The sequence below is a fragment of the Rhipicephalus sanguineus genome, chromosome 10, assembly GCF_013339695.2.
Source record: "Rhipicephalus sanguineus isolate Rsan-2018 chromosome 10, BIME_Rsan_1.4, whole genome shotgun sequence".
Classification (NCBI taxonomy): Eukaryota; Metazoa; Arthropoda; class Arachnida; order Ixodida; family Ixodidae; genus Rhipicephalus; species Rhipicephalus sanguineus.
The window spans coordinates 146,824,812-146,896,900 of NC_051185.1; the positions used below are offsets into that span (position 1 = coordinate 146,824,812).

General features: G+C 44.9%; 1 protein-coding gene across 1 annotated transcript; it reads right to left on the bottom strand.

Annotated features, from left to right (window-relative positions):
- Positions 1–15,929: 15,929 nt before the first annotated feature.
- LOC119406806 (uncharacterized) lies at positions 15,930–49,925 on the bottom strand. The gene is made up of 7 exons (XM_049420217.1): positions 49,889–49,925; positions 39,089–39,215; positions 35,216–35,358; positions 29,184–29,304; positions 26,980–27,149; positions 24,551–24,719; positions 15,930–18,692 (listed from the first exon to the last, which is right to left on the bottom strand). Exons 1-7 carry the CDS (start codon positions 49,923–49,925, stop codon positions 18,458–18,460), a joined length of 1,002 nt encoding a protein of 333 aa, XP_049276174.1. The 3' UTR covers positions 15,930–18,457.
- Between the last annotated feature and the right edge of the window lie 22,164 nt (positions 49,926–72,089).

A 72,089-nucleotide genomic window follows, 5' to 3' on the forward strand; every position in this document is an offset into this window, starting at 1 on the left:
AATAAAAAATTATGTGCATCTTCTGCACACTCATCCGGGACACACGTAATGCTTGCAACATGTAAAGCACTTTGGCGACAAGGAACCCCCTACACACAGTATCTTTCGCAAATATTGAGAGGCTCCTGCCTTCCCACGTGGTTGTTTGTGCTTCTGAATCCGGTCAGCTTGTTCTGTCCACTGCGTCTTCGTGTCTTCGTACTGCTGTAAAGGCACGCCAGGATAACTGGTTGGGGTGTCGGTAAACACTGTACTTTCGAAACCTGATCGCCGAGTACTCCTGCGGCAGTGCCAGAAGCCTAAGCTTTTTTGCCAGTTTATGGCCACGACCAGTGCTACTACCGAATTCTCTAGCATCTTTAAGTGCCTCCCGAATGCCCTCACGATCTGTACAGACTAAGACAATGTCGTCTGCGTAAGCTAGTATTTTCACCTCTTAAGTTAATAGACTATAGCCATGGGCATTTTGGTTTTCACGTATGTTCAAACAGAAATGCTCAAGAAAAATGGCAAAGAGCAACGGCGACAGGCGCACCCTTGTCGCACTCCTGATAGCACCGGTATTGTATCACTCAGTCTTTTATTTATAATTAGTTTAGCGGGACATTTTTCATTAGCCATGGCGGACACCATTATGAATTATTCCACCTGCATTGATGTATTCTAACGTGGCCCCACGAATGCTGTGAGCAACCCTGTCGCAAGCTTTTTCCAAATCAAGCTGGACCATTGCTACGCACCCGAGGCTCGCGTCGCAACACTCCAGTATACTTCTAGCGACGTGAATATTAGTGAATATTGTTGTCTTCTTTATTCCGGAAGTTTGATGACGACCAACTATCGTCTTAATAACAGACTGTGGTCTTTTCCTTAGTACCTTCATGTATATTTTATAATCCACATTCACGAGACTCATAGGCATATATTCCTTTATTGAATGTAGCTTAATTGGGTCATTTGTTTTAGGGATTAGCACAACGTGGCTTCTTCTAAATGAGGTTGATAGCTGTTTAAGTTCGTATGCCTCTGCTATAACACTGTGAAGCATTTCTGCAATTTCCGTCTGAAACGTTTTGCAGAAGAGCCCATCAGGTCCCGGCGACTTTCCGCTACCAAGTTTTTCTATTGCGTCTAAAATTTCAGAAACTGAGATGGGCCTTTTAAGTCCCTCTATCACTTCGTCATCTACTTTTGGTAGAAGCGCCAGAAAGGTATCTACGAACTGTTCGGATACCTTGACCTGTCTGCCTAACAATATCTCGTAATGCTCAACAAAAGCTGTCTCGATTGCACTTTGGTCTTCCGACAAAGTGTCATTGAACTAAATTTCTTTATTATGGTTACTTAATGCATAACCTTTCTCTTCACTGACCGCGTGTTTTGTTGGCGCTTCCTCAGGGCGTATTCGCTCCATTCGCGCCCGTGTCACTGTGCCTTGACAAAGCTCCGCGTCCATCGCTTCAAGTTCGCTTTTGATCGTTTTTATTTCTTTACTAAACAATGCCTGTAAAGTGCGCTCGGCGTTATCAAAGTAATCGAGCACGTTTTGCCATTCCTTTTCCTTTTATTTTGCTTTGCGACGTATCACCGTCGTCCTCTCGATCGCAAGCATCTTAACTTCGTTTTTAAAATTCTCCCATACCTCCGCTATTCTTGATACAACATCTCTTTTGCTGTTTGAATTTTTTTACATTGTGGCTTTCACGAAGCATTCGTCTTTTAAGATTGTCATTCATTTTCTACAGTTCCCAGTCAAGCTTCGACCCACTGTACGTTTTCCCGACCGTACACATCACTATGATGTGGTCGCTAAAGCTCACATGTTTCACTGCGTAGCTCGTGACTATTGGCAGAAGACCTGCTGACATATATACTCGGTCTAACCGAGCATGGCTCTCCCCTTGGAAGTCAGTGTAAAAAACTTCATTTCCACTTAAGATCTTTCCGACGTCGGCTAATTCAAAATTCTACGGGATTTCCTGAAACCTCATTGCACTAATATCCCTCCCTCTCGTAATCTGCACTTGGTCTTCCGGCATTCAAACACAATTAAAATATCCTAGAAGATCCACATTTCTCTCATGTGTCAAAAGGTTGGCCACATTGAAAAATGCATTTCTTTCCTGTACGACGTTCGGAGCATACACAGATATTATTTTCCTGTACGATGTTCGGAGCATACACAGATATTATTCGCCAACATGCATCGTATAAAGCGAAATCGCACAGTACAACTCGCCCATCCTGGGTTGTTAACACGCTTTGTTCAACACTACAGGCAGAATTACGCAGCATTAATAAGCGACCCCCTTACCTGCCCAGCGCATGACTTACTCAAACCTTATGCCATGATTTAAACATATAAACCATTTTCGCTGTTTGCTCTTCACTTTCAATCTTTGTTTCTTGGACATCAAGAACGTCTATGTCGTTTTCCAACAACAGGCGAGTGAGGCGACTTAATTGCACTTGCCGCCGGGCCGTTAACCCATGAACATTAGGTGGGGCAATGCGAAGTGCTACATGTTGAGTATTAGTCATGACAAGAGAAGAGCAAGCTCAAAGCACACTCGCATAACGAATATTACTGCAAACTTACGTAATTCTGCTCTCCCTTCATGCTTGACGCATAGTTTGTAGGCCCAACGGTTCCGTTGCAAACTAGCACTGGGGTCAGGAAGTTCCGCATGAAGGTTGCCCACAACTACAGCGCACTCCCGGTCAGCGACCCCACTAACGCGGGGCAGCCATAGGCGTAGTCCGCTTATCTGGCAGAATGTTCGGTTTTGGCTTCAGGGCTGCGCGTCTGTGAAAGGTATCTTCCGAAGAAGAACCCTCGCAGCTGCCGTCGTCACCTTCACGTCCATCTTCTCCCCCCGACGTGCCCCTGGGCCTCTTTGAGCTCGCAGCGGTTAAGTCCATGTCCTCCACAGGCTCTTCGGTGGCGTCTACTCCAGAGGTGCTACGAGGTGCCATCTCCTCAGTAGCCACCACCTTTGGACGTACCGTGGACGCCTCCGCTCCCGGTCCGGCTTGACCTTTGTTGTCTTGACTCAAAGTGCACCCGGCGTGCACCCGGCGCTGTCGTGCACCCGGCGTGCACGACGGCGCCGGTCCATCGTGCACCCGGCGCCGGTCCCCTACTCGCCCGACTTCGTGCTGTCGAAAACATGCAAGTTGGTCGAGTCATTTACATATACGACAGTCTTGTTGTTGACGAACCTACCCCGTGTGCGCGCTGGCCGCCTCCACACCGGCGAGCTCCCCTATGTCTTTACTTTGATCTGCGGGGGATACGTTCGAAGCGCTACACACCGCAAAGTGCCATCGATTTAGGAGGCTGCGGCGAGGATGCATGAGGACCTATCCGGCAGAACACAAGCCTACTCCGAAGGTTCTGTACTACGAGATCGTTCAGCTGCGGCCGCCTGCACGGCCCTTGAGCTCGGCAAAGCCCTGTAGTGTCGCCTCAGCTACTGTGCTTCCTCGACCACCGCGGAACTCGTCGGATTGCGGCTGGCTGCCGACTTCCTTAGTAAGTCAGCTTCCATCAAGCACGCTGCGATTTACCGTGACTCTAGATCCGCTCTGCGCCAGCTCATGAATGAGGAACGCGGCCCGCCACTTTCACAGCGTATTGCGCACAGCCTGCGGTTGGTTGAGGATCACGGCTGCGATATCATACTCCAGTGGCTTCCCCTCCATGCTGGCATCGCGGGAAATGAGGCCGCCGACGACCTGGCTAAGCGGGCGCATTCTTTCGCGACCCCATTGACAACATACGCCAACTCCTCCAAGGAGCGCTGTTTCTTGGGCGAGTCGGAAATTCATACTTGGAAGGAAAGCGCTAGTGGACACGGACACACAGACGGAAGCGCTCTAGCAACCGATTTTTTATTGAAAATCTGTCCTACATACATACATCGATTTTATGGCCACGTGACAATTTCAGCGCACTGACGAATTCAAGAACATAATTTCTTTTTCTAACAACACTATCGACGGTGTGCTGACACATTTCGCCCCTTCTATGATTATCCTCTTTGCTTCGATGATTTCTCGAGTGCACTTACCTTTGTGGCGGCTGATTATGATGCATTTTGAATAAATAGGTGAACAACCACAGTCATTGCAATGTGTGGACAGGTGCCCATCTCTGTATCGAACAATGTTTTGTTTGTGCCCCCGTAGCCGATCATTGATACATCGGCCCGTTTGACCGAAGTATCAATTATTTTAACGCGATAGCGTTAAAGAGCTCGTATCGCAGAAATTCCGCCGTCGGCGTCGGTGCCGGCACCGTTGGTTGTGAGCGAAAAATCATCATCTTGTCCGTGACCGAAAAATCGAAAATGCTGCAAATAAAATAAACAATAAAAATGTTGGGTCCGAGTGAGAATCGAACCCAGGCCGTCCGCGTGGCAAGCAGGTGTTCTACCACACAGCCACGCCTCTGCTTGGAGCTGCACTGAAAGTAACTTTCATGCTTCCCAAAAATACGCGTCCTGTATGAAGGTGTCACAGTACAAGATGTAATATTTCAGTAATATTGTGTGTTACAAGCGTACATTGCCATCGGGCGTCACACCATGTCAATATCATAACGACTTAGTGGTTTAAAGAGAGCCACCCATTACAAAAGGAACAGACATTACTGCGCGTACTCCCTTAAAGGGGCCCTCCAACACTTTTTGTTTTGGTTTTTTAAAATTATTTCCTAGTTGCTCCATTGTAATCCATTATTCCTTGATATTTTCTTTACTTGAAATTTTTTCAGTTTAGCTCTCTTGCTTTCCTTGGTGCATGCTTCGTCAAAAATAGACATTGGACGTCACACATCAAACCACATTACAGATTATGGGTGACAGCGGCTAGCAAACACGTTGTCTTGAAAAGGATCGCTGAAGATGTGATGTTAATATACCGAGTTGAGTATGAGCAAGAACAACAGGAACACTTAGGTGAAAATATTCAATTGGTTTTGAGCTGGTCTCAACTGGAACCAGCTTGGTCCAGCTGAAGCCGACGGGTTATCAACTGGTTCCAGTGGGTCACTAGCAGGAACCACTCCAGTATGGAAATGCAACCAGCTGGAACCAGTTGGTATGGAAATGGAACCAACCGGAACCAGTTTGTCTGGAAATAAAACAACCTGGAACAAGTTGGTCCGAAAACCAGTTAGAGAGAGTGGGACTGAAAATGATTTAAACCAAATGGCCTGGAGCAGGAAAGTACGTACAAGCTGATCTAGTGGAATATTTTTGTTTGTGATATAAAGCCAGCTGCATCCCAGGCTAACGGAATCCAGAATTAAATGTGAACCATTCAGTTTAGCTGCAAGGAATTAGCTGTTGCAGGTGGTCTCCGACTGCGCAAGTCAGTCAGGTATTGTAACACGAGCTATTATGCCGTATTTGGGAACCCATTAGCGAGGGCCTTAACAGAAAAATTAAATCTGAGGCTCACAGTCAGTTCATATTTCTTTCACCAAAGGTTCTTTGCCCTATCGTTAAAAATTGAAACACTGTCATAAAAAATACTTGCTCAATCCACGAGGGTTGGATGAAGTGCAAATTGGCAGTTCTGCTGATGTCATATGCAGACCGAACTGTATGCATCCCCAACTGCATTGTGTGTGCCGTCAAAGTGACACATTCATATGCTTGTGAAAATATCTCGCTCATTGTATGTAATGTGTACCCTATACCTTTGGTACTTGTGTCATTCGTATTTCTTAGCAATGGTCCGAGTTGAAACCAGAAGCCAGCTTGGACGAGCTGGCAACTGGTGTTCAGCTGAGACCAGGTGGTGAATGGTTCCAGCTGGGACCAGCTTGCATCTGGAACTAACGAGAAGAGAGAAGCAGTAAGACCTTTTTTCATCTGGCAAGATAAGTGGCATGCTAGTATCATTAGAAGTTATCTTTAGATGAGCTACTTTTATGTCTCAATATCCGGGTTGTAACCAGCATTTTTTTAGAGGGGCTTTGAATGAAGCCTCCATTGCCTTGCCTGTGCCACTATTGAAGTTGTACACGCAAATCAACATGTGTGCTTATTAACTATACATCCAAGATGTGCGCGTCCCTTTTGGATACAACAAAGCCAGATCTTAAACGTTGAAACAAGTATCGCGAGCTCTGAGACCAGAAACTGCACATAATACATGTCTAAAAATCTCAAAACCTTTATTTCAACTGCAACAGTGTATGTACTTACAGAGTTTCAACGCGGTTAAACTCAATCTACAATTACACTGGTAACCGCGCATGAGGAATGTGTTCAAGTCTTTTACAACCTAAAATGGGGCACAAAGAAATAAAGAGGACAAAAAAAGTCTACATCTTTCCCTAGGTCACTCGTCACTCACACAGACAACAGGGTATGCACATCATCGAGTGCACACATACACTGGGCCGACCCTGGCCATCCGAGGGCTGCGCATGCGCAAAGAGCACAGCAGCGAGTCCTTCGTCAACACGCAGAGCCGACAGAGACACATCGCGGTTATACAAAAATAGAAAAATACTCCGTCTCCCGCACCTTCTAAGGCACCTGCGTTGTCTTTTGCATATTCAGTAATTGAGACACATGCGATCGCATATACACGGCAGGCATAGCGCAGTTGGCTGCTAGTGGCTGAAGCTGTCTCTCAGCCTATTGTTTATTGTTTGCTGTACTAGCAACACAGAACTGGATAATCAACTCCAACCCTGCCTTGGAACCATTCCTAGCTTTACATTATCTTGCCACATGACGATGAAAGAGCCCAATAATGATTATTAAAGTCTGAACTACCCCTTCTTAAGGAGTAGGCAGCATTTAACATGGTATACCAATTCAGCATACTGGATAACTGAAATTTATATCAGCTGCTCGAATTGTAAAGACTTGGCCTCATTTGGCTTTTAGATGTTATACCCATGAGATGTCAAATGTAACTGTAGAAACGTATGTACAAACCAACGGAAAAACTAATGCTGCAGGACTTCAGAATGAAGCATGACATTTCTTTGCAGTGATTAGCTTCCTCCATACAGCAGAAGTGTTTGTCACAACTGCGGCACTATGTTGTACAGAGGGGGCTTATGCCATCAAAATGGTGACGTATGCGCCTCTGTAGTTCCGCGACAAAAAATGTGATGCCCAAACGCATTAATAATGCAGTCACAAAGCCTAATTATTTGTACATAGCAATTCCTACGAATACAGGTAGGGTACGTACAACCAATTTTACGTAAGCAGAAACTGTCGTGTCTATACAAGCTCTTTCGCAGTCTGAATGCCACTCCCACAATGACCCATGTGCGATTATTGAGCCACATAGCTTGCCCCGAGACATGGGCACATTATTCGAAATGTGCGTATTCACGAAGAGCTAGCTCTCAAACGCAGCAAGTGCAGTAATCAGCCATTTGCAGCAACTGCGCCACGCCAAGTATTGTAATAGAACGTAACAAAGTACACCATAGCAGCCTTGTACAATAGACACCACATATACGAGACCCGCACCTCTTCTGTACAGATGCACCAGCATTAGGTGGCAATTTGCAAGTAAGCATTGATAGTTCAAACTCTCATAAAATTGGGACACAGCTACCAGTGTTTACTATTCCCCTTGATTTATGAGGACTAAGAAGCACACACTTTATCACCAGAGCCGGCGCTGTTTCAAAACATAAACGCATTCTGCATGATGATATTCATTTTACTCATTTGCGACCAATGAACAGGTAATGTCAGCCATGTTTGCAATGAGAGAACTTAAATTTTTGCAATTCATTGTGAAAGAGCTATGGGAACTTATCGAGCTCTCTTCACATAATAATTTTGTGTATTAGTGTTGCTATAATGAAATAATTGGCCACTCCTTTATCGCATGAACATCTGCTCTTATATGGTCTTCCTTGTAGCAAGTCGAACACTGATTCTCTGCTTCTTGCTTCCCTAGAAAGTGACCACCAGTTGAAAATTAACGTTTCTGGTCCCATGAAGTTTAACAAAAGTTCTCTGCACAATCACGGCATGTAGGGTGAACACCATGATGCTGCTATAATGCTGCACAGTGTCAAAAACAAGGTGCGGCAGTGTACCACTCTGCATTACAGGTAGGCCACCACATGGGCTTGCCTGTAGGGTGAATATTACATATGCTGTTGATAAAACTTGAAAGCTAAGCAGAATTAGAATCAAACACATATGCCTAGGCGAATATGGTCACTAAAACAAAGCAAATTTTTTTTAAATCATCAGCTGATTATAACAGGTGGGCCTGGTTGCTCAGTTGTAGCCCTCAAAAATGTTTGATATGCCCCACAGCTAGATTAGACGATGCTGCAAAGAGCAGTTGCGTTAATCATATAATGGATATTTCCATGAGATCTGATAGCACAGCTCTACAGTAACGCGTCATCCAAGCATTGTAGAACAACACAACTTCACGACCATAACAGATGCTCAAATCAGGGCAACGCAAGAAGACCACACCCTTCTCGAACACAAATGCAGGTTTGATGCGTATACCTAGAGCATGTCATGCAGCAACAAATAAAAATATTGAGAAAAAATTACCAATGGTGTTGTTTTTTTTTGTCATAGATCTGTAAAACTAGTCACTGTGTGTTCACTGATAGCAGCCACATGAACATGCTAGTAACCAAGAGTAACATCACTCCGGACACAGGAACACCTTCCTAGGAAAAGCGCGAACATTCTTAGCTTAAAACACTTTAAAGAAGTAGCATTTTTACTAATCATTGCGACTTCAACAAAAATGTAAGTGTCCATGTTGCAAGAACCAATGCCAATGCATGAACACCGTAAGCTTGAGGTGCGATTCCGCCAAGATCTTGCAGCATTCCGCTGCGTTACATCTGCGAGTTCACGGGCCTGCTTCGCGATATGATATTATGCGCTATGTACAAACAGCCATGAGTAGCGGACAGATAACGCCACACACTCGCAATCTATCACCACAGAGAACAGTTTTGTGTGAAGTACTCCTGGACACCCACTAGACAGCGGCGGGCTAATTGAGAAGACAATAAAGAAACAAGAAAACACGGAGTAACCACTAAATGGTGGTGAAGGAGCATCATTCCTTCCCACATCTCCCATCGCCAGAACCCTGAAGCAATGTCACCACTCTTCTTGGGCTAATGCAGCGCTACACCCGCGAAGGAAGTGCGGGATTATGGTAGATCGCGTAGTAGCTGTGCACCCTTACCCACGATATTTACAAGCAAGCACCGAGAACAACCATATCACAAACGCACAGCTATTGAAGAAAGTAATTGAAGTGTTCAAAGGGCTGCCACGTGAATTAAGTCATAACGCACCGCATATTAAAAAAATCGAGGAGAACATTAGTAATATAACCTTGGGAAACAGTGCCTGGTGCAAAACCAACATGAACACAATCCCAAGGTGCTAACATAGATGAGTGAACTAAATGATGTGCTAAACCTTCAAAAGAAATTGAGTTTCACAAGCGATACTTATTGTCATGTCATGAGCTTGAGAAATCCTGAAGCAGAAACGAGAAAAAAAACACTATTCTGCAGACATTTATCAATGTAACCCCGTATTATAATATTCCACCCTGAAGAAACATAACCAATAGGCAATACATGCTTAAAATACTCTCTGACATCTCTTCATGTTTCTAAAATGTACTTTCAAAAGCAGCATATGTACAGGTGCAGAGAAAACGTGACAACGTCTCTGCGTGTATTACTGCTGCTGCAGAACAGACAGCGTGTTTGAGCATTTGGAACAGTCTACGTTGGACAATGCTAGCCAGATTAAGTCCAGCTACGAGTAGCTGCAGTGCAAAGTTTGAAAGTATCTTCACATTTTCACAACAACAAAATGTTCATCCTCCACTCTCAGCAGGGTGTCGTTCAGTGCCATGTAAAAGCCTCTACATTGTGCAATGTTACTGACGTTAAGCCTGTAGTACTCGGCAATAAAAGTCTCGATAATGCTTCGATTGAGTCATTGTAATCAGCACAAAATGAGTACCTTGCTAACCAGGCGTACAAGTCCATTTCATTGACAGAGGTACACTGTGGTACTAATCGCAGAATGCATTAGCGGGTATCATTAAAAATATTTATAGATTTCAAAGCGTTTTAAAAGCTGGAGCGCTAAAGTAAAAAAATTAACAAGTACAAATGAAAAGAAAGAAAGAAAGTTTTATAACACAATTTTTTCCATTTGAGCGTATATTTTTAACCCAGTTTTTGTATTGACGTCCCACAAGTCAAGTGCTTTGCACATTGTTCCATCACAAGAAATATTTGCTTATTGCTGTAGGCATGAACTGTTCTTGCATTAAGCCTATTTGTTTCTTGCAAAAGGATCCGATCCCCTGTACTGATCTTGTTACACTCCATTAATGAAAATAAAGCTCATTCTGCACTATCTCAGTGGCAAAAGAATGCATCTCTAGTTACCACTAAGCATGCCCACTGAGAATGATGCTGCACCCATTTTATATGCGTTATGAATCACCAATAGTGACTAAATAGGAAAAGTGCATTGAATTACAAAAGTTATAAGATAATTCAGTAATGTCGAGCACATAGTTACGGACAGTGGTACTTTCCTACATGACGTCCAGTAGAACGCCTGTTGATTTCGTTTCCTTTATGCAGTAAACACTATGTCTACTCTATGCTTGCGATGTTTCATGTCACAAACTTATGACATCGCTGCATAAAGAAGAATCATCCTTAATCTTAATTTCTAGGATGCACACGAAATGGCATTTGTAAAGGAAATCGGCTGCAATGTACAGGAATGCAGCAGTCATTTGTGATGATACACAGGTAGCGAAATTCCGACGATAGGAAATACGTCTGTGATCAATCGGTGCAACAGCGAGACAAAGACATGAAAAAGAAATCAGTACAAGCGCAATTTAAAAACAACTGTAACCTTCTGCACTAATAATCGAAGCTCACTTGTAGCAGTTTAGATGTTTGCGATCTTACAGCAATTGCATAGCGTTACATACAATTTCTACAGTTCACCAAATGTAATGAGCATACGCGAACAGCTCGTATAGGTTTTTCGTTTAAACTCCGTGAAAGTCTTTGTGTGAATGTGCTTGTATTCCTGGCAAACAGCGATGCATAATCCTATTGCATATTGGAAACCAGTCGCTGTTAAATTTAGTTATTGCTATTCAGATTTGTAGTGGTAATCTTACTTTGCATATCAGCCTGCCAGAAAGTATGTGAGCAATGTTCTTTAAAAACAGATTGGCATTAGAAAATTTTCCGTGACCAGTTTTCACACTGGAGTATGGCCACATGTGAGCATTTAGTTGCACGCTGCCATGGGTAAACCAAACAGCAGCAAACTGCAGCAGGGGCCAGATTACCGTGGGATTCATTTAATACAATTCTATTTATTCCCGATTGCTCCCGTTAAATAGCCGATCTCTGGGTAGCAGGGTTGAAGAATAGGGTCACGACTCAATGCATTAGTAGGGTGCCTAAGTTCTGACTGTGATGAGGAGATGGTTGGTGTCTAAAAAATTGTGATGTTATCCTCTCTAGAACTAAAATATTAGGAAAGCTTCAGTGCGCATTCAAAACTCAAGATGCTTTGTGATCAGTTCAACAGCATAGTTCTGATTTAGGGTGTGAATTACATTTCAAGTGACAGCATTACATTGTATTACACTGAATTCGAGTAGAGATATTGAAAAGCTGGGCTTTTTATCATTGGCAGAGAAAATGTTTGAGTTTCTTCCTGCATTAAATTACTCCAGGTCAACAGCTGAAAAGTAACGGCCTCAGCTGAAGATCAAATGCAGAGAACTAGAACCAGCCAACACTACACCACTAATCCAGCGTGCGTCTTCAGTCATATTTTATGTTAGCTCAATGTGACAATTACGATGCTTATTCAGGCTAAACTTCCCAGTACTGAGCCTTACCACGCCGCCGCGAATTTTAATACCAGCTGAACATGGTAGTTAAATGGTTATTCACACTAACGCGATCGGTTTTGTACAAATGTACAGGAATGACATGCTGAAACTACCATGTCGGTCACGTTTTATCGTCCTCTGCCGAGCTTTGGGATCTGGTATGGCAAGAAAGGCAGTGCCTGTTGATGTTATGTACAAAGTTAAGGTTACTAGAAAAGCCGCATGTGGCATTGAATTACAGTCTCTCTTGCAGCAGCGCCTGTTCTTTCTTAAACTGTGAGCAATGCGTCGAAACTTGTTTGAGTCGTGGGCAGGCAGCCCATCATGAACGTACCGAGGACGGAACACACCGAGGGGTTGAGAAAGAGAGAAAGAACTGCTAGATAAGGAATGTTCACCCAATAAACAGGAAGCCTCAAACGTAGACCTCAAGAAATGTTGTCAAGTAGGAGCACAGATGTCGTGTGACATCATGCGATGAAGAAAGCGTCACTCAAAGTGAGAAATGGTAAATGCTGCCGAGACAAAGTGTGCACACCTTGTTGCGAGGTGTTACAAAGTGGTCAAAGGCAAGTGAGCTCATGCGAAGATAGAGATCTCGTTACTGCCAGAGCTAAATGTTAGTTCATTTTAATCGGAAGCATTTACACCAATTACGCATCCAAGGATAAAGTAATAAGAAATCATAACTGACTAAGGCTACTTTGCAAAGCTAACACATATAGATGCCGTAGCAAGTAAGTCATGGCCATACAGCAAAACAAGCCGCAGATTTTAAAGAGGGTAGTTGGTCTGAGTAGACCTATATTCTCTGTGATAAAAAACAGTGCGCAAAGTCCGAAACATGAGTATTTGCAAAACAGTGCGCTTGAAAGTCATATGAAGTTTCGAAATTTGCATGAGTAGTTGGATATGCGAGGTCAACTTATTGCTGCAGTCAATGTAGAAACCAGAAACAATGCAGTTGATGCAGAAACAGTGACAATATTTCTTTAAATTCTCCACCGTGTAGTAACAAAACTAAAGGAAAGCACAAAGACCGAAAAGGCAATTATTTCAGGATCTATAAAATCACTGCATTCTTACTTGAGAGCCACATCGGAGAGCTCCAATTTGGTGGATTAAAGAATAGTGCTTTTACAAAACTATGCAAATTAAGCAGCAGCCATTCATTGCCCCTCATGTGCACTTTCAAATTTCATTGTTTTCTGTGTCCTGTTGCTTTGTATTTTTCTGTCTTCCTCCGTTTATGCTGAGTGCTGGAATAAACGTATATATAATGCTGCAATGGTGAGTCAACTCAATATTGCAGCTGCATATGAATTAGACAGAAGGAAAAAACGTCTCTGATCGAATAACTGAAAGTACAACATTTATATTTAGCAAGGCCATAGGTCGGCGAACACACTCATGAGTCGACTCACTGAGACTCAGATTGGACCGTGAGTCTGAGTGAGTTCGGGTGAGTAATATTTGGGTGAGATTGAATCCGAGTGAGTCGGCCTGAGGAAAGTTTTAGTGAGTCTGAGTCAGAATGAGTCCGGTTGAGGAAAATATTCGTGAGTCTGAGTCCGAGTGAGCCCTAAGCACAAAATATATTTCTTGGGTGAGTCTGAGTGAGCTCCACCTTCTATTGCCGACCTATTTTCCTACCTACTCATCTTCAGCATTTCTATCGGTCATATATCGGCTTACGTTTATGCTCAAGTCTATTCATACATGTCAACGCACGGGCGTTCATGCGCCACCTCAATATTTATTGATCAGAGGCGTGAATTGGGAAGGGGGGGGGGCATGACCTTACCCCGCAAACTCTTTCGCGGGAAGTTCTTGACAAAATATTTTATGTGAGTCGTGTATTTCATAAAAAATGTCCTTACTGGATTGAAACTACTGACAACTCATATTTTAAGGTGAAAAATCAAAAGGCGTATCGGAGATCACCGATTATGTGACAGATTGGCGTTAAACAGCATTGGCACCATGTTAGAAAAGGCTAATTTTACGCTAACGGACTCATGAGTCGACTCACTCAGACTCAGGTCAAGTTGTGAATCTGAGTCTGAGTGAGTCCAGCTGAGTAATATGTTTGTGAGTCTGAGTGAGTCTGGCTGCGAAAAAGTTTAGTGAGTCTGAGTCCGAGTTAGTCAGGTTGAGGAAAATTTTGGTGAGTCTGAGTCCGAGTGAACCCTCAGAGCAAAATATATTTCTTGAGTGAGTCTGAGTGAGCTCCAATTTTTGCCCACCTATGGGCATGGCACAGTGCTGTGTAGAATAAAGAACCAGGGAACATAACATGCAATTTTTGAAAAATTCATGTTTCTGTAGCAAGATCAACCAATTCTGCTTGCACTGTCAAAACACTACGTGTGCATGCTCTGATGTGCAAAGTATAATGAAGTGCATTGCTTCATCTGAAAATGCATCTTTGATGTCACTTTTGTGAGTATGAGTTTAATTTCCAAAGTCTTGCTGAGGATTTAAAATTATGTTCTGTAGTATTATTTCGAACAAACGGTTCTCATAAGAGGTGTGACGTGGCATTAAATTCCAATGGCTATCTATGCAGGATCGAGGATTTGAATATCTTTCTAGACAATTTAATGTCACTGCAATAAACTCTAATAGCGACAAAATGGATACAGTGAATTAAATGTAAAGTTTATAAGTAGAAAAAATCCATCCGCCGGTTTGTATTATCAATTAAGTTCTGAATTTACTTGTAGCTTCATCATGGAAACGGGGTAGACAGTCTATTTTACTTTATGACCCTTTCATGACTTCGTGGGCTTTCGTGACACTGAATAACCATGGCATATGGTTTTGTTTGTCATGTAAACTTCTCCGTGTTTTATCGCTCAAGCAAAAGTGTACTCGATAAAATGCGCGCATATTGAAGGAATTATAATGGTTAGTAATCACAGCTAAACAATCTGTTTTTTTCGCTGTTCTGATAAGTTTTGACCATTACAATCTGCAAACCTTGCAGCATCAGTTGAACTATGAAAACAGCATTAATTTTTCAATTATTGATCTGTGAGGCTACATTAGTGGTGTGCAATCGACTGCCAGTAGCATTGCCCTGCAAACTTTTTTTCTGCAGCATCAGCAGTGTGCCAGAATTCAATGCACAAGAAATTGTAATGAGACAAAGTTAAAACTTGCGCAGAGCTATACAGTGAAGTTCTAAGTGGATTGATTCATGACGATCCCTATATAAGCGCCTGAAGAAGCAATAAAATTTTATTATTGCATTTCGTTTTGGATAAAAATTCATTATAATGATGTTCAACCTAGCCAAGCTACTTTTTTCTCACTGAAGTGCACTTTTACAATACAACATAAAATTACTTCAGAAAAAAAAACCGCATTTCTCCGAAGGGGAGTATGAGGAAGTGCGAAGCACGGGGTGATGCTATGAGGGGGCGCGCGCGACTAAACTGCAGAGCCGAGCGAAGGAGACGGCAGCGAGAGAGCACGCGCCAGCCGACCCACGGAGGTCTGGCCGTTTTTAAGTGCAAAGCACTTTTACTGATGATGATGATCTGTCTTCCGAACTCGTTCCAAAGAACCCGCAACGCGTTCAACTTGTTGGCGGCGTTGCGCACGCCCGAGATGGGGCTCAGGTTGTTGTCGAACCACAGTCGATCGCACACCGCGCAGCTATATCCGAAGCTGCGGTCCAGGAAGTCTCGCTTGAAGCGCGCGTCCGGCCGATCGAATTCGAGGGCCCGCGCTCGCTCACGCATCGCGCGTCCCCGCGCCAGATCGGCTTCGGGGTGCTCGGCTCGCTTCGCACGCTTTCGTTCGGCGTCTCGCCGCCGGCCTTCATCACCACAGGCAATGCGCGGGGCGCGCGCAGCCACGGAGCGGAGGGCGGAGCGCGCGCAGTCACGTGGGGCGTGACGTTGCTGCGCCGTTGCTACAGACGCTCCTCTCCGCTCCTCGCGCCGTTGCTATGGGACGGCGGATTCAGGGTCGCTTATAAAGTGCATTCGCACTTAATAAAATTACTAAACTTGCAAGCGCCCATTAAACGACGGCTGCTGCAAGAAAGCAACTGCACATGAACATTTCCAGCTGAGAGACACCTGTTTGTTAATTCCTTAGACCCACCAATACTTAGGAATTCTTAACTCTTGCATTAATTGAAGGGATTATTGCAGTGACATGCAGGCAAGAAATGTTGCAGTAAATCATGAAATGAGCATATTTTTGCAGCGTACCTAGCTTGAATCTTGCTTCTTGAGTTAAGTAGTGAATCAGTGGTACCTAGAGCAGTGATGAATCTGCTGTTGTGATTAACAGGCTTGAGTTTGTTCTACTTCAAGCATCAGGCGACAATGCATTCCATTTAACGGCATGTGAAATCAGCACATCAGCCCTGAAGCTATTGCCTGAAAGTAACTTTCCAGTTTATTCTTCAGGCAGCATTTTAACCTTTGCTTTTGCTGCACAATGCCTCAATTAAGATGTGTCGGCCTTGACTGTGTGAACAGCAGGCCTACTTGCAAAGGCAAATGTGCATCATCTCAAACGTAGTAAGCAGACAGAATATTTAAGCGGTGAGTGGCTGACATTGCACTGTTGCTTGCTCCTTTTTCAAGATAACCTTCCATTCATACATCGACAATGGTGGGAGAAAGACACGTATGAAATATCAACCGCCAAACGAAAAGGCGGTTAGTATTTTGCTGCTGGTTATTGCTGAGACATGGAATTTAGGCCGGCCTACAAAATTTTTATAGCAAATAACATCTGACCAAACTATAATATCAATGCCTCATTTCTGGTAAAGTTAAATAGTTATGGTTATGTTGGTTTCAATAATGTTTAAGTGTTTCGACAGTGGAGCATACAGTAGAGCATGAGTTAAGCAGACCATATCGCTGAATGTAGTTTTGTGACCAACTTTGAAACTAGTAACAAGTGCCCAGTCATTCGAGCTTGATAAGTCTGCAAGCCGAACAAACACTTGTTCAAGAAGCAATGTTACTACAACTGTCAGGATACATGTAAGCTCAAGTTTTGATGTCCATGCTGTTTTCTAATGTGGGACTTCAGTGAGTTTTGACTCGTATATTTCATTAGTCTTTGCAAATGCTCACTTCCGCTTACCTGCCCAATCATTGTAATGCTCGAAAATCAGTCATCATATACTGCTGTTGGCTGCATGCATTTTGTATAAGGGGAAATTGTGTGATGATTAAAAAAGAAGTAACGTGCTTCGGCACAAGTCTAAAACAAACTAATCCTGGGATGCATCTTCGGTCAATGTACACATAGTAAAAAACAAGAATTGTAATAAAATGTGAGAAATATTAAAAGGCATTTTTCAAGATATCAGTAGCTCCGACTTGTGCCTATAGCTTGTTGACGTGCCAGAAGCTTCTAGGTGTCAAGTATTTGTTTTTATGTATGACTAAAAAAATGGTGTGTAAAGTGTGATATTGGGATATTGGCATGCTCAATTTGAATTGCGCACTGTACTTTTTCATTACAAAAAATGTGTTTCAGTGTGTTCTGGTCATCTCACAGTTAACAACTTCGCATTCCTTTAGAAATGTATGTCATGCTGTATTATAAGTGTAATTATGTAGTATTCCACATATATTTCATTTCAAAAGATTATTGTGCATGTGCATCATATGTGGAAGAAGCATGATTAGCTTGAGGTGATGGCCACAACATGACCAGTCACTTTGTTGAGCAGCTCAGTAACAAGCACATCTCAACCATCATATTGAGAGTTTTTTTAGGTTACCATGCATTCACTTTTTCATGCCTCTGCAATTTCCTCCTCACCCATAACAGAGGGCACCCAATACAAGTGAGCGGAAAGGATGGAGGACATGTCTTCATCATGCTAAGTAAGCAATATCTTATGCTTTAGAACCATATTTTCAGGCTTTTTCCAAGTCTTGCATCCTCTGATGGCGAACATGCTCAACGTTCAGGATGGCGATGAGTTCTTAATGTCAACTTGTCTTTGCTAAGACACCGACAACACTTCTGAATAATCTGAACATTCTGTGGGTGTCTATACACGTCTTAATAACACGACTGAATGCACGATCAGTCCCAATTTACACAACTATGAAAGATCTCGTCATGACAGCAGTAATAGGACAAGATATTGAAGCACGTTCGATAAGAGGAAATTCCTTAGTGGTCACTCTGGCAACCTTTGTGAGAGAGCTCCATGCGGCGGCTTCTTAGCTGCTGTAGTTCCAGCGCTAACGACTCTGATCTCTGGTCCACACATTGGTCCAGCCAGCAATGTCAGAAGTAACGGCGTCTAAAGCATTATCAGCTGGAAGCTGACCATTTTTGGCTTCCCGCTGAAATGCCTCGTTTAAATTTGTGTGCACTGCTGCAAAAAATAAAAGAAAAAAAACGAGTCTCGCTTCTCCTCGTTACCCCCACTGAACAGTGTTCGAGACAAGCCCACCAATCACCAGCATGGCAGGTGCTGTCTCGCCAACTCCATCTTCTTGAGGTGCGAGGCATGAAATCAGTGTTGCACAGCAAAGCAGGCCGATACCAACGCGAGGAGGAGCATCAGCGCCTGCGTCGACGTCAGAGGTGTCGCGGTCGAGCAGAGACTTGAGCCGTAGTAGTAGTTGTCGCAGTGGTGCCCGACGAAATCTAGCGCCTGCTGCACGATGCTCTCGACGAGGGCATTGCGATCGGTACTGCACTTGACCTGGACTGCCGTGCGCACGCAGTGGGCAAACTCTCCGAAGGCACTGCGCAGTGACGGGAAAAAGGGCACGTAAGCGAGCAGAAGAGCAAAGCTCAAATGTTCTAGTGTTCTTATTTCATTGATGATGCAACATCATTGCCGATTCCAAAAATGAAGCGATTTAAATTATTTACTGCATTCGCTATATTATCATGCGTACAAACACTGAAACATTTTTAGAAACGTTACCTACCATTGCTTAAAAGGTACCGCTGGTTGATCGTTATAGCACCCACCGGGTGAATGGGCGATGCGAAATAAGAAATGTACACACAATTATTTCAACAAAGTTGATGTTCAGCGCTCGAGACAACATAAAATGTGGCAAGAGTCTGTTCATTGTCTTTGCAATGTGAAACGAGGCCTCTTGTACCACCCTTGTATATTGCGTTACTAGGGGTGTACGAATATTCTAAAATTTCGAATAACGAATCGAATAGCATGGTTGTCGAACAGAATAGCGCATATTCGAAATATCAGATATTTTTTCGAATAATTTTCGAATATTCAACTCCGAAGAAAAACCCCAAAGTAACGAAACGTTGAAAGAGGCAGGAGTAATTTTCTTGCTTTAAGTTTTGTGCATTGCATTGGTCAGTTTCTTTGTTTATCTTGTAGTAAATGAATGGACTACGGTTGCACTCAGCTTCACAAGTGTAATTTTTGCGCACGTGCTCATAAATAACAAAAGAGGCACGTGTTGTGTCTGTGTAAATTGTTCTGGCAGGTACAGTATTCAGCACTGATGGTTAGCTGCTTTTGGTGCAAAGGCACATGCTTAGATAAGTGGTTTATCAGTTTCCTTACATATTTAGCTATACGTGTGGCAGAATGACGAATAATGGCTTAGTAGGTGCTTCCCAACTTCACAAAAATTGTGATTTATGGCGTAGTGGGTACCTTTCTAGTGTACTTGTATTGCAGCCCCAAGAGAGCTTAACGGGCTCTAGAAACGCCGCTCTTCCAGCTTTCGCTGTGACTGTGCTGCGGTTTCAGCGCAGGCCTGGCGTTTTTTGATGATTAAGGGTATTCGTAATGTTTCTTTGGTAATGTTGTGGATATTTGTTTCAAATAAAATATTGTGGAACTGTAGGGCTCTATTGGAAATGGTTGCCTTACTATTCGAAAACTTTTGAATAGGGGTGAGCGAATATTTTAAATTTCGAATATTTTTCCAATAATGCTTGCTATTCGATTCGATTCGCACTGGAATTTTACTATTCGAACTTCCCAAAAACAAATACAGTCAACGTCCGATTGAAAGTGACCTCTTCAGATTTTTAATATGCTTCACCTCAATACAATCAGGTATTGCGGCAAAGCTGCCTTTCAAGCTCCATTACGGTCGAACTTTGCCAAGAGAGAATGTCCGATTGGAAGTGGTCCCTAGATTTTGAATATGCTTCACCTCATCACAAAGCTGTATTTCAACCACTGTACGGTCGCAAATGTACTAACTAAAAAAAAGCCGCCAGATCCCACGCATTGTGGGAATCGATGTAATGCGAAGCAGCCAGCAAAGAGCTGCATACATGGTCTTGTCTGTCATTGAGGAAAATGCGTGCGACTCATGTTATTTATGTTAGTTACACAGTAACATCGCGCAATACCAATTTCGGGGTAGACCAAGCTAGCGAAACAGCCGCCAGCGCACCATGAGCGTGGCACGTAAGTCATGCTGTACATGACATGCGTGACATGATTTTCATATTAGCTAGTGTTATTTATGTTCGTCACACAGTCGTGTCGCAAGATACCAATTTTGGTATATATCAAGCTAGCGAAACGGCCGCCAGCGCACCATGAGCGCGGCACGTAAGTCATTCTGTACATGACATGCGTGTCATGATTTTCATGTTAACTCGTGTTAGTTGTGTTAGTTACACAGTAACGTCACGCGATACCAATTTCGGGGTAGATCAAGCTAGCGAAACGGCCGCCAGTCCACCATGAGCGTGGCACATAAGTCATGCTGTACATGACATGCGTGTCATGATTTTCACGTTAACTCGCGTTATTTATGTCCGTTACACAGTAACGTCGTGCAGTACCAATGCTGGTATATATAAAGCTAGCGAAACGGCCATAGATAGATAGATAGATAGATAGATAGATAGATAGATAGATAGATAGATAGATAGATAGATAGATAGATAGATAGATAGATAGATAGATAGATAGATAGATAGATAGATAGATAGATAGATAGATAGATAGATAGATAGATAGATAGATAGATAGATAGATAGATAGATAGATAGATAGATAGATAGATAGATAGATAGATAGATAGATAGATAGATAGATAGATAGATAGATAGATAGATAGATAGATAGATAGATAGATAGATAGATAGATAGATAGATAGATAGATAGATAGATAGATAGATAGATAGATAGATAGATAGATAGATAGATAGATAGATAGATAGATAGATAGATAGATAGATAGATAGATAGATAGATAGATAGATAGATAGATAGATAGATAGATAGATAGATAGATAGATAGATAGATAGATAGATAGATAGATAGATAGATAGATAGATAGATAGATAGATAGATAGATAAGATAGATAGATAGATAGATAGATAGATAGATAGATAGATAGATAGATAGATAGATAGATAGATAGATAGATAGATAGATAGATAGATAGATAGATAGATAGATAGATAGATAGATAGATAGATAGATAGATAGATAGATAGATAGATAGATAGATAGATAGATAGATAGATAGATAGATAGATAGATAGATAGATAGATAGATAGATAGATAGATAGATAGATAGATAGATAGATAGATAGATAGATAGATAGATAGATAGATAGATAGATAGATAGATAGATACGCTCAAAGTCGCAGGAGTTCGCTAAGAAATGCTTCGCATTTAAAAAAACGCTGGTTCCAACATGAAGATGAAAGATGTGGCAGAGGTGGGGGCTCAATTGATGCTCTTTTGGTCCTGAAATTTGGGCAGGAAGTCCGAAAAATCGGACGCCGAAGCTTTTTAGCATCCAAAATTTTAGTTGTTCTTATATATCGACGTCTACGAGGCAGATTTGGAACGTCGGATTTGAAGAGAGCACACCCTTGTCGGCCACATCAGTTGGGCTTCCACAGAAGTTGAAAGAGGAGGAGAGGCTGAGGAAATGGCACATTTGCCTATCACGTGTAAAGTGTCGTCAGCAACAATTTGGTTGCACCAAATCATGTACATAAATAGAATTCGGCCTCGACATTTCCTCATTCTTGATTAGACAACTATGAAACACCACTCCGCAAGTGCTCCATCAACCTAGCCAAAAAAAAAAAACACTTTCATGTTCCTATCTCATAAGAATATGCTTAGGAATCCTCTCTTTTTTATGCAATTTCGCTTCGAAGTATTCGAAAAATATTCTAGAAATATTCGAGAAATATTCGATTCGATTCGCACTCACACTTCAATATTCGAATTCGCTTCGCACCCAAAATTTTGCTATTCGCGCAGCTCTACTTTTGAAATAGTACTCGAGTTGTATTCGTATTCGATACGGGGTCATCGCTCTTCTATTCGTATTCGATTCGGTTCGAAAATTCAGTATTTGCACACCCCTGTTCGTTGCAGTTAGCCTTCAATCGTTATGCATGGTCATAACGCGCTGAACATTGGTATGTTGAAAGAAACCAACAAAGCCGTTTCTCGTACTTTAACTATTGCAACCAGAATTCCTATAGCGCTGCATTCTGTAAATATTATTCCTTTCTGTCACTCAGAATTATAAGCTAAGACAGGGTTGCCAGATTTGGCTACTTTGCACCAATTTGGCTATTTTTTAGGCCAACTTTCTTGTTCCCTCGATTTTAACAAAGTTGTCAATATCTGACAATGTTGCAGCCGCTGCAGTTCCAGCATGCTATGTCAAACAAGGCTGGAAAGACGTGTTTCCAGCTTCCAAAACTTAATTTGGCGCTTCCATACACAAAACAAAAGACTTCTGGATGAATGGCGTTGATTCGGGGAAAGCTGTAGCGTGGAGCCTTATTTTGGAGACAACCTGTATTGCTGTAGTCACCTTTAAACCGTAATTGCACGTGAACAGGACAATTGAAAGCGCTCCACACCAAGGGCACTCCGCACTCATTTACATTAGAGATATGATATCTGACGAACTGCTTGTGTAATGCGGGCTACGACAGGGGAATATAAACTGCTCGCACCCTGGTGTCACGCAAAGAATGGTTGCGAAAATGACTGCAATTTATGCTAAAAAAAACCCTGCAACTGTGATTTTCAGCACACTGATGCTTTACTGATTTTTATTCTAGCAGCTGTTGGTTCTATAACGCTTTTAAGAAAGGTCACGATAAACGCATTCAGTGTGTCGTTTTTGCAGCAGCATAGAAAGTTTCGTTGTCCTGCACGAAATGTTAGCTAAAGTCAACTATTCATGCTTGAATAGAAGAAATTTGGATTGTGAAAGATTCAGGCTGTACTTACTTACATTTCTTCATAAGGCTTCTGCATTTAGTCATTTAAATAAAAAGTCGCAGTCGTTTTTACAGACACGTGGCTACTTTTGGCAACTTTTGCTGCCCTTGCCTAAAGTTGACTACCTTTTGGCTAGTTTTGCTAACTTTCTGCCTACTTTTTGTCTTTTCGGCCTGGCAACCCTGAGCTATGAGATCTGTTAAAGAGACAGACAACCGCTCAGAACACGAATTGAGATAACCCCACTAATAGAAGGATTGCCTATTGTCGCGTCTAAAACGAACCATGTTTTTTTCTCATTAAATGCGGATTTATATTTTTATTTCTTCACTGAAAATTACTTTTGGCGCCTCTGGCGGCAAAAAAGTGAATGTGCACTTGAACCTATTACGTGACCTTTTACTTGTGTACGCTATTAATTGTCTCTATATTAGCGTGGAAATGCAGCACCATTTTTATTACAATTTTTTCTAACGTAAAACGTGCAGATATGCATTCGTCTGCACTGAGCAGAACAGTGGCGCCGCCTTCGCTTGACGTATGACCCCATGCTCATGAGTGGCAGCATGAACGTTGTTAGCTGAGGGCCAAGCGGCACCTGCCGACGCGATGGAAAAGCACGAAAAACGTCTCGCGGCCTCCGTGATTGCCTCCGACCTCACAAGTTCCAACCTCAACGCTCAGCTCACGGCCGTCCGGCGGGCCCGCGGGGCGGCGGATAGGCTGAACCTGTCTGCCCCAACGTGGGACTAAGCCGGGTGCGCCCTGCTAGACCTAATAAAAGCTGTTTTCATTCATTCATTCATTCATTCATTCATTCATTCATTCATTCATTCATTCATTCATTCATTCATTCATTCATTCCGGCGACGCCTTGCCGGAACAAATCGCGGAGGTCACGAGTGCCTAACTCGCGAGGCGGTAAAGAGATCTCACGTGACGACGAGCGTTCGGAAGACTTATTCTACTTACTTTTCATATTCTAAAACGGTCGAAAATGCCAATATGAAGGTGGTTAACCACACTGCACCCACTCCCGTGAAAACAACACCTTGAGCATAATGCGAGGAGGGCTATCAGCATCGCTATCGCTTCAAAGCGTTGCTGGAGGACATCTACGTACAGTTCAGGGGCTTTTCAGATCGAAAAATATTGCTAAGAAAATAACCACGCGCTTTTGGGATTAACTGCTGCAGCTACAAACACTACGAAGGGTGAGCTTTCTATTGCGCCGTAAAAAACTGGGTCGGTTGTCGGTCCCTTTAAAAGAGGAGTTTTTTATTTGGCGTGTCTCTACACTTACTAAATTAGAAGTGCATGTCCCCGCACATCCACAAATATGTGCGATATAAAGCAAAACAATGCAAGTAAGACCACTAACCAGCAAAGCCTAGTCTTGTGCTCTTCATCAGACAGCTGTAGGCCCGTTGACTTGCGGGTAGACGACTGCTTCCGATAGCTAAGGCCAGCTGTGGCCTTCTGGTGTTTGTCCGTGCACCGCTGCAGGTCTCTGCTCACAAGACTTGTGCAGGTGGCCTGGTTGATTGCTGCTAAGGAAAAGGTCAGTATGGTGGTGCATTAGCCACTGCTACGCCACTTACTTTATGCATTCCTGTCCTAATGGCCACAATGGGCTCAAAAAGGAAGCCCGTTGTGGCCAAGAAATTAGTCCAGATTGGCCTCCACCACAATCAAATATGTCTTGTGAGGAAATACAAAACAGGAGTTCAGGTACTTACATTTGAAATATGGAAAATGATGTAACCAACAGAACAGGTCGAAAGTTCATGAATGTTTCTATGTTGCAGAGAAAAGGAACATAGAAGTACTATCTGTGCTTTATGGGGTCCTTGCAATTGAAGTTGAGCCTGCTCGAGATCATAAATATCGATTGCAATAGGTTTTTTACAGTGGCTTAGGAAGAAGACCCATTGTGATCAAGAAATCTAATCCAGATTGGGCTTCATCACAACCAAATATCTTGTGTGACAAAACAACAAAAAGGTTCAGGGGGAAGATGCAGGGTAAAGTGATGAAAAGACGCCGGAGGCGTCGCTTCTGCCTATTCGTCGCAGGAGAGAATGAGGCGCGCGAGAGGGGGAGTGGGAGAGGGGGATTGGAGAGGATGTGTGTGGAAAGGGTTTGCGCATGCGCAGTAAGGGTGGTGACGCCGCACACAACTACCACCGCCGGATAGAACTCCGCCTTAAGATGCTTCGCATCTAAAAATTGTTGAACCGGGAATGTCGCTGGAGTCATCATTTCGACAAGTCAACTTGTCTTCTTCAAGGTAGCAATCCGCCTTTTTCATTTTCCTGCGCTGCACTCTGCCGTTTAGGTAGTGTTTTGGTAGAGGCCGGGACAATCGGTATCCCCAGCCTGAAAGCCTCTGAGATAAACAGGCGTTTCGTGACCTTTCAGCTAGGGGAATGGTGCATGCGCCGTGGCATCATGAAAACGGCAGATTGCCTGCCTTGGCAGAGTGCTTATGTACGCTTTGCTAACCCTCCCCCAACCTCAAAAAGTGGAGGACCTCAGTGAAAACAGTTTGGTCATAGACTTGCACATTAGAGGGCAGCAAGAATAGAACCATTACAACAGTACTAATGCACAATCAAATGCAAGGCTCGGCACCTTTCTAAAACATAAGAGATCAAAGCTGAACTTCACTTGATGGCGCAAATGTTAAGACACCGCTTGTCCGTATCTTACGTGTCTTCTTCGCTCCTGTCTTAACATTTGCGCCATCAATTGAAGTTCAGCTATGCACCAACTAGCCCGACAGCAAACGTTAAAAAGAGATCAAAGATTTTTAGAGTCATGTACATTTTGAGACTCAACTTGGGCCTGCAAATAAAAGGTGCGTAATTCTTGCTTTGCTTCTCCAGCATCATAGCTTATTCTAGCACATTTGAAAGCACTTATGACGTGCTAAATTCTTGTTCATATTAACTCTGAAACTCCTGCCGTGAACGTCATAAGGCTGCTAGTGTTGAATCAATAAAAGAAATAAAACTAAACAGTTTGCTGCCACTCTGACCTAAAACCTGAGTGCACCGACACAAGCCATCTCTTATTTGTCAGTTGTGGCTGGGAGTTGCTTCGATAACAGCTTATTCAGTACTAAGGATGTTTGACGGTACTGAATGAGAACATAACGATGGTTGACGGTCTTTTGCTTTGAGAACATAGAGAAACTATCGTGCAACCGGCACTGACTTGACAAGGACAAGCAATTTTCAATGAGTTTTGGCAACTGGACAATCGTCCACTGACCCTCCAAATAGCACTGAAACGCGGTCACCAGCTTAGAAAGCAGCGATGGCGCATTTTAGCAGTTTGAAAACGACTGGCTTATGCGTGTCGCATGGCACTGGCTGGACACATTCCATGTTTTTCTCTGTTACTGTTTCCCTGCTCTCAACATAGCCACTTAAGGCCAGAGCCTTAAGTGGCTATGCTGGCAATCTTGCCCGCAAGACTTGCGCGTGACTTTGCGAGACCTCAAAACCCATAAAATCTCGCAAGGAGTCGCAAAATCCACGTGACACTGCGATGACGTCTCATCATGATGTCATCATGACGTCAGAAATTGCCAAGATTTGTGACGTTATTATAGCGGTATAATGACGTCCTCACACGACATCTTTCTTTGGTCAAAGGTGGGCGGCTCAGGGAAGCAGTGCAAAACCGTGTGTCAGCAGCACAAAGCTTTCAGGGGGCTGGAGCACCAGTCGTCGTAGGCGAATGCATGAGACAGTGCGATTTTTTTTCTCTCTCACACTGGAACATTTTCTGAACAGTACTCACCTGGAGTGGGAGCAGCTTCAATGCGCAGCGGCTGCCGGTAATCGTCGCTGCACATCCAGGACAGTGTCGGTTCCCGATCATACAGGAACAGGCCCACAAACTCATTGCCCTCTTTGTTGCACACCAGGCTAGCAGCTCGACGCATGCACCTTTGGTAGTTCATGTAGCGCCTGCAAGCAACCAGGACGTTTCATCTCATTTTCAGGTACTGTACTTCGCCATGACGACTAGAATACCGTGTGTAAGACTGCATCGCTCGCAGTGGCTAAAGTGCCATGGGTACCAAGATAACACCCGGTTCACCTGGCACGATACACAAGCTCGACCTCTCAATCTGAAGCATTACATAATAAAATATTTTCATTTAGACATGAATATAACGCATTATAAGTTTACGAATCCTAGAAAGGAAATATATTTTACATCACATCCTGAACATGCAAAAATACGTTTATCATACCACCTTATGAAACTCAAGATACATAAATGTTTTTGGCTACACACATTGGTAATATAGGACAAAATATTAAACATCAAAAGTGCATGCTTTGGCGAGTTGTGTGGTAAGTTGTATCCCTGAAGGACAGAACTTGCCCCACAGCTCAGTATGAATATGAACTTCAGGAAAGCTAGCAATCATACATAGATATACCAACTACAGTTATGATTATGTGTGATAGGCACTGCATAAATTTTCTAGACACCAGTAGGTGTAAAAATATGCGGATTGACGCTTAAACACGAGCAGCAATATGCATAACATTGTTCTATACCAGAGATCCTTTAGTTTATCTGCACTCGATATAGTTATTTTTGTGCTGTCCATCGGCTGAAAGAAAAGAATTCTAAGTCTGTCTGAAGAAAATTTGCAAGTCATATTGCAGCTTCATACTGAATATTCAGTGAAAGCATAGCCAGAAGATCTGGTAAAAATATCAACACCGAAATGCAGCACATGAAATAGAAGGATGTGGCTATTACATAAATGCCACTTCTCACGGTGTTGTTCGTAATTCCACGACACAATATCAGTACTCTAATGCTGACAAGAACTAATGTAAAATTATTATTATTTTCAATCACTTGTATCAATGTATTTCATTCAACAACACAATGATTCAGTCACTCACACCATGTCGCCGCCGTAAAAAATGATTTTTTTTTCAGTAGATTCTAGACCTTTTTACACCATTATTGCTTTAGACATTTGTCTGACACTGTAGCTGATCGTGCCTCAGCGAAAGCTGTATATGCTGCCACTCCATAATTGCGGCTGCCTTTATGATGTATAAGTGGTCATGTGAAATATCCTGTCACCAAATGAGAATGTTTTTAAATGATGGGAAATTGGTGTAAATACCAGCGAAGCAAGTGCAAAAATAAATTACGTTATCCAGCATGCCCTTTATACTTAACAGTGATTTGTTTGCAAAATTCCTGGCAATATATTTGAGCACAAGCAGCGAGATGCATTAACATACAAACAAAGGGTAGCCCGCAGAAATTTTTCTCGCGCCGTCAAATATGTTTTCTTAAAAGAAAGCCTGAATTTTAACAAAGTAGCTGCCAGACATAGAAGCATAAATCAGACTGTCAAGTCAGCAATTTCATCACTAATATTGAAGCCAACTGCGACTACAATTGACAGGCATTAAACTTGAAAGCTCATAAAGATATATAATAAAAATTACTGTTTCTTTCTTAGCTGGCATGTACTCTCAGGCTCACAGAGAATTGGTTAAAATAGAAAACCGTAATATGCGGTGTCACACTTATTTATTCTTATGGGATCAATGATGAATGACATTAGTCAACATAATGACGTGAACATAACTGCGCTATCTCTTACTCGATAAATTCTACAAGCTTTCTTGCAACACTTATTTATGAAAACATTTAAAAATCTACAAATTACCTAAGTACATACAATTTTTTTTAAAGCTGCTGAGTACAACTGTGAGCGATGTGACATTAACCACTGAATCACTAAGGTTCTTCTTTTTTTCTTAGCATTTTATTTAAGCTACTCGAAACATTTTCCATCGAACTTCAAATCTATCAAGATAGTTCATACTGTGGTTACGCAAGCATCACGTTTGACTTAAGGTGTGATCATAAGAAAACGACAGTTTGTCCTTCCTTTTAAAAGCGTGGATGTTGTCTTCGTCATCCACGTGGACATATGCATTTCACATAAAGCTCACCTGCACTGCTCTTCAGATGGGTACTTGCTATTGAGCTGGTACTTCTTCATCTGAGCATCGTAGTCGCCGTTGCAGCGCTGAACTTCAGGCTTCTGAAAGCATGCGCCATCCTTCCAGTGCTCTGCATTGGGAAAGGCAGTGACAATCCGTATGTGTCCATACTTCGGCTGTGAAAAATAAAATGACGCAGATGTGCATAAAAAAATTACGCCATCTCCCACTAAAGGGAACCATGTGGGGATGCGAAGCAGCGCATGGGTCGACCTAAAGTTCCGTTCATCACGGGCACCTTGCCCGATGTTAACGCGTCCTTGCAAGTGGAGCACACTATTGAATCACTGTAGTTGCTGTTGCTGTTACTCGTCCCGAACTCTTGTTGGAGCACGCCATGCGGGTTCATCGCGCTTCTGCAGAATCTCGTTCCCCGACGCCATCACGTGATTGCTGAGAGAGTGTAAGTGGGAGAGGCCACAGCGTCTTACCCATCCCCTTACACAGGCCCGAACGCGCTAGCGCGTGCCAGCACACGTGGTTTTGTCTGCGTTACGCCAAGCTAGGACAGCATACGGCAGCCCGGGTCCCTGAAGTGCTCTGAACGTATCATCATCAAGGCGGTCGAAGAACAAGAGGAAGATGGCTATGCAATGTGGTAGGTGCCCTCAGATGCTATTCTAGGTGAGCTCAGCTGGCTTTGCTCCGTGGTAGAAAGGGGACGGTCGCCAATGTAACTATGGACACAGCCCCGAGCAAAAGCTGCTTCGCATCTAAAATACCAAAGTGCTCTTCTTCGGCAGTATTAGCAAGGTTTGAGGGTATATTACAAATCTGATGGTTAATTATTCGTTTCTTCAAGATACTGCTGTCCTTTCGAACAGTACTTAAAAAACTGAACATCGCCATTGCAAAAAAAAAAAGAAACAATGGAAGTCACACCACCGTAAACTATCTACGTAACCATGACGAAGGCTCATACCGAAAAAGCATATGCTGGGCAGCACAGAGAAAGAAATTAGAATTCAGGGCACGCTTCCTCCCACGTGCACTGTAAACTCGGGCAAATTAATACTATGAAACATCCTTGCGCTGTAAAACAATTTTGTACAATTTACAAAGCATGTCCAAAACAGCACTAGAAAAACAGTTTACGCTTTTTGGGAGGTATATTTGTTTTCAACTATATTCTTTTGTTGCTGAAGAAAACTGGCCTCGCCACTGCTACCTAGAACGCCGCTTATGAAAGGGAAGTTCTGGGAGATCATCGTTAAGGCAAGAAAAAAAAATCCGGCAGATCCCACGCAATGTGGCAATCGATGTAATGCGAAGCAGCCAGCAAAGAGCTGCATACATCGCTTTGTTTATTTTTGAGCCGAATGAAATCATTCATGACATGGCATCTAGTTCACCATATATCGCATGTTTGCCATGCATGCGTGCATGTTGTATATACCATAATGAAACGTATATTCTGGTATATACACTGCATGACCTGTGATTTATGTTTATCACGCACTCCTGTCATGCAATACCAATTTTGCTTTATATCCAGTTATCTAAACGGCCGGAAGCGCACCATAACAGTGTCATGTAAATCATACCGTACATGACATGCATAACATAATTCGCATGTTAGGACCTGTCATTTATGTTCGTCATACAGTCACATCGCACAATACCAATTTTGGTGTATATCAAACGAGCGAAGTGGCCGCGAGTCCACCATGAGCGTGGCATGTAAATCATGCCATACATGACATGCATGTCATGGTTTTCATGTTACCACCTGTCATTTACGTTCGGCATACATTCGCGTCACGCAATGCCAATTTTGGTGTATATCAAGCTAGTGAAACGTCCGCGAATGCACCATGAGCGTGACATGTAAATCATGACATGGATGTCATGGTTTTCATGTTACCACCTCTAATTTACGTTCGTCATACAGTCGCGTCGCGCAATACCAATTTTGGTGTATATCAAGCCAGCGAAACGGCCGCTAATGCACCATGAGCGTGGCATGTAAGTCATGACATACATGACATGCATGTCATGGTATTCATGTTACCATTTCTAATTTACGTTCGTCATACAGTCGCGTCGTGCAATACCAATTTTGGTGTATATCAAGCCCGCGAAACGTCCGCGAATGCACCATGAGCGTGGCATGTAAATCAAGACATGCATCTCATGGTTTTCATGTTACCACCTGTTATTCATGTTCTTGATACAGTCACATCGCGCAATACTAATTTTGGTGCATATCAACCTAGCGAAACCGCCGCGAGTGCGTCATGAGCGTGGCATGTAAATCATGACATACATGACATGCATGTCATGGTTTTCATGTTACCACCTGTTATTCATGTTCTTCATACAGTCACATCGCGCAATACCAATTCTGGTGCGTATCAACCTAGCGAAACGGCCGCGATTGTGTCATGAGCGTGGCATGTAAATCATGACGTGCATGACACGCGTGTCATGATTTTCATGTTACCACGTGTCAGTTATGTTCGTCATGTCGAAATGTCTCGTCATACTAGTGTTCGTATATATCCATTCATTTAAACGGCCGCGAGCGCCCCGAGACCATGTCATGTAAATCATGCCGCACATGACATGCGTGTCATGATTTGCACGTTAGGACCTGTCATTATGTTCGCCATGAACTCTTGTCACGTCATACCAGTTTTGGTATATATGAAATTAACGGAATGGCCGCAAGAGCCCCAAGGCCGTGGAATGTAAATCATGCTGTTCATGACATACATGCCATGATTTTCATGTTATGACCTGTCATTTATGTTCGTAATACGGTCATGTTATTCCATACCAATTTTGGTATACATTCGATTAACGAAACGCCCAGGAGGGCACAAAGTCGTAGGCGGTTAGATAGATAGATAGATAGATAGATAGATAGATAGATAGATAGATAGATAGATAGATAGATAGATAGATAGATAGATAGATAGATAGATAGATAGATAGATAGATAGATAGATAGATAGATAGATAGATAGATAGATAGATAGATAGATAGATAGATAGATAGATAGATAGATAGATAGATAGATAGATAGATAGATAGATAGATAGATAGATAGATAGATAGATAGATAGATAGATAGATAGATAGATAGATAGATAGATAGATAGATAGATAGATAGATAGATAGATAGATAGATAGATAGATAGATAGATAGATAGATAGATAGATAGATAGATAGATAGATAGATAGATAGATAGATAGATACGCTCAAACTCGCAGAAGTTCGCTAAGAAATGCTTCGCATTTAAAAAACGATAGGCATTTAAGGTATAAATAAAAATTGAAATTACGCAGCCGCCGCCGTATTCGTTCACAAAGAAATCACGGCTACAGTGTACCAAAAAAGTTCTAAATCACTTGAGCACAGCTAAGGAAATGAATGCAGGTATCGGAAATACGTCATGGCCACCATCTTGCATGTGAATGATCGTGCTTTGAGCAGCTTCCATGCTTTGAGCATACTGTGAAAACAGTTATAGACTTTGCGGAGACTTTTACCTACAACAGTAATCATACGCTACCTTGCTTACGTTTAATTTCGGTGCTCGCCACTTCTACGTGCGGAGCACTTTAGGGGGCTGGGCTGTCGTGTGCTGTCGTATGCTGTCGTAGCTTGGCGTAACGCAGGCAAAACCACGAATAGCACAGCCATCTGTAGCACATTGAGCGCGCCCTCGCGCCAAGGAGGAGTCTTCTTCCTCGTGTTCTTCGAGCGCCTTGATGATGATAGGCATAGGCGTGCGCAGGGTTCCCCTTCAGGGGGGTAGGGGGGGGGCGAAGGTTCATCGCGGTGTCCGCCCTCCCTACTAAGTCAGTGTATGGGGCAGACTTTGCGCCTCCCTCTTCATAGGTGACTAGGGCCCCCCCCCCCTTGCGCACGCCTATGATAGGTGCGGAGCATTCGAAGGGCCCGGAGAACCACGCATAAAAATAGAAGAAAGAAAGGAAGCAAGCGAGAAGAAAGAAAGAAAACGAAAGGGGAAAAATAGGAAGAAAAATAGAAAGAGGAAGAAAAAGAAAGAAATAGATAGAAAGAGATGAGGAAATAAATAGAAATAAAGAGAAAAAAATACAGAAAGAAAAGAAAAATAAAGAAAGAGAAAACGGAAGAGAAACAAAGAAGGCTGCCCAGCTCCGCACTTCCTTCTGGCTCGGCACCATTAGAGAGAAGCTGCCTTAATTTTCTTATCTTGAATACACCATGAAGAGCTTAACAATGTCCCGCGGATAGCGCTCCGTTCGTGACCCGGGCGCGCGGAAAGCAACGTAAACTACATAATTATTTTGTTCAATAAACAGAAGCCCTAAAGTGTGCAGACTGTTTAAAAGTGCATTATATGTTTAACCTGGTGGTGCCTACGTTTCTACCAAAAGACATCAGATCCAAGGACTCGTCTTTGGAACACACTTTCACAGTTACTAAAGATTCGCTGAGTAAAGTCTGAAGGATGTCATCTCTCTAGACAGCGTGCTACTACTAGACCCTTGTCATGCATTAAGGCAGCAGTAATGGTACAAATACCGTGATAATTCACGACGTCATGTGAACGACATTAGTACTGGGCTGCCACGCCCGAGAATTGGGTAGAACGATTGGTCCCCGTTTTCACCAACACCAGTTTTCATTTCCCTGAGCACAAATCACAGTTCAGACGCTATGCGTACCGTACTTCACCGCTTTACATGTCAGACTATTATTGCTATAACGGTGTTTCATCGTTGAAACAAACACTTGCTTAGCTAACGTTGCAGATCGCCGAAAGTACCTTAGACTGGGTCTTCCAGAATATCTTCTCTATGCTAATGAAGTGCTCAAAGACGAACAGCTCCTTCAGATGTCGCACGTGTCACTCTGAACAGATCATACTAAGAAAGTTGATCTACCCTCGTACCACACAGCTCTACAACACAAAAGCATTCGTTTATACCAAGCAGCTCCAGTGACAAAAACCACGTCCCCGGCACCATCTGCTATAGCTTGTCCAAAACACTTCAAAGCAACTGTCTATGCACATACAGCCGAACCTCGTTATAACGAATTAGCATCGGGAGCACAAGTTAGTTCGTTATATCCGATATTTTTTGTAACGGTAGAGAAAAAATCGGCTTTACAAAATCGCCAATCTTGCTCGCAGAAACCTCAGATACAAAAACGCATTATTCTAGGTTGAAAAACCCACTAAAAACGACGCAATCCATACCTGTATTTAAAAAGTCGGTTTATATAACGGTGGCCCAACCAGCCAAATACGCATTTTTTTACGCTAGATAACCAACATTTTCGCAACTTCGTCAAACGAGTAGAAAAAATGTGGTTGTGAATTAGCTATCAATATTTAGTTCGCTTATATTTAGTTCACCTCTCCAGTTTTGAGCTCAATGGATGAATGGAAGAACTTTATTGTTTGCCCGGCAGATTAACTAGAACTAAATATTTCTTCGTTGCAGCCGATATCGCAGCAGCTCACGCGTTTTTTGTTTCGTCATAGAAAGTAGAAATGTCAACGAAATGAAGCGTGGCCAATCAAAATGTATACTAACTTCACTATAACCGATAACCTGCTATATCAGTGTTCGTTACAACGAGGTGCATCTGTAGTTGGTCTCGCCTCGCCTATCGGTAAATACTTCAGGCGATTGATAGTAAGAAAATAGACAACTTTTCAACAGTATTCATTGACATATCATATGCGTGTTTTGTTCCTTCCGCTTAATGGCTACATCTGTAAAATGATTATCATGTAATTTTTTTGCGTATCTTTTGTTTCCTCTGTTCATCAGTTGCATTGTTTTATATAGTACACTTTTGCATTGTACATGAAGCCCATCCTGCTTGAGCAAATAAATAAATAAATAAATAAATAAATAAATAAAGCGTCCCATTAGTAGGCTAGTGTAAGGAATTCTGCGAAACGAATCATATGGATATGAGGTTGTTTTAGAATGGATATGAGGTTCGCGTGGCAGCTGAAGTCACTTGCCTTTGACGGCGTCCCGGTCTTCGCAGGTGGCGTACGCGTATTTGCGCGCCGACACGATGACCTGAGACTTCTCTTCCTTCTGCTCCAGGGGCAGGCACAGGGCAGTGTAGTTGAGCAGGCAGTTCAGGTTCTGCCGGATGTACCTGCACACGATGATCGAGCATGACTCTCACGCTCCATGCGGATCCGCGATTTCTTTGTGTCATTTCAGAGTGAAAAAACTGGCGAATGTGTGTTCGCTTACAGCAGCGGTCTCAAGAACGCCGCCCGCGGACCTTCCGCAAGCGGCCGGGCTTGCACGTGACTGTCTTCGTCCCACTTTTCTTTTCTTAACAAGTATGTTCGTGAGCTACAACGACGTGATTGGTCTCAATTTTTTTTTCGCGAAGCACCTAATGTGGTTACCGTGTTTTGAAGCATAACCGCCGAACAAAAACTCTATATTTCAGAATCGGCGTCCAGATTTCAGTCACTGCTGAGGTCAGTATCATATGTTTCTCGAATCCTGACGTTGAATTCCCTTCATTCAGAACTGAGCCATATGTGAGATATGGGAAAGGCCTTCATTCAAATGGCAACGTTATCTAGCATTTTGTTCAAACTTGAACCCCCCCCCACCCACTCCAACCTTCTTCGCTCTCCCGGCTTGCGGGAGATTAAATTTCGCGACTGCAGCCCGCTATCTGAGGTGTGCTCGAGACCCCTGGTTTATAGTATGACGTTCTTAAGAAAGGCAAAGGCGCACGGAATATACAGACGAAGGACGGCACACACATAAACAGAATAAGGACGTCTCATACATAAAGGCGGTTAACATCGAGCACCTCGCTGTATCGTCATCATCAGACTCGGCCAGTCATTACCACGGGTTAATAAACCATTTGTGACGTAACTGAGACAAGCAAGGAAACGAGAGAAGACAGGATAGGGCACCTGTCTTCTCTTGTTTCCTTGCTTGCCTCAGTTGCGCCACAAGTGTTTAATTAAGCTACGCACCAACTCGCCCAACGTCACACTCTCCTAAAACAGTATCCACGAGCTTACGAAGGAATGCAACAGAATTAAGCCAAATGTCTTACTGTGTTATATTTACGCCCTAAACTCTTATATATGGTTAATTTGCGCCTTGTACCATTATCATTCTTGATTAACATTATCAAAACACACCACAAAAGAAGTACTGTGTACTACGCCTTCCGCTGCTAAGGAAAGAAAATGCTGGCAACTTTATTGCATTAACTTATAGTTCTTTAACAGTTGCCCAAATATGTGGATCCTTTATCGTATTAGACAGACTCTCGGTAATGTAACCGCATTATCATTACAACAACGAAGCACTCTCGTTTTAATGTGGCTCCATTTGACAGCAAGAAGAAAATGAAGTAGCAGTACTACGTCAACAAACTTCTAGTGCCAACAGTAGTTCTTACGCGCCAGGTTAAGAGTAATAATTTACAAGCAATCACCGTTCCATAAAAAAAGAAGAAGAAACTAATCTTGTTTCGTTACTTCATCTTGAACTCTGAGCTTGTTTACGGCATTAAACGTTAAGTACATTACGGAAGTTTCTGCAGTAAACAATTTGCGCGAAGCTAAAGCAAACATGGGGAGTGGATAAAGTGAGCATGAGATGAAAAGAAGTTGTGAAATGAATTTGAACGACGGTTATAGTGCGTTAGCGAAAATGCATTTGCAGCGCTAGATTAAGCGACTGCTTGCGGACGCTGCAAGTGAATTATGTGTTCGCAATTTAGGTAATTTTTGATGCCATTATTAAAGGCGCAAACTCGCAACTTTTCACGCAATTATCGGCAGCTAACTCGCTCAACGCAGCTCGAAGCTCTCTTAATCCTGCCCACTACACACTCAAATATACACGCATGCACGAACACACGATTAAAAAAAAAAAAAGAAGATGCCACCATTCCTATTAATGCAGTGCACAGTACATACAGGATACCACAACAAAAAGAAAAGGAAGAAAAAGAAAGAAGAAACGGGACGCACCAAACAGAAACAGCATTAGTCAGGCAAAATTAACCGCGACTTTTTGGCGGAAGTGTCTACGTCCAAAGCAGTAATCGATAGTTTTAAAGGTGACACCAAATACCATTACGGAGCCTGCACAAAAGTCGAAATGACACAGTATACAGGTCTTGATGTCGGGTAAAATGCCTTGCCAGCAATGGCGTGTGCTCACAAAGGGGGGGGGGGGAGCCAAATCTGCAACATAGCTTTACTCAGTCAAACCTGAGTCTGTCCCGTCATTGTTTAAGACGCAGGGTAATAACCATGCAGGTTTTTTACAAAAATGACCTTTGAGGACCCCCGATGTTGCATTCCTAGAACGGTTTACTTCCCACATTTTCCCCCGGAAAGCCCTGGACCAAAGGCAGTCCGTTTTGGGAAGCACATTGTCGCTTCATATTCTCGAGAGAGAGAGAGAAATGTAATGCGGAAAGGCAGGGAGGTTAACCAGAAAACATATCTGGTTTGCTACCCTGCACTGGGGAAGGGGCAAGGAATGGTACACAACACCACTGAGAGCCAGGCCGGGGTACCTCTCTCCCCATTAGAAAACAAAAACTTGCGGGTTCCCGGCAGCACTTGGAATCGAACCAAGTACCTACAATATACGAGGCGGACGCTCTTTACCGCTTCACTTCCGCTTTACCGCTTCGCATGATCACTCGGCGGTCATTTGCATGGTGTTGCCCACACCCATTTCAAGCGCACGGCAACTGGTGCTCGGTACCTAGTCATACTCCTAGACATAGAAAGCTGGAAAATGCCGGAGCAAACTGTTTTTGAGTGCGGTTACGAGAAGCAGTTTGTCTTTGACGCTTCCCGATTTACCGCTTAAACACAGACGTCTTTTGCGTCGTGAAAGAATGTGCGCAGACTCGAACTCAGTGCATGCAATTTTTGCCGCCACAACGCTTTCTTCCCCAGCTAACGATATGCGACTGGGAACCCAATTTTTTGTCTATTTGACACGTCACCACTCCAATATATTTGTATGTGATCCTGATGCAATGTTCTTGTTTATGGGCTCATTAATATTTTTTATTTTCATATTTTTATGCGTAAGGCACCGAACTGCCTCTTTTGATCTTATTGTAATAGTTATGTTGCCTCTACAATTACTGTTATATGTAACATTCTAATGTGTTCACGAAATAATGTGTATAAATTATGCCATTTCCTCCTGTACGATATTACGTAGCCATTATGTATGATAATTTATTATTGTGATTTCCTCTTTACCTGATGCCTCTTACGCTGCCTGTAACGACTTCTTTAACATAAACAAATAAAAACTAATTTTTAACGGCATTATATGGAATGAAATGGTTCCCCCTGGAAACCAACAGCTCTCAGTTACAGGCGAATGGGTACCAGTTATGAACCAACTGGTTCCCTGTTACAAGCCAACTGGGTATCATTTGGTTTCAGCCGGAATCTAACTGCAAGTGCGACTGACCAAACCGGAAGCAGTTAGATCCTGAACGCTTTCCATTGTCATGTTTCTCCAGCCGCAGCTCGCAGCAGTATTGGTGTAATTTGAATTACTGATGCGGGCGGTGACGTATCGCATTACACAAGCAGCAAGTTGCGTTTGCGTCCACCTCAGTTTCCCCCTATACATCCAATAATACGAGACTTCAGTAAATAAATACAAAAAAAAAACACGAATAACGCCGCCATGCACACCCCGCTAAAGATGGCTGCCCTTCGAGAAACATTACCGTGTTCTTGTCTCTTTTGTCCTGGCTTTTTTCAGTTTTGCTTTTATTTTAAGGAATACAAATTCTGTTTCACATGCGATAAGGCACACGCTGAAAGCGAGGCCTCCATGATCCATGCACTTACCGACACCGTGTAAGTAGCTCGGGGACGGTGGCCCTGGAGGCATCGTTGACTTGCTGTGCCAGCAGCACGGTCTCGCACTGCTGCGCGCGGCTTGCGCTGCAGTCGGCGAACTGACTGCTGCCAGGCACTGCGTAAGGGAAAGACAGGCTCACTGAGTGGATTTTACTTGAGAACAACGCAGTCAAAGCAAACACAATGAATGCGCAGGACAGAACGCACGTTATCCCAGAAATCGTAACCTTGAAAAATATGCGGCAAGTCCCAGACGAATTATTATCACGACCTGTGTTACTCGCACCATTGGGCTGATTGTGCAGGACGCGGTTAACGAACTTGAGAGCACGAGAAAGCATCGCTACAAGTTTTTGCAACAAGCTGGAAATGTGCACATGTTGTACCTAATCCGCCTCTTTCATATTCCTGTGCTGCCCTCTGTCGTTTTGGTAGGGGTTTGATAGGAGCCGGGAGAACTGGTATTGCCAGAAGCAAAGCCTCCGAAATGAGGACACGTTTCGAGACTTTTCCGCTAGGGGAGAGCGCATGCGCCGGGGCGTCGTGAAAACGGCGGATTCCATTGCCCTGCGGCATTGCGTACACACTGGCAATATTTTAATGATATTGCGCGAGCGTTCACCCCGAGACATGGTAGAGCCTAATATTGGCGAGAAGTAACCAGATTTCCTACATGATGAGCGAGAGCAGAGAGCGCACTCGTGCGCGAGCGCCGTCTGCTACGTGGTTTCCTTAGAGATTCATGCACCCTGTCAGCGCTATCTGCGAGGTCACGTGTTCCGAAAGCCGGTGTGAAGCTGATCGTCGTGTCACTGATTTCGTTGCTTCTCGCCAATATTAGACACTACCGTAATCTGGGTTCGACGCTCGCGCGATTATTAGAAAATAGCGGGGGTGTACGTAGGTATACCAAACGGTCAGATGCCGAAATGACAGATTAAAAGAGCATAACACATCAACAGTATTCGTTTGACATTTAGGTATTCATTATACAAACTGCGGACGCGCGAGATTATTGCAAAGTACTAACATCTTATCCAAATAGCATGCATGATTGGAGGAATCACGGAAGCTGTTAAGCTAAAAATACTGGTTGAATCGTGTGCAAGCATGCCCTTTGTAATGCTATGAGAGAAGAACACCTGCTTTCTACCAGGACCTGTTTTGCATACGCAGTAGGTATAGGGGCATTCGCAGTGTCTTTCTATATCTGTGTATTTTCTGTTTATCCTTGTACATCCGGTATTTATGCTGCAAGGCTGAGAAATAAATGTTGACTTGCGAATGTACCGTAACATCGCTCTATCCCCCGCCCTTCTTTTTTCTGTCGCCCGTGTTTTAATTAAATGAAATGTACATAAGGAGAGGTTTGTGCCGCCAATGTGTGGCGACGGCTACTCCTCACGCATAATAGTTGCCATCGCAAACAAGTAGACAAACACAAAACTACACAAATAAGAACATGGAAGAACACTCACGCACTTAGTCCGATTTCATCAATACAAACAAGTGTCCACTCAAGACAAAAGTTTACAGAAGTCAAATATTCGCCCAAACGAAATGTCCACACATAACGCAAAAGTTCGCCAAGATGTTGCCACAGTAGATCATTAGGCACTTACATATTATATCTTAAGTGCCGCACTCTAACTTCAACAGTTATGCCTGCCGAAACAAGTGTTCTCTGGCGACTAAGCTAAATCAAGTTGCCAAATTATACTTTTTGGCGAATTTCTCTGAATGTATTGAACGACGGAGGACGGAGCACTCGATCACGCTCGAGGGGGTTAACCCTTTGCGGTCCAAAACCTTTACCCACTTTCCGGCTCTAGCGGTCCGAAACTATTTCGCCAGTTTCTGGCGCCGCGAATAAAAACACAAGCTGTGGAAGAGAAACGCACAGGATATTTATTTTTGCTCCTGCATTCTGCAGGCAACTCTTTTAGTGATATTTGGGCAACGTATGATACCGCTCAAAGCATTCCCCTGTGTGCAGGCCAGGGTTATTACTGCAGGTTTCCACCGCCGCCGTCGTCGTCTTCGTCACTCACTTCTGTCGAATCACTGTCATCACTGTCTGGTGGAGGCACGTAATTCTCTTCCTCACTAAAGTCATCCTCGCTTTCGCTAAAAGCACCGCCGTAAAACGCACGCGGTGAAAACGTGGCCATGCTTCTCAGCGAACCGCGCGCGCGAGTGGGTACGCTCTAGGCCCCGTGCTGATCATAGTGCTGCACCCTAGTGTCAAAAAAGTAAAACCTCAACAAACAAAGCTCACTTATTCCTCAAGAGATGGCCCTTCATGTATACAAAAAATGCGCGCGACTCGCGGTGAGAAAACAGCAAAATTTAAACCACGAACACCCTTGTCGGGCGGGGACCGACAGCGGACCGCTACGGCCGTGTTGCGTTGTCGGGCGCTGCCCGACAACGGACCGCAAAGGGTTAAAGACACTTCACTGACAGGACGTGGAACGTGCCTGCTGCCGGTGTTCAAATTGCGAGGTGCGTATAAATAACGCGATGGCCGGTAATCGTGTTTCAGGGGTATTAAATCCTGAAACACCAATCAAAGAAACTTTATTCGCTAGCTGATGTGCTGGGCACCACGTAAAATAAAAGGCTCTCTTTTATCGCAAATAAAGAACAAAGCGACACTTTGTTGTGTCAGGGAAACATTTATTGACAATATTTATGAATGTGTCAATCTTTATTGCAAACCCCACAGGAGTCGCACGGACAATAATAAGCAGAGGGTCGGGAGGTTACAGAACGCAGGCTTAACTTCCAGCAAAGAAAGTACAACAGCCTATACATATAACATTTTTGTTCACGTATGTGTAACTAAAGCAGACCTTAGCCACTTTATTGGCTCCGGCTATTTTCTTGAGGCTGGCTAGTAAACCTATAGTAGCGAATGTCGAGTGATAAGCACTGTGCGCAGAAAAAAGCCGGGTATTACGGACACATAGAATCAAAAAGACATAAATCAAAACGTTACTAGATGAAAAAAAAAGTGCGAAGGAAGCAATATATATCACAAAAAATAATCAAAATGACATGTACGGGTCATCAATTTAGGGGAAGATATTAGGGGCCGAATTCACACAACTTCGGGCTCGTAAGTGCGTATTCCCACTGGTCAGCCGGCTTCACTAATATGTCCCGCTTCGCAATTGGATTATATATCCTCTAACGAAAAATGTTTGCTTAAGGACAAAATCACTCATCAGCTGTTGAGAAACCTGGATGCCTCCCAGCGCCCACTCTTGTTGGCTGCATTCAACAGGGCTTTCTCCAGTGCTGTCCTCCCGGAAGAATGGCGTTCCGCGACTGTGATCCCTGTCCTTAAGCAGTTTTTGTGAATATGAGCCTAGCTTACCAGGAATTATTGAAGTAATGCCACCGCTGTTACAGACCGGAAACAACGGTATACAACTGTGAACAAGAAATAACTCGCATATTAACAGGTACAACATTTCTCGAAATTATTGGTGCCTCAGTGAAAATCTTGCGACCAGAAAGATCTCATTTCTTCATTCGTCTTCTATCATCTTTACAGAAGTTGTATCCAGAGCAGTGTAAAGATTTTGCAAATATTTCTGTGGGTATTGTATTATGGTTCATAATTCTCGTCTCACAACAAAAATATCTATAAATCACAGGCAGACCATAAGTCTCAGACATAACGTGCGACCGGACATGCAGGCCGAGGGAATCCATTTAGACCAGCTCCGCGTATGCGTGAGCTTCGTTCGACACGGCTCAACCCCGCGCAAGGCACGATACATCGTTGATGACGACTAGGAAATGCGGCCGAGCCCTCTGCCTCGGGCAGGCGACTGTATCATGATATGCCTCGCCATAGAACTGGCAAAAAAAAGGAAGGAAAAACATCCACATACGCGTACACGCAAACACTACAGTACGAGCCCGCAGTTAGTGCGCCCGCCCGCAATATTGTTCCACCATGTACACTCGAACGCCGCGCCCTTGCCGGCCAACGCACCTTCTCAATTCGACCATGGCGGCGCCCGTCGCGTTCGACGGCCGCGTGGCTACAGCGCCTTCATCGTGTGCATTGGCGTAGCCGGATGTTTCAATTTTGCGTGCGTATATATACACCCACACATACAAAGGGCACCGACATGCATAAAGGGTGGTCGGACCCCCTCCCCCCTTACCCAGGAAAAAAAATTCTGGCTACGTCCATAATCCTGTGGAGCACTCTGATTGCGGGTTCGCAGCGACAACCCCTCCCCATCCCAGCGGGCCCAGTTCAGGCGACTCCTAAGCGCGAGGTGTAGATAATCAAGAACACACTGCCCCGGTGAATGTAAGTACGCCGCATGCACGTATGCCGCACCACAGTAACTAGGTGCACCACAGATAAAGCGACCAGTCACCTAAGTCAACCAAAACAAAGAAGAAATATTCATTCTAAAAAGACGGGGCGTGCAAACACGGACACAAGAAAGAAGTCAGGACACCACAAACGCCGACTAACAACTTAAGAGACGCACAACGGCGGAAAAGAAAGAAGGCACGAAAAATTATCTCCGCATACCCGTGCAATAGGCGAACCTATCAATCCGGCACGCGTGGGGTTCTACGAGGAAGATAACTGTTAAGGCATTTGATTTCATCTTTATGCAAGTTAATCGACGTTTCCCACTGAAGAGATGCCGTTGTGCGTCTCCTCAGTTGCTAGTCGGCGTTTGTGGTGTCCTGACTTCTTTCTTGTGTCCGTGTTTGCACGCCCCGTCTTTTTAGAATGAATACTAACCAACTAGCTCAGCTCTCTGTTATTCTAAGCATAGAAGAAGGACGCACATTTGGGCAAGTTGGTGTTTGTACATATTGTCAAGGAACAGCGCGGACCGAAACGAAGGACAAAGAAGGATGGAAAGGAAGCATGGAAAGAAAAGGTCTGACAAGTGCGACGACTTGATTGACGGAGGCGCGCGGACGTTTGCTCTGCAAGTTGGTCCGAATGTCCTAAATATTAATTTCCGAGTCGTCAGCGCCGGCAACACTCCGTCGTGCCATGCTTTGTGGTTGGTGTGAAATTCCTAGACTGTGCTGCACGAGGCGTCTACGTACTAACTGTGTTAAAGGGACACTAAAGAGAAACAATGAATCGGTTTAGATCGATAAATTGTGCTCTGAGAACACTAATGTCGTTAATTTGGCCATCATAGGTTTATTAATACAGGAGAAAATCAAGTTCAAAGTTTCATTTTTAAATTTCGCGCCGAAATCTGCCCGAGTGACGTCACGAATTTCAAAGCTTATTTATCGTATTTTGGCACCATTGGCTCTACAAAATTACCCCAAACTTGGTATGTTAAGTCTATGGCCCCCTCAGAGGACAATGCACTTCATTTTTACCGATTAGGAACTACGTAGTCCCTAGCAGGCGCCATCAAAACATGTGACGTCACGGCGAATGTTGCGGGAACTTCAAGGTGGCGTCGCCACCTACATTTTGTTTTTGCGTGTTTTCTCGCTTACTAAGCGTCTTCTCGCAGCAAGCGTGGTGTTTTTGGTATCGTGAAAGAGTACTTTACTAATATGAGTAAAATCGTTTTGCTCTTTAGTGTCCATTTAATGTGTTGGCTACATTCGACGTCATACTTAAACTAAGTGTATATGCAAAGTGTGTGTGTGTTTGTGTGTGTGTGTGCGTGTGTGTGTTTTGTTCTTTTCACATCACCAAGCCCCATGGTCCCTTTGGCACACGACTGCCCTCCAGTGCTCGTCATGGCTCTCTGGCTTCAGCAGTCCTCTCCGGGTTGCCAAAGAAACGTAGACACAAATACACATACGAAGAGACAAACACACGCACATACATTTACTGTGTCTTTTCGAGCAGTCCTTGCACATTGCAACCTGGAAAGCGCAGCTTCTCACAAGAAAAGCGTCAGCTGTTTCAACAAACTCCTTCAATTAATTTTCCTTAATTTTCCTGACAGTTAATCAACCCTTACTTAACTTATGCTCCAATATCATATCCATTCAATGTAACTTCTAACTTGAACCATCGATTTCGCACCAGTTTTATATTTCAGAAGACTTTTTCTCAATATTCGGAAAACCGAACGTGCTCGACCAGAAGTACTTAAAGAGAGCCAAGTGTCACTCGTTGCTCGTACCGACAATAATAATAACAATAATATCCGCTGTAATTCTCTAAGCCATAATGTAAGCCTTTCCTTGGCCCCATCTTCTGGCAGACAGAAGTAGCGCAATACTCGGAGGCGCCATCGGCTCCGCGCTTCGAAGAACGGCCGCCGCCATCCCTTCAACGAGGCCTCTTCGTCCCTGACGACGCCGCAGGCCACGGGACAGGATTTATGTCTCGCGGCGGGCTCGCTTTCCCACCCATCGATCAGTCCTTGGATATAACGCTTGCACAAAGCGACTCTCGCACCATCCAGCAGAAGCCGAAAGGAGGAGAAGGAAAAGGGTGTTGGTCAGCATTCTCGAATGAATCGGTTGCAGGGCAGCCATATCGGATGATACAGGACCTCGCATACATCATCGCCGGTCGCCATATAGTATTCCTGGTCGACGTCTCTTGGCTATAGATATAGCACGCGTGGGATTGCGAAGGGCGCACGCGGCAGCGGCATGCCAGATGCGCGGAAGGGCCACCTTTCGCACGGATGCGCGATCTAGCATGCAGGCTGTCAGCGAAAGCTGAGAAAACAAAAGGACGGTCGCGCAGATTTATAACCCCACGTTTCCGGTGCCGCGCCGCTTCCTGTTTTGTGAACGCTGAAACCACCGGAGTCGTTTTCGGGCGCCGTGACGGTCGAAGCCGACGCCCGCGACGCCCGTATACGCCGCTGCGTCTCCATAGAAGACCTCACCCCATTGGAGGTAATATACAGAAGGGCGCACTCCACGCGATTTCGGGATTATACATGCACTTTTGCCCGCTGTGGGTGCGGAAGGACGCGGCTGTACAGTTACAGAAGCTCAGCCTACATCGCCACCATCTAGAGGCCATTGGTGAGCACGCGCCCTCACATTCCCAGGGTTTGGGGACATCTATATGCGGCGCCATCTCTCGACGGCATCAATGGCATCCTACGATAACTGAATGGGAAAAATGCCAAAACACATCATGTGTGACGGAAAACGCTTGTTACCAAAAGGACTCCCTGTTCTATACAGCTCGCGGGATCGAATCCCGGCCGCGGCGGCTGCATTTTCGATGGAGGCGAAAATGTTTGAGGCCCGTGCTACCTAGATTTAGGTGCACGTTAAAGAACCCCAGGTGGTCAAAATTTCCGGAGCCCTCCACTACGGCGTCTCTCATAATCATATCGTGGTTTTGGGACGTTAAACCCCAGATATTATTATTATTATCTGTTCTATACAGCAGAGACCTACTGGAAAATTCCAGTAAAATTGCAGTGTCGCACTGTTTTTTATTGAAATAGAAAATAAATGAAGGAGTTGTTGTCACCATTGCTTGGTGACGGCTACCCCTTTCCACGTAGTTGTTAGGATAACAAAATAAATAAAAATATATATATATACATATATACAGTCCTACGAGTTCAAGAACTCAGTAGCCATCGCAAATATTAGTGTCTTCAAAAAAACGCTGGAGCACTTTCATTGCTTTATGGTTTATCCTAGTCGGCCATGGGCCTAGTATTTTCGCTAAGGAAAACGTTCGCTCAGAGTCCAGCGTGTGAAGTTCCTCTTCGAGTCGCTGTCTTTGTGTGTCGTGCTTGGGACAGTCGAGCAACAGATGGTGCACATCCTCGTCGTCGTGGCCGCACGAACATGTTGACGATGATGCACGATGAATCCGAAATAAGAAGTGTTTTGTGTAAGCGGTTCCGAGTCTTAGGCGATGAATGAGTGTGTCGATACGTCTTGGGAGTTGAGGGTCTAATTGGCACTCAAGGTTAGGGTCAACAGCGTACAAGATCGATTCCGTTGTGCTGTCTGGGAACCAGGTGGATAAACATAATTCACGTTTTGTTCTTCGTAAAACTCGGTTTATGTCACATTGGGATACAGGAATGAGGCGGGTTTGTGCGTAATGATGAGCTCCTTTCGCCAACTCATCTGCCATTTCATTTCCCTTGATTCCGCAGTGACTGGGAACCCACTGAAATGCCACGTGATGACCTGACTTCGTAGCTTCTACGCTTGTCAAGATCGCTTATACTATACGTATATCTATTTTTTTCTGAAGTGGCATTTTCCACACACGCAAGAGCCGCCAGGGAATCCGTGATTACGACCCACCTTTTGGGCGTCGTTGACAGTTTAATAAAGCCGATGGCTAGCAAAATAGCTACAGGCTCCGATGTTGTTGAAGAGGAAAGATGACCCAGCCGACATGCATATTCCTCATGTAACTCCGGAATGATGAATGCTGATGTCGCAGTCTCTTTGTTGACGGATCCATCAGTGTACACGTGAGTGTAGCCTTGGTAGCTGTCAAACAGGTGATGTGAGGCCAACTGTAGAGCGGCAATGGCTGGTGCGTCATGTTTACTACGAAGTCTTTCTATTTACGTTTCAATAGTTGGTAGCTCTAGCAACCAGGGCGGATAGTTCAAGTCCGGTGGCCAATGTGTCGACGCAGGAAGCCGTGAAATGTACAGTTGGTACACACGATGTATTTGCGTGCCGGGACGGTTCTAAATTTGTGATATGAGTGGATGTGAAGGGTGTTGTGTGACTAGGCGAAAGAGGTGCAGACAGGTCTCCACATTTCGAATCACATTAAAGTTGGGTTCTCGTGCCTCTGCTAATGTCAAGGAACTTGATGTTGCCTGTGGAACCCCCAGACATACGCGCAGGCTTCGTGCTTGTAGCAGTTGAAGTCGCTGTAGAGACGTCTGGGATATGTTATGGAGAACTGGCGCGGAGTAGGCAATCTTCTGTCGGATAAGAGCGCAATGGACGTGGAGTAGTGACGCCGATGTTCCGCCCCATTTTGTCCCTGCCCATAAGAAACACATGACACCGCAGTGTAAAATGCTAAACACCCTGGGAACCCACGCGATTTCTAGTGCGACACTGCAATTTTACCAGAATGCTCCAGTGGGTCTCTGCCCTACAGAACCGGGAGTCCTCTTTGGCAACTACCTGTTTTCGTCAAATATGATTTTTTTTGCCTATTTCCCATTGAGTAACCGCAGGCCCCGCTGTCACGGGCGAGAGATGGCGCTACATGCACATACCCCCCCCCCCCCGTTCAATTCTGGTCATCCGTGCACATACACAAGTCCGGCCATGGCCTCCCTGCAGGCCCGTAGCCAGGGGGCGGGGGCCCTAGGCCCCCCCTCCCCCCCCGGAATTTTTGTGAAGTAGGTGTTTTTACCCGGAATAAATCATGAAAATAGGCGTTTTTCTCAAATAGTCATGGTTTTCAGCAAGTACCCCCCCCCCCCCCCCGAAAAAAATTCCCGGCTACAGGCCTGCCTCCCTGTTACCACCGTGTTCCCTGCTGTCCACTCCGCCGTGATGGCGGCTGCGCTGTTGGTGGCGACGACTCTGGCGAGAGCAACGCAAGCATTTTACTTTTTCTTTTAGTTCATCGCGACTCGCACGAGAGGTGTCTTTGTATAATTTCTCCCTGACTGGTTTGTTTCGTGACCATTAAGTCCTCCTTCCATCGCCGCATTAGAGAGAATGCCTGAGTGGAAGAACTCGTTATCAACCACCGACAGCGCCTGAAACAAGTGCCACAAGGGTTGCTTGTTCCGTTGCCAGTGTTGCTGGTATGCACGCCGATATTGTAGAAGGGCACGAAGGCGCTAACCAGAGCTTCCATATTGCGCCGCTACGCACGGCGTTGTGGGCGTCCGTGCGCAAGCATGAGCTTTGGCCACTGAAAACTTAAATACGTGCATCATACTATTGTGCATCATACTCTTGTCTAAATGCAGTCAAATAAGATGCCGTGCAAGAGGAAGTAAAAAAAAAAGAAAGAAAAGCACCCCAAATTTGAGCTCAAGTCATTGCGCCCATTACGCAAAGCCTTGCGTTTTAAAAAGCTCAACCAGGCGCCGCATTTTTGATTGACTAATTCTGGAGCTATCGCTGTCTACAGGTGTCAACTGTTGTAATAATATCGCAGTCACTTTGTAACAATTAAGGTATGAATTCCGCACGAAAGCAATATCGCTCGGTTTTGATTCCCGCCCATGGCGGCCAAAATTAGGTGGGGGCGAATTGCAAGAAGTCGCGTGTAATTTAGGTGCTTGTTCTAGAACGCCAGCGGTCAAAGTTTTTCCGGGAATACCATGGAGTTCCATGACTACATCGTTGTGTTTTCACGTAAAACCTTAGATTTAAATTTGAAAATCTTGTTACGTACACATGCAGAAGATATAGATAGAGCTAGTCTGTCCCTAGCCTTTCTATGTTTCCACGCTTGTCTTACCCAGTGAAGAAGTTAACAGCAAACTTTAAGCTATTAACAAGTTCCTGATGGGGTCATTCACGCGCTCAGATGTGGTGCCGAGAAATGCGATCGTGTTTCCAATATTTAAGCGACAACGAAACCGCAGCGAGAGATAAACTTCGTTTCCAAGTCGTTAGAACAAGGACGCCGGCCTCGTGTAAGCACTGCGAATACGCCTAGCCATATAAAGCGCTTTACGGCCCAGCGAGCCACAGATTTCATTTGCCCGCCTTATGTTCCACAGCCTTAATCAAGCCTACCCGTTAATGACTCAGCATCCGTCGCGCAATCCTTTCGCCCCAGCCCTTACAAGGTCTAATACTACAATTCTGAGAAATGCTTACTCTGCACAGGCAGCCTCAGAGATTGCCTCTTGTGCATGGTTGCAGTCTAGACTGTCTTCGAGCAACATAATCAACAGCACCGGACGCAATTACTCCGCAGCATTCTCAGAATGAAAAAGAAGGGGAAAAAAAACGAGTTAGGAAGTACTGCGGAATCTTGCTGCTCTTGCGAGAACGAGCACGCGCCGCGTAATGAGGAAGGAATAGCAGGCGCCCTCACGCGCAACGAAGGAGGCAGTAATACGGCGAAGAACAAAAGATGCAAGTGTCGTGGCACCACCGCCGAAATCCACAGAAGCTGAGAAAGGGCACACGAAAAGGAAGAGTCCGGAGAGGACAGCCTTCCCTAGAGGAGCGACGGGCATTCGGGCAATGCGTGTATCCCCTGCTGGTCTCGGAGAGTGAGTTATGGCTGCCGCGTTCGCACTTCTAAGAAGCCTATTTCTATATTCTTTTTTTGTTTCATAGGCTTAGTATTCTTATTGTTTTTGACCAATATCTCACTCGCTGTTCTTTGTTTCATGCGGGGCAAAAGGGACCCTGAAGGATGGAAAACAAAGGGGAGAACTATAGGGAAGAGAAAGGAGCATGGAGATAAAGAAAGCACTGCGTTGCTCGGAAGGCAGTAAAAAAACGAAGGGTAGCAAATCGCTGAACGGGGCGACGTCGCAGCCTGCGGCTGACCATCCCGCAAGAGAGCTCGAAGCTGTTGTATCTGACAGTTGGGTGAGTTTTAGCGCTCCCTTCGATCCACCCCCTTTATTTCCCTCATTCTTTTTTTTTGTTAGGGGGGAGGGGGGAGAATTCGGGGAGGGAGGGGGCGAGAAAGAACAGTTGCGGGAGATGGAAGTGCACGAGAAAACCGGAATAAGCAACGTGCAAGATGTGTACTGTATACCTAGTGCTGTATACCAACACCACAACATTAAAGGAAACAAGATGCAGTAACTATAGACCGCACCTCTTCAGACTAGTAAATATGTACTACCAAATGAGCGGCGTAGGCAGAAATTTTTGGAAAACCAGCCCTAAAACAAGAATGACACACAGGAAAAGGACACAGGACGAGCGCTGTGGCCTTCTTTTCTTGTGTGCCTCCGTTCTTTTTTAACGCGATAGCGTTAGAGAGTTCGTGTCGCAGAAATTCCGGTGTCGGTGTCGGCACCGTTGATTGTGAGCGAAAAATCGTCCGTGAGCGAAAAATCGAGAAGAAGCAAATAAAAGTAAGAATAAAATCTTCGGTCCCATTGAGGATCGAACCCGGGCCGTTCGCGTGGCAAGCAGGTGTCCTACCACAAAGCCACGATGTTACTTGCAGCTGCTTCAGACAAAAACGCTACATAAATGTCATGTAGTGAAGGAGCCTCCTCAACGCATTTTGTTCGGCAGGTGTCACGACAAAAACAAGTCCACTCGGCGATTTGTAGGCGCATTGGCGAGACCATCAAACTACGTCGAAAAAGGCCGGCATAGTGCAGCCATCGCCGCTAAAAACACACACGAACTTTCAAACAGCTCTAAAAATGGACAACTATGTCCATCTAGCGGAAAACATATCAAGCCAACGCTGGCTTTCTAGGGGAGGCGTTGATCAAGCAAACAGGCAAACGCTAGATAATGTGCTGCCATCTGTGGGGCATTGTGAGGAATATGTCTGGACTCTTTATGGCCTCCGAGATGGCAAGCGCGCGGCGTACATCTTGGAGCAGAAGAACGTGTTGTTGGGCGAGTTGGTGCTTGCTGAATGACATAATGCAGCGCTAAAAACACACACCACAAAGTAAGGAACACAAACCGACGGGACAGGCGCTACTCACAACTTTAATGAAACTACAAGATAGTGGCACATATATACACATGACATCCCAATGCGCAAACGCAACATCACAACCATAGGAGGCGTATCATATCAAAGATTTCAAAAAATTGTGTTCCGCATTATACAGGAAGACTGACGTCTGACTGACGCAATCATCATTCTTCTCTTTGATGTAGAAAGCCTCGAGAAGTTCACGCGCCGTTTTATCATGGCTTCTGCCCAGAATCCTCACATCATGAAATCTTGGCACACATGAGCAGGTCTTACAATGCGCCGAAAGATGCGCAGTGAAATCCTTCTTTAGAATGTTTGCGTGTTCCCTCATGCGGTCATTAACACATCTGCCCGTTTGTCCCACATAGGACTTCCCACAAGTTAGTGGTATTTCATACACCACCCCCGTCGCACACCGAGTGTATGGGGTGGCATGCTTGACTTGGCCCAACTGTGCCCCCGCATCATGGGCGCCTCAAAGACGGGCTGCCAAGTCAAGCATGCCACCCCATACACTCGGTGTGCGACGGGGGTGGTGTATGAAATACCACTAACTTGTGGGAAGTCCTATGTGGGACAAACGGGCAGATGTGTTAATGACCGCATGAGGGAACACGCAAACAATCTAAAGAAGGATTTCACTGCGCACCTTTCGGCGCATTGTAAGACCTGCTCTTGTGTGCAGAGATTTAATGATGTGAGGATTCTGGGCAGAAGCCATGATAAAACGGCGCGTGAACTTCTCGAGGCTTTCTACATCAAAGAGAAGAATGATGATTGCGTCAGTCAGACGTCAGTCTTCCTGTACAATGCGGAACACAATTTTTTGAAATCTTTGATATGATACGCCCCCTATGGTTGTGATGTTGCGTTTGCGCATTGGGATGTGTATATATGTGCCACTATCTTGTAGTTTCATTAAAGTTGTGAGTAGCGCCTGTCCCGTCGGTTTGTGTTCCTTACTTTGTGGTGTGTGTTTTTAGCGCTGCATTATGTCGTACATCTTGGAGGCCATGCGATTCTTGTTTTAGATCGAAAGCCTCTACCATTTGCGCGCGCGCGCACATGTGTATCTGTGTGCGTGTGTGTGTACAATACAGATTAATAAGTATGCACTTAGTGGTTGAAGTGCGCACTAGGGGCCGGATTTCGCTATCGCGTTCAACTCTCAAAGGCGAAGCTTAAGGGTCCTCCAATTTTTTTTTTTTTCGCGCTGGTTTTCCAAGTATGCATCGATTTCAACTTCCTCACCTTCCTACCTTACCGCAGAACTTTTTTTCTTCTTTTATTTCTATCGGGGGGGGGGGGGGTAGAACTCCCCAGCCCTTCACCACCTCCCCTGACTACGCCAATGCATCAAATGTGTCAGCATCAAAAAGCCGAACTCTCTTCGTTAATTGCCAATCTCTTCAACTCGCTTTCTGCAACGGGGTACGATGTCCACGACATCCACCGTCATTTCAGAGCGAACTTCGTAACCTTTCTTACCTAGGCTATAACGAAAGTTAATAGGAAAATAATCGAAATACCGGAAGTAAATGGCGAGATCAGAAGTAGAAGCAGGAAGTGAGCATCACACAGGTAGTGTGGTCCAGGAAGTATCTCGCATTTGACAGCTTCAATCGGCAGCAGTAACCACACGTTGCAAACCAGGAGAGGGCCAGGGACCACTAAAAGGGAAGCGCTTTAAAAACGAGAACGCGTTGCTTAAAGAAAAAAGCCCAAATTTAGGGACGCAAGAAAGAAAGGAGCAACATTTGTCGGCATCGCGAAGACTATATATGAGCCGGAAAGCTTACCGCGCTCTGTGTGTATACATACACCGAGCTATTTGTAAGATGAGTCGACGGCATCGATTTGCATGCGCCGAAGATTCTCAGCTGAATAATGCGGCCGGGCGTAAGCGAGAAGATGCGAGAGAAGCATCGGCGACGGTACAAAAACGGGCCAGCGCTCTAAAACCCGTGCCCCGAATTTCAAGCAAAGAAAAATTAACTACAAAAATAACAAAAACAACGATGCATCGCTAAAAGACGCCAACACCTGCGCTTTGCTTGCACAGGGCGTTCAGCGGAAGCCGTAACGCCTGTCCGTTCTTCCTTTCAGGGATAGCGCGTGTTACGATCTCCCGAAAACAGGACAAAATAAGGTTTCCTCCGTTTTCGTTAGTCGGCTTTGCTTTTCTTTTTTTTTTCTATGTGCTAATTTCTCGAAGTTTGACCAATAAACATAGCTTAGTTTGAGAACAAATACTTTAGAAAGACGGCGATTATATTTTCGCGATTACGCGTGCCTTTTTCCTCCAGCGTTAGGTGGTGTCTTTACAGCGATAAACGACGAAGCGGCCCTCGGGAAAAAAATTCAGGGCCCGGTTTATGTTGGAAACACAGTCGCGCAAGCTGCGCCGCAACGGCCTTCGAGGATCTAAAAACCCACGTGCATTCATGGCACGGCACCGTGAAAGGGCGTTGTCACAGGAGAGACTGCCGCGATCGTAAACGATGCCAGCATGAAAGGCGTGAAATCCTTGGCGCGCGGAACGTTAAAGGGGCGCCATCGCCTCCAGACCGATGACGTAATATGCTGCAGGGCGGTCATCTGCCTAAAGCGATGGTTCAGCGACGACCGCGATGACTTTGACCCGGCTAAAGTGTACTGCAATTAGGTGCGTCTTGAATGCCTGGAGTCTTTTGTTTCGCGTTCGATCCCCGTCATCTACAACACGAGTGACATTACAAGGCTTTATTTTTCTTCACTTACGTCCGGAATGGTCGACATGACCATGATAAATATAAAACAGCGCTTAAAGGGCCCTCACCAGCCTCTGAAAGTACAAAAAACGAGCGCGTTATTCTCTCCTGGGTCCAAACCCTCCGAAATGTTCAGTTTCGCATGTGTATATAACACGCACACAAAAAAATTACACCATTTCCCTCTAAAGGGGACCATGAGGCGATGCGAAGCCGGAGCACTTGCACGATCGCGTTCCGTTGGCGTTCGTTGGGCATGCTACTGACCTCGCGTCGTGGAACCCGAAGAGGAACGCTACGCGCGTCTTGTCTTCCCTCTAGCCTGGCCGTTAATTCTCACAGGGCGAGCGGGGAACGCGGTCGACAGGCGTGCGAGAGGGGGGCAGCGTAGGAGGAGAGAGGGGGAGGGGACGCGTATGCGCTGGCCTCATCGCGGCGTTGCGCAGGAGAGAATTTCGACATGTCTATCCCGCGTTTCAGACGAAGAGTGGAGAGGGGTAGGGGAGTGGGGGAAAGTGGATAGGGGGTGGGGAAAGGGGAGAGGGAAAGTGGATAGGAGGAGTGGATAGGGGGAGTGGAGAGGAGGTGTGTGGAGAGGGTATGCGCATGCGCAGTAAGGGTGGTTACGCCGCACACCACCACCACCACCACCGGTTTGAACTCCGCTATAAGATGCTTCGCATCTAAAAATTGGTGGCTACGCTAGTGCCCATTGGAGAAGCCGTTGGGTGCCCGGCGGCACTGTGAATCGAACCCGGTACCTGCCACACTGGAACTGGACGCTCTACCACTTGACCACCATGCGGGTCGAGTTGGTTATTCGCATTTCTGTATATCTTACATGCCTTATCGCCAGACTTCGCCTTTTCTTGACGTTGAATGCCAGACGGTGGATTCCTTTTTCTCATTTGTGATCACAGCGCAAAGTAAGACACGAGACAGAGAGCAACGAAGACGAGCGCTGACTTCCAACTAAAATTTTATGGCGAACAACAAGCAATTTATGAAAAAACGACATGCGATAAAAACCGCATATGATAAATGATCGACACCCCCTCCGAAACACGAAGCCAACATGATCAAGCACTCTAAAACACCTACTTTGCGCTGTGATCACAATTTAACAAAATGGAATACCAACTAGCCCGTACCCAGACTTTGCTCCTTTTTCTCGCCTCTTCTATGTGATCCGATGAGGGCCCCGACCTTCGTCTCAACAGTGCTTACGCACAGATGCTGCCCTTTCTCACTTACGGCTGGCCAACAGAAGCACTCTAATGCCAACACAGAGCTACGGTCAGAGAAGCGTTTTTTTTTCGGACAGAACTGTTTTGCAGTGCTAGAAGCCTATTCTCCACCCTGGCTGCCGCACAAATACGCGATGATAACGACGACGATGACCCCAAATTCAAGGCGACAGACGTGTAGGGGCAACGCTCCTATATCATAATACTAGCCGGCATCCACTGCAGTGTCGCTAGTACCTATGATCATTGGGTGCGTGACACATACACCACAAAGTACTGCTTCTATTCATATATACTCAGCACAGCAGCACACAAGCATTAGTACACACAGCATTACGCCTTATCTGCGTGTCGTGCCAGCCTAACTCAAAACACTCGCCGTCGGCACGTAGGGCAAACTTAAATCAACAGTAAGTGTTCACTGAAATATTTGTGCTCAGATCTATAGGTATACTCCAGCTTAAGCAAGGCAGCAGAGCCCACGCGCCCTGCTCGTTTCATTTAGCACGAACGCAGTTTAGGACGTGATTAAGTGCGCGACAACTTTCGCGCTCTCTTTTTCGACGTGCCTTTATTCCCGTCTCGTTCTTACAGCAGCCAGTGGCGCAATGGAGACGACAAAAAGGCATTCTTGCTTAAAGACGCACCTCACCCATCCCCCTCACCCCTCTCATGACAAGCAGCCTCTTTCACACCCCGTACAGGCTATAGAGTTAAGCGCGCAAACGTGCCCGCGCATTAGCGAATCTCTTCATTTCGGGACATTAACGAAGAACGTCAGCGTCTCCCACCCCCTAGCGTGTAGTGAGCGAGCCCCTTTCCGGTGAGGCTCGCGACAGCGTAAAGCATACATATTATACTATGCGCTGTCCGAGGTTTCTACGGTATACGATTCGTGTGACCGTAACTTTCCGAAGAACATGATGTACAGTAGGCACGAGACATTTAAAGCTTTTGTTCCGCATAATACATGGCATGAAGCGTGCGCCGAAATGGACATTACCGAGGTTGCTAAGTATGCAATTAAAGAAAAAAAAAAACAGCACGAAAGCAGAACAAAAACAAGAAAAAGAGCAAACACAACTCCCTCCATTTCTTGTCTTTATTTTTTGTGTGCTGTTGTTCTTCAAAAAATAAATACGCACGAACTCGTCCAACTTGAACTATCATTGTTAGGTATATGCGCATGATTTTCGTAGAGGCAAGCAATGCCAACAGCTGATCATATCTTGAACCGCACACATCTTACGATGCGTTGTCCCAGGCTTCTACCGTAAATTTGCTCAACGTGCCACCAGGTGTATGTATACGTGTACCTGGTAGCACGCGGAACCTTAGGGAGCACTGCAATCACTTCGCGAAAGCGGTGATGTCAAGAGCTATTTTCCGCAGGTGTCTGCTTTTTTGCAGACATTGGCGCGACTTTCTCCATGCAGTAATCAGCAACAAACATTCGGTCGCGTCGTTATAGAATGCGTGGGCATATTTTTAAGCTCTCGCTAGAATAAGCTGGAGCACCAGGTATATTTGTTTCTCTCTCCCTGCATGTGTGTGTGTGTGTGTGTGTGTGTGTGTGTGTGTGTGTGTGTGTGTGTGTGTGTGTGTGTGTGTGTGTGTGTGTGTGTGTGTGTGTGTGTGTGTGTGTGTGTGTGTGTGTGTGTGTGTGTGTGTGTGTGTGTGTGTGTGGTATGTAGAAACAATAGAGATAGAGAACACGGCTTGCCATTCAGCTGAACTAGACAGGCCGATCGAAAGCCGCGCCGTCGACGTGCACGTTCGGACGCCCACCGGGAGATGGCAGCGCCATACTGATTCCTCTAGATCAAGGTTTCTCAAACTATCTTGCCTTGAGGAACCACAACGGCTTTTCCAGAGCGCCGCGGAACCCCTAACTTGTTCTTTAGCATGAAGAAAATGGAAAGGGGGAGGGGGGAGGTGATACGTGCGTAACCACAGTATTGGCACTTCCCGCGTTGGCCTGTTCTCTTTTCTTTAATATCGAAGACCACTGCTGTTGATATAGAACTACCGATAATACATAGAATTGCGATCCCCCCCCCCCCGTGTCGTTCCGAGAGTCTGCTCTTTGTATGTATGTATGTATGTATGTATGTATGTATGTATGTATGTATGTATGTATGTATGTATGTATGTATGTATGTATGTATGTATGTATGTATGTTCAGCATCTTGTAATGCTTTGGCCTGCTCTTTCGAGTATGAGCCATGCGATGCCATTGGACTAATCTACCCTGGTTGACTTGCACTGTGGGAAATTGGTCATGAATCGGGTGGTTAAAAAAGTTAGGCCCACGCCAACTTCTTTTTGCTATTTTAATACATACGCAAGGTACACTCTTTCAGAAGACACGCCTAGCGGAGCGCAACTTCCATTTCGTCATGCGCTCACTAGCACAAAATGTTGCGGTGGTTTTTGCGCAAGAGTGTAGCCGGTCCTACGCAAAGCGCGCCGTTACCAGCGAACGACAAAAACAATCCCGCGGCACTTGAACGTAAACAGCGACTAGGCTATTTACACAGTATGCGCATCTTATGCAGAATATCCACACTGGGTAAATCTATCCGGGCATCTTAGGCGAGATTACCAGGAAGCATGCACAAAAATGAAGCTGCCATGCCGAGAGAGTAGCCACTCCAGCACCACCCACTAACGACAAGATACGCCGCAGTACTGCGGCACTCAGACTAAATATGCACACGTGGGAATCTCGAGACACTCTCTCGTTTCCAGAAGTGAGCGCATTTGCTTCGTACGACGCCACCAAAAGAAGGCATACCAGACGGGACCCCGTTGGGTAATGACGCGGAGAAAAGCAGCGGAAGGAGAGAGAGGGAAACGAAGAAGGAGAGGGTAGATGCTGTTCTCTCGCGATGCACGGCTTTGCATGCTGCCCGAAGTGTCCTCGCTATCACAACAACACTGAGAAGTGCACGGGAAAGAAAGAGAAAGAGGGCGTCGGCAATTTGCGTGAGCTGGCGCGGCTGTCAAGGCATTGTGCGAACGTCGTTAAGGGAACAGTGGTTCCGACTCGAGTGGGCGACGCGAGTGCGATAACTTTGCCCAGCCGTGGCTTTCTCACTCGAGTTCGTTGTTTTGGTGCCATTCTTTTTTTCTTCTGTGGAAAGAAAACGAACTTGCGTCACAAACCCCAGATGGGCCTCGCCGGATAATTCGCATTTCACGAATATTTTTACCGCCCGAACGCGACACCTTTTCCTGCCGTTAAAAGGACACTAAAGTAAAAGAATAAATTAGTTTAGACTGATATATTACGCTCTGAAAGCTCTAGTGTCGTTAATTTCACCACCATAGCTTTAATAATAGATGAGGAACTCAACGACAAAAGTTTGACTTTTAAATATCCCGCGGAAATCTCCGAGGTGACGTCACGGACTTCAAAGTGTTCTTTTTCAGTATTTTGGCCACTTTAGGTAAAAGAAATTTCCTGAAACTTGGCGCGTTCAGTCTCTGGCTGCCTCGGAAGACAATGTACTTCATTTTTACCGATTAGGAACTACGTAGGCTCTAGTAGAGGCCGTCAAAATCTGCGACGTCACGGCGACTGGTGCGGGCACCTCAACGGGGCGTCGCCACCCGCACTTTGTTTTTGCGCGTTTTCTAACTTACTAAGCGTCTTCTCGCAGCAAGGGTGCTGCTTTTGGGATCGCAAAAGAGTAATTTACTAATACAAAAAAAAATGTGTTTGCTGTCTCTCTCTCGCTCTATATAGTGTCCCTTTAAAAGGAGGCCGCTTGCGTAGGGCGCGGTATCGGAAGCGGTTTACACAGGGTGTGGTTAAATTTAAAAATCTGGGCCGGCAACTGATCCACCTGTTAATTGCTGTCTTGCAATATTTGCGAATTCTTTACCAAATACCTGCAATTTTAGCGTCTCCTACATACATAGAGCAGAAGGCATGAAATATCCCTAGGCGCTCTTTCCTGTCATTTCGCGCCTGTTGTTGGTTTTCGTATAGCACATGGATGGGACGACGTGGATGCGACGTAGATATGACGTCGTGCGGTGACGTACCGGGGAGCAGTGCGGCACGTGCCGTTTGTATCGGCCACCACAAGTGCAGATAAGGGCACAGTTCATCTATATAAGCTTGTTACAGTTGAAATAAACCTTCTTCGTGTTGGCTTGTCTCCTCTCCGGACGTCAATCATTACAGTAGAATACTTTTGAACTCTACTCTATAATTCGCTCCGTTCTTTGTATTTGCGATAGTATGTTACCTCGTATCGGCCCAAACATTCGTTTAGTCAACAAGCGCGCCCGAAAGCAAGCTTCCCCACATTAACAGCACGCTCACAGAGAAGCCTGCTTTACGTTTGCATTGGTTATGCACACAGGAAGGAGTATTTGTGCAAGCCTACGTACGTTAAAATAGCAAACAGTACCGAAATTCAAGTGACGACGTTTCGAACTGGCTGAGACGTAGAAGCTCGAAAAAAAGACAAACACAAGAAAGAAAACGAAGACAAGCGCTGCTTTTTTTTTTTCGCTAGCATGTCTCAGCCAGTTATGGACGGCAAACTAGCCCATAAATTAATTATTTTAGAACACGCTTAGAAGCCTGGGCGACTGATGAAAAGATAAGCATGCTGAGATTCAAGATGCGAGCCTCTGTTCCTCGAAAGAATCCTCCACATTTCAATGGAAATGCGTGAAATCGTCCGTCGATTTTGAATGTCGAGTCGCGACCCGTCAAAACAGCGCTCGCAACGCTATGTAGAATGGCTTTATATTGAACAGACGTTTCTATACAGGGCGGCTCAGCTAGCTTGCGCCAAGTATTTCTTTCTCTTAGCGCACTTTAAAGAAAGCCCGAAAACAAAAATGAAACAGGGCTGTTATCTAAGTATAGATGAAGTAATCCCACGTTTCCGAACAAACGCTACGACTTTTGCATTGAAGAATTTTCGCCAGAGTTACTATTTTAAAAGTTAGTAAAATAATATTTGTCAATTACCCATCGTGACGACTTGGCGGTTATCTTAGTATAGGCGAAATAATCCGACGCTTCCGAACAAGGGCTACAAGTTTTGCATCGCAGTTTTTTCGCCAGACTTATGCTTTTAAAAGTTATTTAGGCAATCTTTGTTAATTACCCAGCATTGCTGATCAACAATTAGCATATATGAAATAATTCGACGCTTCTTATTCAGCCCCTCATTTACTGCCGCTAGCACTCCCTAGAACTCGCATCCTTTTCCTGTACCCCGGACAGCCAATAATTGCATTCACACTGTACGCGTTGGCTCCCTGCTATTTCGACAACGTTGCCCCTCATATTCACAACTCACCAGTACTGCACACAATTAACTCCTTGAGGGGCGGTATCGCACGGCGCCGCAGGGTTCGACGACCTTGATGTAATGACATTTTCGTGACTGCCAGCTCTCGGTTGCGGCACTCAAAGCAAAAGCGCACCATTTTTTATTTTCTTATTATTATTTCTTCTTCGAGCGGGACAGCCTGGTATATCAGGGTCGGCCAGAAGAAAGCTGCCGCTAGCGATGAAGAAGGAGGGACGCGCTGCGTCCCTCTGATGCATCGTGAAGTGAGCGAACAGAAGAGGCAAAACAATGTCAAGTAAATACAGGAAGAAGGGTGTTGCGGTAAGAATACGACGGTGTAGGAGCATTCGGCGCACGCACCAAGGACCATTTCGGGAGAATGGCCTTGCTCCGGACGTTGGCACTGACTCTAATGGCCACCCTGTGCCTCCATCCCTGTATACAGCGTTGCTCTCCATTGAAAGACGTGTACACGGGACAGACACTTCTACTGCGTGTGCTGCAGTCGGCCTAAATCCGGTCTTTTACAGGACTCCTGGCAGCCCAGCCGAAGCGCACCATTGCATGTAGAAAAACATTGCGCAGAGCTGTGAGATTTTCGCGACTCCGTCGCTCTGAACGATACTTCACAGGAGGGCCGGAAACGTTTATGCTTGACGTCACTAATATTTGAGCAAATTCTGTGTTTAAGAAAAAATTGAGAACGGGCTACTTGGTTAAATATGGTCAACACTTTCTTTGCGCAAAGATACAAAAATGTAGAACAGAAGAACATACCCTTGCGCGAGTCGGTAATTCGTGACATTTTTTTTTTAATAAAAGAGCACACAGTAACGTGAGACCAGACGAAGAAGGCCACAGGATATGCGTATAGTCATGTGGTCTTCTTCGTCTTACTCTAAAGGGAGTCAGGGTAGTCGGGGAATCTCTGCGCCTGCGTGTAGCCTGTATGCGTCCTTATCACCGCAATAAACGGTTGCTGGCTCGCGCTGATGTTCCGCGTGTGTCTTCTTCGATGTGTATACTACTTTTTTGACACTTGGTACTTTTTGTACTTGGTACTTGGTACTTGAACCTTGGTACTTTTCTGTAGTTTAGCGCAAAGCAAGTTGATCAAATTCTTTACGTTTGCCGGCATAGCTCACAATCAAGTGTATAGCGCCATCTGGCGTCGAGCTTACAGGGGCTCATATACTGCAGCGCAACCTCGACGCGCGCGGGCGCGCGTCACGGCGACGGACTAAACCTCGTGGTGTGGATGGCTCCTCGCGTCGTCTGCTAGCCACACCGTGTTCGCATGTGCACGTACGTCATGCACATCCTCAGATTACAGCTTATTCCGTTGTGCTAGCCCGGTATGAAATGCTTGTACAGTATCAACAGAAAAATATTGCCTCAAGTGACCGGTTGCCGGAGCGGCAAGATTGCGACACGCAGCGCTGAGTTTTTCCCGAAATTGGAAATCCTTGCGATACCGCAAAGCATAAACTAGCGTCTGCAGAGGCCGGTTAGCGGTAAAAAAGACTTCAAGCCACGCACTTCTACAGCAGTACGCGTATTCACGCAAACAGAAAAGCAGAGTGCACAAAGTTCCACTTCATCTAATTACGCAGAAATACAGGCTCTCTTTCTTTGTAGCCGCTAGAGCAAGAAGTAAATACTTCATTGGCTCAGTCGCGCAACAATATTTATATTGTGGCATAGGCAAAACACAATTTCATCATCATCATCTTTATCATCATCAGCCTGTCTACGCCCACTGCAAGGCAAAGGCCTCTCCCATGTTCCGCCAATCAACCCGGTCCTGTGCTTTCTGCTGCCACGTTATACCTACAAACTCCCTAATCTCATCTACCCACCTAATTTTCTGTCTCCCCCTCACGCGTTTGCCACCTCTTGGAATCCAGTCAGTTACCCTTAATGACCACCGGTTATCCTGCCGACGTGCTATATATGTGCCCGGCCCATATCCATTTCTTCTTGATTTCAGCTATGATGTCCTTAACCCCCGTTTGTTCCCTGACCCACTCTGCTCTCTTCATGTCTCTTAAGGTTACACCTATCATTTTCCTTTCCATCGCTCGCTGCGTCGTTCTCAATTTAAGTGGAACCCTCTTTGTAAGTCTCCAGGTTTCTGCTCCGTAGGTAAGTACCGGTAAAATGCAGCTGTTATATACCTTTCTCTTGAGGGATAGTGGTAGATTACCATTCATGATTTGAGAATGCTTGCCGAATGAGCCCCATCCTATCCTTATTCTTCTAGTTATTTCACTCTCATGGTTACTACCTGCCCTAAGTAGACGTACTCCTTTACAACTTCCAGTGTCTCGCCACCTATCGCAAAGCGCTGTTCTCTGCCAAGATTGTTCCACATTACTTTAGTTTTATGGATATTAATTTTCAGACCTACTCTTCTACTTTCCGTATCCAGTTCAGTAATCATTAGCTGTAATTCGTCTCCCGCGTTACTCATCAATGCAGTGTCATCAGCGAATCGCAGGTTACTGAGATACTCTACATTAACTCTTATCCCTAATTCTTCCCAATCTAGGGCCCTGAAAACCTCCTGTAAACACGCGGTGAATAGCATTGTAGAGATCGTGTCTCCCTGCCGTACGCCCTTCTTTAATGGGATTCTGTCGCTTTCTTTATGGAGGACTATAGTGGCTGTGGATCCGCTGTAGACTTCCTCTATTATGTTTGTATAGGCTTCGTCCATGCCCTGATTCCGCAGTGCCTGCATGACTGCTGATGTCTCCACCGAATCGGATGCCTTCTCGTAATCTATGAAGGCTATGTATAGGGGTTGGGTTGTATTCCGCGCATTTCTCTATCGCCTGATTGATAGTATGAATATGGTCTATTGTTGAGAAGCCTGTACGAAATCCTGCCTAGTCCTTTGGTTGATTGAACCCTAATGTCTTATTAATTCTATTAGCAATTACTTTTGTAAATAGCTTATAGACAACGGACAGTAAGCTGATGGGCCTGTAATTTTTCAGGTCCTTGACGTCCCCTTTCTTATGGACCAGGATGATGTTGGCATTCTTCCAAGATTCTGGTGTCCTCCCCGTCGAGAGACACTTCGTATACAGGGTGGCCAGTTTTTCTAACATAATATCTCCAGCGTCTTTCAACAGGTCTGATGTTACCTGATCCTCACCAGCGGCTTTGTCTCTGCATTCCCTTTAGGGCTTTCTTTCCTTCTCCTGTCAATACTGGTGGGATCTCAGATTCCTCTGGGCTATTACTGCTTCTTACGTTATCATCCTGACTGTCTCGGCTGCTGTACAGATCTCTGTAGAACTCTTCCGCTACCTCAACTATTCTATCCATATTGGTTGTGACCTTGGCTTCCTTGTCCCTTACTGCATACATCTGATTTTTGCCTATGCACAGTTTTGTCTTCATATCTTTGAGGCTTCTTCCGTTCTTTAGAGCATGCTCAATTCTCTCCATATTATACTTTCTTATGTCTTCTACTTTACGCCTATTGATTAACTTCGAAAGCTCCGCCAGCTCTATTTTGTCTGTTGCATTTGAGGCTTTCATGGCTCGACCTTTCTTAATGAGGTTTTTCGTCTCTTGGCCTTAGCACTGACTGTAGCATTACATAATCGTAAATTTCACATAAGGCCTTCGTTAACAAGAACTCACAGGGCCCCTTATGCATACGCCTAAGGCGACTGGAAGACGAAAAGCATATTTAGGTGCAGAAAATCCTTCTGCACCTAACGTAGTTTCGCACTGTCTCGAGGACCGGAGGCATTGCAAGCTTTTTGCACTGCCTCCGTGACCCGCCACCCTTTACCGAGCGACGATGTCATATGATGACGTCACAATGTGACGTGAACATGATGTCATGTCAAATTTCGGCGATCTTTCACGTCACGATGACGTCATCACGTGATGATATCGTCACTCGTGTTGACACCGACGCCGACGGTCAATTTTCGCGTTTGATGAGGCATCTAAGGCTTTCTCCCCAAAAAGAAAACGTCAAAAACAGGCATGCCGCTCGTGAAGGCCGCTGACGAACCAATAAGCCACGCAAGTCACGCACAAACGTCGACCTTTCTCCATCGGGAGCCCGTTCGCCAACCGTGGGTCGAGGCTATGACAAAAAAAAAAAAGCGTCATTGTCAAACGTCTTTTGTCACCTCGGTTCGTTCGCACCCGCTTCACGAGTCGGTTCTTCTCTCCGCGTCAACAAAACTGCAACTTATTGCCGATGTTTTTCGTTCGAAAACCAGCTTGCCACACCCTTGCATGTACACTCTTCCACACCCACGAAATGTGTTTCGCACAACCGCAAGCGCCTTTGCCACGCAACAGGGAACAGTCGCCTACGGGTCCGCGCCCTCTATTAGCCCGCTAGTTTTCGTCTTTATATGTTTGGGCTATTTTCACGAACTCCCACAGAAAACACGTAGTTTGCTACACCCTATTGTACGGCTCACGCTTTCTTTTTCTTTCTTTCTTTCTTTTTCTTTCTTTCTTTCTTTCTTTCTTTCTTTCTTTTCTTTATTTCTTTCTTTATTTATTTATTTCTTATTCTTCCTTCCCCCAACCATCCGTCCATCCATCCGTCCGTCCATCCTCCATCCATCCATATCCTCCATCCATATCTATCTATCTATCTATCTATCTAAGCTATCTATCTATCTATCTATCTACTATCTATCTATTCTAGCTTCTATCTATCTATCTATCTATCTATCTATCTATTTCTATCTAGCTATCTATCTATCTATCTATCTATCTCATCTATCTATCTATCTATCTATCTATCTATCTAGCTTCTATCTATCTATCTATCTATCTATCTATCTATCTACGATCGATGTTCTTCTATCTATTAGCTATTATCTATCTATCTATCTATCTATCTATCTATCTATCTATCTATCTATCTGTTTTTATCGTTCCCACAGCTGACGAAAAAGCAAGGAGTCCTGAAGTTCCTTTCCTTGTCACCATTTTCTTGGCCTTCATGAGGCACCCGAGCCGCCGTCCGCGGACACCGGTACCGCGTCCGGTGTCCGCAAGACAGGGCAAACACTTCTTCAATGCGACCCTAATGACGCATGGGGCCCTGGGCACAGCAATACGAGTGCTCGTCTGTTGTGCTCTTTCTCTCTCTCACTCACTCGCACACTCTCATCCTGCAAGACGCCTTCACTTCACTTCTCTCCTTCTTTCTCTCTCCCACTGCTTGTCATTGTCACTTCCAAGCACGTGCGCCAGTGGCGGCAATATTGGCCCTGGTCCGCAAACCGAGATGTTTTCCAGCCGTTCCCAACGAGGCTTATTCGTATTTTCTTGCCTGGATGTGTTTCGTATTTTCTTGCCTGGCTTATTCGTATTTTCTTGCCTGGAGGCTGATTCGCTCTCCTGTCGTCGCCTTGTACGGTTGTCACGGACAGAGGGGGCTGGTGCAGCGGAATCGCATGTTTAGATTCGCCTACCACTGTGGCTGAAGCGACACAATTACGTAATTTCAAGTTAGTCGGCCGATCAAGCCGAATAATCAGATTGATTGGTTGATTGAATGATTGGCCGATTGATTGATGAATTGATCAAGTGAGTGAGTGAGTGAGTGAGTGAGTGAGTGAGTGAGTGAGTGAGTGAGTGAGTGAGTGAGTGAGTGAGTGAGTGAGTGAGTGAGTGAGTGAGTGAGTGAGTGAGTGAGTGAGTGAGTGAGTGAGTGAGCGAGCGAGCGAGCGAGCAAGCAAGTGAATGAGAGTTCTGTTTGCAATGACATTCCTATCCCAAAATCGCAGCTGATGGGCACCTATTATTTATTTATTTATTTATTTATTTATTTATTTATTTATTTATTTATTAATTTATTTATTTATTTATTTTAGTGATTTTTTGATCGATTCTGTTATCTGACTCCCTATGCGCAAGACGATGTATATATGCGACGCACCCTCTTCTCAACGACAACTTCTCAACTTTTACATTTTTTTAAAATAAAACAAGCTGAACGGCTACAAGTGGAGCAAATTGAAAGCGATGAGATTTCTCCGTTCGCATGCATTCTCATCGGAGTAAAAGCAATTGATCTTCAATGATAGATGATACAAGACATTTCCAGCAGCCATTCCATTTACATCAGCCTTACAGCACACATCGGTCCAGTAGAAAGGTTCTAGGCGAGCCCGCCCAGCCGTAGTTAATTCGAGAGAAACTCCTCGGAAACACAATGGAATGCTTACGCTGGGCCCAACACGTATCCCCCGAATAAGTTACACCACCGGTTAAAGGGGTACTGACACTAATTTTCGAAACTGAGTTTACTCTACCATACAAGTCTCCTCTATACAGAGACGGTTCTGAGCAAATGTGAAGCTCAGGAAAATGCTGATAAGATAGTTTATTTTGACATAATAGTCGATCGACACTAGCGTGACGGGAGGCTACGGTATCAATTCTGGTAATTTCACGCACTAGTATGTCTAGTTGTGCTAAAGTCAGGCACCAAAACGTACAAAATACCCGTTTGTGCGTCACCAATACAGCCACGGAGCGGAGCTGCCGTAGAATCGTACCGACATGTTGCGTGAGCACGTGACCAGAATGTCATACCGTGTCGTGACATCAGGGCAAAGTAGGAACCAAGACTAGCTTTTAAGACATGTTGTAATTAATTTATCAGAGCGTGTTTACCAGTACATTTTCCAGACTTTTGTGCGCTTGGCTTTCATCTGACACACACACACACACAAAACAAATAAACGCTGCAAATTGACGGGCATGGTAGCTTTAACGCTGTATATGCGGTGTCAGGCCTTTCCTCTATCGTGTCAAAACGGCTTCTTCTACAGCATTACGTGCAGAGAAAGGTGATGATTTTGTTAAATAATTTAACTTCCAGTATACACAGAGAACGGATGCTGTAAAAAAAAGGATAAATATCGAAACCCTAGGGTACACGAGGTGGAAGCGTCACGCAAGCACACGTCCACCGTGGCAGCACCGGATGTGTACTGGCTTAACTTCCGCCGTCCAATTACGAGCCCGATGCGCAACGCTCTCTGCGAAACGAAGTCACAAACAGTCCGGTCACGTTCAGCGGATTGTGTCAGAGAAGGGATACTTGCGAACAAAGCTTCTTCTCGGCTTTGCAGAATTACACACGGCGCAACAAGCGCGGCGCAAGCTCCCGCTGAAAGGCGGCCTTCCCAATTGTTTCCAATTTACTCTTCCGCGTTCCTCTTTGCGGTTCATCACTTTCCTTTCGTAACGTCGACTGTACTGGAGCGTGCGAGAACAAATTCAATCATCACCCTCCTGGCTACGGGACTCATTTCTATATCGCCAAATTGAGTTAACTACACGATGGACAACTGCGTAGAATCGTGGCGTGATAAGGTGCTTTTGACGTTTCTATAGTTCTTGAGCATTCAACTCATAAAACAGCACAGTGTAATAATAACAAAACCCGGAATGACGTCATCGGTGGGCGTGGAAAAACGGTTAGAGAAGCGAAACGTGGACTATCAGCTCGCTTGTCGCTTCATATTGCACACTCCGGGTCACATATTCCACATTATATGTCGACGCTGGTCCTTGCACACACCTCACGGTGTCTCATACTTTTTTCGATTCTGAATATGCTATATGACGTTTCTAATGATAATTATTCACTTTCTCGAAATTCCCTGAGCCACTATATACAGTAATTACGTTTTCAGACCATTTCTAACAAAAGTTCCATGTACCTCTTCCGGTTACAGAATGACTTCCGCCGCAGGCAGCCTGCTAATTGCAGGGACTCTGGAATGCGCTTCTCTAACTTGGGAGCAACTGAAGCTGGTACATAAGCTTGTACAACACCTGTGAGGAGAAGTGCACTGATTCGGGCGAGTTGATAGCGTTCGATACAAACTGTCGACTTCTTGAGCATAATCTGAAAAAAAAAACAAAAAAAAACTCACAGGGTCTTTTATGCACACACCTAAGACGACTGCAACGCGAAAGACATCTGCCTTTTCTTCTCAGTCGATCTATTGTTCCTGCGCCGGCAACCTTCGAAAGCTTTCTGCACCTAATGTGGTTTTGCATTGCCTCCAGGATCGGAGGCACCTCCCTTGGTTTTGCGCTGCCTCCGTGATCGGCCCACCTTTGACCAAGCTAAGATGCATGTGATGACATCATAATGGCGTCACAAAATTTGGCAATCTATGACGTCATGATGACGTCATGTGGTGACGTCATCACGCGACGACGATTTTCTGCATCGCTCGTGTGGACGCCGACGCGGGACGCCGGTGAATTTTCTCGTTTGATGAGGCATCTGAGGCTTTCGCCTTAAAACCAGCCTGTAGACAAACACAAGCGCTAGTCTTTCTCTACACATTCTTTTTTTTCTGTCGCCCTACTTGTGCACAAGAAGTATACAGCTTATGGAACCTACTTGAATCTATAAACCAAGCGTCCGCAACAGGAAATGTGGCACACCTCGTATAGAAGACGACGGTGCGCCTCATAGCCGAAGTCCACAACCGGTGGCGCCTGCTTAAATGCGCTGTTTCCGACATGGCATTTATTACCACAGTTCTGGCCACAGTGCTCTCGCTTCTGTAAATGGCGACTAATGAATGCGCTAGACATTACGGCCACTATAAGAAACATTTTATGCGCCAACAATAAGCGCCGACGCACTCTGCGTTAGCCCAGTGGCGAAACACGCGAGAAGCAGCGTCAGCAATCACATAAACAGCTTCCACCGGAAATTAACCGGACTGGAAACATATGACGGGAGATAACGAGGGCGTTCTTTAGACGCGGTTTTGTCAGGGGCGGGAAGATTTAGCGGAGATTCACGCGTACGGGGTGACCGAAGAGGACACGCGAATACCCCGCAATAGCTGAACTCTCCTTGGATACCGAGAGTGTGGGCAGCGTTCAGTTATGGCTGGCGCTGTGTTAAGATGCTGTGACAGCATTCCGATAGCGGTGGAGCGGTGCTTATCCTAATGTAAAGCCTCCGAGGTTCCGAGATTGTGAGGCGACGATATTGGAGGCCATGCTTTTGATTTGCAAGGAATTCTAGGGTTAGATTGATAAAAGTGTTACGGCTAGCGATAACGAAGCGTTGCGGCCTAATGGGTAGACGACAAGGATAAGGAAACATCTCATTTGGTAGACTATCGGGCATCGTACTATAGTGGAGGCCGTTTTAGAGCCACCATAGGTCACGTAACTTTCTTCTTTCTTTCTTTCTTTTTTTTTTTAGTAAATACCGAAACTGGAGTAGACAGCAATGAACCTACCGCGAAGGTATGAGAGAGCACATGATCCGAATAAGAAACAATGAAAAAAATCGCAGAAAACTACGATTCTTCAGCAATCCAAGAACGCCTGTTCTAACGGACCTAGACAGAAAAACACACGAAGTGGCCTTCGCGAGACATGGACAAAGCCAATCGAATCTCATTAAGCTAACGAAGGGCGACAGCTCATGTCACTGTCCGAAGAACCAAAAGAGAGAAGCTATACGCACCACAGGTCAGGCCCAAACAAGCACGCACTACAGACAACTCGATAGCTTTCAAAAGAACACTCTAAGAAGCAAAAAAAAGTATTTGTTACTCTTTTCAAGGATTCCTGGGACTTGTCACGTATATGACTCTCTTTAAAGTGACACGGTGACTCTCTTTTGCGTCCCACGACTCTTCGACGAGAGTTTATTGATCTTCTAAGACAGTTCACATGTCTCTTTAAAGAGAGTCATGTTCGTGGAAAGCCAGGATTCACAAAAGAGAGTCAAATGACTCTTTTTTTTGTATTAGAGTAAAAAAGAAAAATGTGGGTGCCTCTGATCGGAACCTTAACTCGATTAGAGTGAGCAGTTTACCTACCAGGCTGTAAGTGCTCGCCGTGTGCGCTAGCAAAAAGAAAAACAAGAACAGCAACCTTGTTCGCATTTTATGACATTTTTTTTAAGATGTTCGCAGTGCACTGAGATTTCCGAGCCAAACCGGACAGGAAAAACAAACGAACAAAACGCAGTAGCAGAAACTAAGATTGGCATATCGTAAAGCGTATTAGAACCATGATCCAGCTTGATTAAAAGCTAACGGCCTGTCAGCGTTGAAAAGTCCCTTGATGCGGCACAGAGATAACGGGTGGGTAGGCAGTTTTCCGACAAACAAACGTGCCTCGGAAGACATGTCTTTTATCTTTACTGAGGAAGATCAGTAAAAAAACAAAAAAAAACTGAAACTGATTGTCGCAGAACCCTTAATTGGATCACTGCACCAGAAACAGTTCTTGAAGGCTGCACTTCAAAAAGAAGGCGGGAAGTTTGCACTAAGTCGCGCGAAGCTTCGCACAGCAAAGTTGGCCGATCCTCAAGTCCTTGAGTTGACGCCGGTTGCTGCTATGTTGTAACTGGTTCTTGCTTGGTTTTGCTATGTTGTAAGTAGGTTTTGCTAGTTTACGTGGTCTGCCTTGGTTAGCGCAGTTAAACTAAGTTTGTCGAGCGACAGCTCAGTCCTGCTTTGGGAAGGAATGGGACCATTGGTTTACAGAGCTTCAACCTTATTTCATGCCTTGGTTTACGTAAGGATGGCGAGAAGTCCACATTCTTCGACTACACGCCGCGACAAGAAAGCACACATAAGCCACTCGGCACCGTCTGCGCTCTCGTCGCGAACGCGCAGTGAACTTGGATGCAGCCAGCACCTACGGTGGTAGCGGCACGAAACACTCACCTTGAGCCGCTGTTCGTTTTCGCGAACGCGCAGAACTTGTGTTTCGCTGAAGCTCTTTCACCGGCGTTGACCTTCGCTGAGATCGAAGGTCAGATTCACGGAACGAGGCACTTTTTTTTTTTAGCTTGCACCGGGCGGAGTACCGCTTTCGCTCTAAAAAAAAAAAAGGAGAAATCTTCTTTCCAGTTCGTCACCACACTGCAACGTTAAATTTAGCTGAACGCGGTCGTCACGCGTACAAATATTCACGCGTCTATCGTTAACAGTTAACACACAGTCGCTTCAAAAATATTTTCTCCTACCGAAGCACAATCACTGAAATATTTGGAGATTCGGCTG

What these genes read in the sequence shown, in the direction of transcription:
- LOC119406806 (XM_049420217.1), bottom strand. Translation starts at nt 49,925, where the DNA reads ATGCACAAGAGGCAATCTCTGAGGCTGCCTGTGCAGA. An exon ending in GAGCTACTTACACGGTGTCG is followed by an intron (nt 35,359 to 39,088) that starts GTAAGTGCATGG and finishes CATCGTGTGCAG; the next exon opens with GTACATCCGGCAGAACCTGA. An exon ending in AGACCGGGACGCCGTCAAAG is followed by an intron (nt 29,305 to 35,215) that starts GCAAGTGACTTC and finishes TTCCCAATGCAG; the next exon opens with AGCACTGGAAGGATGGCGCA.